The sequence below is a fragment of the Mustela nivalis genome, assembly GCF_964662115.1.
Source record: "Mustela nivalis genome assembly, chromosome: 2".
Lineage (NCBI taxonomy): Eukaryota > Metazoa > Chordata > Mammalia > Carnivora > Mustelidae > Mustela > Mustela nivalis.
Genome location: NC_139021.1, coordinates 139,919,354 through 139,973,499, shown reverse-complemented (window position 1 = coordinate 139,973,499; position 54,146 = coordinate 139,919,354). Strand labels below are relative to the sequence as shown.

At 45.3% G+C, this 54,146-nt stretch overlaps 2 protein-coding genes and 1 long non-coding RNA gene across 12 annotated transcripts; 2 read left to right on the top strand and 1 right to left on the bottom strand.

The window, feature by feature from the left end:
- Positions 1-6,884: 6,884 nt before the first annotated feature.
- On the top strand, positions 6,885-33,986 carry TMEM254 (transmembrane protein 254). 10 transcript variants are annotated; one of them, XR_014307688.1, is made up of 8 exons: positions 7,426-7,903; positions 8,019-8,098; positions 9,365-9,468; positions 9,655-9,714; positions 19,592-19,743; positions 21,140-21,265; positions 30,357-30,765; positions 33,898-33,975. XR_014307688.1 is itself a non-coding variant. In XM_082718843.1 (5 exons), the coding sequence occupies exons 1-5, from the start codon at positions 7,804-7,806 to the stop codon at positions 12,776-12,778; spliced, it is 465 nt and encodes a 154-aa protein (XP_082574969.1). In that variant the 5' UTR covers positions 7,407-7,803; the 3' UTR covers positions 12,779-14,613. The 10 variants fall into 10 exon arrangements, 3 of the variants coding, with proteins under 3 accessions (XP_082574971.1, XP_082574970.1, XP_082574969.1); XR_014307687.1 differs by lacking the exon at positions 30,357-30,765 and having other exon boundaries at positions 33,898-33,986; XR_014307689.1 differs by lacking the exon at positions 33,898-33,975 and having other exon boundaries at positions 30,357-31,527.
- A 337-nt stretch (positions 33,987-34,323) lies between these two features.
- Positions 34,324-46,510, top strand: PLAC9 (placenta associated 9). Its single transcript, XM_082718848.1, has 4 exons — positions 34,324-34,463; positions 44,519-44,616; positions 45,774-45,897; positions 46,372-46,510. The coding sequence occupies exons 1-4, from the start codon at positions 34,412-34,414 to the stop codon at positions 46,416-46,418; spliced, it is 321 nt and encodes a 106-aa protein (XP_082574974.1). The 5' UTR covers positions 34,324-34,411; the 3' UTR covers positions 46,419-46,510.
- LOC309857449 lies at positions 39,837-44,433 on the bottom strand. Its single transcript, XR_014307719.1, has 2 exons — positions 40,854-44,433; positions 39,837-40,575 (listed from the first exon to the last, which is right to left on the bottom strand). It is a non-coding gene; the product is annotated as an uncharacterized lncRNA (long non-coding RNA).
- Positions 46,511-54,146: the final 7,636 nt, after the last annotated feature.

The window sequence follows — 54,146 nt, the reverse complement described above, 5'->3', positions numbered from 1 at the left end:
TTCTCAAACTGAGTCTTAGCCATTTGCTCTCCTCTTCCTCTCATAACCCAGCACTTAGCTGACTGATGTGTAAAAACAATAAGAAGACTAACCAGGAAACATTTATTGAATTTTTACTTTATGCCACCTTTAAACTAACCACTTCCCAAGCACATATAAAAAAAAAAAATCAGAGTCCTTGTGATGAGCATGGGGTATTATGTAGGACTGATGAATCACTGACCTCTACTTCTGAAACCAACAATATATTACGTATTAATTTTTTTTTAAGATTTTATTTATTTATTTATTTATTTATTTTTAAAGATTTTATTTATTTATCAGAGAGAGGGAGAGAGCGAGCACAGGCAGACAGAATGGCAGGCAGAGGCAGAGGGAGAAGCAGGCTCCCTGCTGAGCAAGGAGCCCAATGTGGGACTCGATCCCAGGACGCTGGGATCATGACCTGAGCTGAAGGCAGCTGCTTAACCAACTGAGCCACCCAGGCGTCCCGAGATTTTATTTATTTATTTCACAGAGAGAGATCACAAGTAGGCAGAGAGGCAGGCAGAGAAAGAGGGGAGGAAGCAGGCTCCCTGCCAAGCAGAGAGCCCAATGCAGGGCTCGATCTCAGGATCCTGAGATCCTGACCTGAGAAAAAGGCAGAGGCTTAACCCACTGAACCACCCAGGCGCCCCATATTACATGTTAATTAGTTGAATTTAAATTTTAAAAAAGCATCAATATTAATTCATTAATTCTAATGAATGGACCATACAGTTGTAAGATATTAATAATAAGGGAACTATGTAGGAGGGTGGGGGATGGGGGTGAATATGAGAAACTCTGCTGGGCTCTTCTATAAACCTAAAATGGAATTTTTAAAAATAAATAAATAAAGAGATAATAAATAATAAAAAAAATTTTTTTTAAACACCGAAAGAGTAAAAATCAAAAATAATTATTTGAAAAAAAAAAAAATAGAAGACTCAGGGTCCCATAGGCCAAGATCCTGCACAAAATCTAATCAACAGCAATTGACAGCATCCTCTGAAGAGCTGTACGCAGGTCAAACATACCCTTCTACCCCCCCCTTACCTTCACCACACCCTACCTGTTAACTGCCCGCTTCATTCATTTGTTAATTTCATGGCCTGAGGACTTCTCTGTTTGCCACCCCTGACTGTAGGATATCAAAGTTTAAGGCAAATGGTCAGTTGGTGTTAAAAGATTAAGTTATGCGGCCGCCGGGAGTTAAGTCTTTATTGATTTGCCTGTTGTCCGAGAACTACACCGTCCCCACTTGGACTGCATTTGCCTTGTTCACCGTTGTATCCAGGGCCTAGCACTGTGCTTGACACCAGAAGGGTCCTCAGAAATATTTACTATGTGAATGAATGATGGAACACTTTCTCCATCCCCATACTACTACTTTATCTATCTTTCAACTTTCCTGCTTCCCCTGCTTCCAATTTTACCTCCATCCAACGTATACCATTTTCACTCCACAGATTAAAAAAAAAAAAAAAAATCTTCACTGACTCATCTTGCCAAAGGGACTAAAGTCCTCAGTTTGACACCTAATGACATTCAGGGACCCTACCTGCCTTTCCAGCCTCCCCTTCACATTGTTCCTTCTTGCAACAACAACAAATTGCTTCTAATTCTCAGGACACACAATGCTCTATCTGATCCTGGACGTTTGTTTGGATTCCCCTCCTGATTGTGATCCTAGGGGGGGTGGGGGGCCTTTATCATCCCCTGCTCACCCATCTCATCAGCACTCCCCCGGGGGTACTATTATCTCTGTACTTCATGATCCTGCCGTCATTGTATATTTGTGTAGGGAGGAGAATAGAGTTAAAAAAAAAAAAATCCCCAAGTAGATCATAATTCCCCAGTCATCATAATTTAAGGACTAGTTCATTTTTTTCTTCCTTAATTTTAAATGTTATCTTTAACATAAAGTAAATGGTTTGATATATGTCAGATCTATCTCTGAAGTATCATTTTCCATTGACTTATTTGATTTGGGTTTTAAATATCAGATGTTTTAGATTATTATAGTTCTTTATAGTGTGTCTTAATACGTGGTAAGCCAGTCTTATGGGAAAAAATAGTATCTTATTTGGGCTTCATTTTGCACATCCTACTTGCCACAAAGGTTGAGCATCTTTTCATGTTTCTTGGCCAGTGGAGTTTTCTCTTTTAAGGATATCTGATTCATGCCCTTGACTCGTTTATTGATGATATATATTGAAGCATTGCTTCTTCCAAGTCTTTCAAATTTATGATGCCATTCATAAAAATGACGTTTTTAATTTAGATGCAGTTAAAATTTTTATCTTTCCCTTTATAGTTTTTAATTTTAATATTTTTCTAAGAAGTTTCCTTCCCCATATTTTCTTATCTTCAATGTGTAGGTCCGAACCCATTCAAAGAGAGAGAGACACTGGAAAGGGTGAGATATTTCTTTGTCAACCCAGAGGGGATGGCAACATAGGACAAACGGAGGATGAAAACTTTAGCTACTTGTGTCTCATGTGAAGAGGCTGAATTAGAAAAGACAAAGTCCTTTCTTTTTTTAAAGAAATATTTGTCTTTTTCATAGTTTTTTTTTTTAAAGATTTTATTTATTTATTTGACAGGCAGAGATCATAAGCACGCAGACAGGCAGGCGGTGGGGGGAGGGCGGTGGGGAGCAGGCTTACTGAGCGGAGAGCCAGATGGCAGAGTTGCATCCCAGGATCTTGGGATCATGACCTGAGCTTAAGGCAGAAGCTTTAACCCACTGAGCCACCCAGGCACCCAAGGACAAAATCATTTTGAATCTCCAGCTGACATCTCCAGTTGACTATGGGTTCTTTATGGATTGACATTAACAACTCACATCTGACTGCTGATCTCCTGGTAACTTCATCTGGATTCCTTTTGTGCACATGATGGTGAGAACTGTACTTCGTAGAGAACTGTAAGTCAAATTTGATAGAGATCACATGTGGGTAGAAATGGTAGTGGTGTAGAAAATGGTTGGGGTCTGGAGCTGATGGCCAAAAAAGAATTCTTTTTTTTTTTTTAAATTTTATTTCTTTATTTGACAGATAGAGATCACAAGTAGACGAAGAGGCAGGCAAAGAGGGAGAGGAGGAAGCAGGCTCCCCGCTGAGCAGAGAGGCCGATGCAGGGCTCGATCCCAGGACCCCGGGAACATGACCTGAGCTGAAGGCAGAGGCTTTAACCCACTGAGCCACCCAGGCGCCCCCCAAGAAAGAATTCTTAAGACATGTTTGGTGCAAAATGCAGTTTTATTAAAGCATGGGGACAGGACCCTTGGGCAGAAAGAGCTGCAGTGGGGTCAAGAGGGTGGCTCGTTATATACTTTCAAGCTGGGAGGTGGTCAGGGACAACACAAGCCTCCAAGGACCCTGAAGGGGCTAGTTAGTTAGGAAAAGGTTGTTTATTACTATTTAGTAAAAACTCTATCAGGAGACCCTTCAGATGTATATCAGTGGGCCCTAAGCTTACAGGATGATTGTTAACCTGTATCTTGGGAGGCTGGGATATAAAAATTTCCAAAGGAATTTTTGTATGTTCAAGTAGACTCACAAAATCCTGGAGGTCGGTCTAAGATTACCTTTTGCTCTTAGTGAAGGATCAACGTGAAGGCAGCTGAGTCCCTAGAGGAATGTCACTCTGCCTATTTCAAGCACTCATCCATGGGTTCTAAGTAATGAGGAGATTTTATAATTTCTCTTCTGCCTTGTTTCCCACATCAGGAGAACATAGGAGGGAATGGCTCAAGGAGGGCAGAAATTAAGCTATGGTTTAATCCAAAGGATAAGAAGTGATGTTAATCAACGGAACTCTTGGCAGCCGACTAGATATGAGGGCAACCAAAGGCGGGAGTTGGGGGTCAGGGTTCCTGGAAGAAGGAACTCAATATTAACATGATCAGGGGAGCCTTGGTGAGGACTGACTCTGAGGATAACAGTGGAGTTGTCTTTGGAGTGTGTGTGACACCTTGTAGAGATGACCAGCAGGCAAGTGGAGGGAGGGAGGCTAAGCCTGGAGACATAGTTTTAGTCATCCAGATGGAGGCTAAAATTGAATTGCAAAGGTTCTATAAACACAGGGAGAAGGTCATACAAAAAAGTCTGTATCAAGGGGACAAGAAGTAAAAGAAAAGCTGTGAAAGGAGAGAACCATGAAGGTGGCGTGATGGGAAGAAATTAGGACTAAGAAAAACTGTTTAGGATTGGTAACCCAAATACAGGCATTGCAGTTTATCTGGGAAATGGACTGTCTCACCTATTCTGGAATTCATTCCATAAAAAATAGCACCCAACACACTCTCATAAAAAAAAAAAAAATGAGGAAAGAGAATGAAAGACCCCTGCCCTGGAAAGTCCCCTCCCCTAGAAGATAGATAGGATAACTAACCGCTTGTTTGCTTTTCTGTGAACCGCTGGCTTTTAGGCGTAGATTAGGTTATTAATTGCGTGATTAATTGCTCTCTTGCCCTTCTGTAACTGCTTGGCTTATAGAAATAATAGGGACACCATGATGGCATTCCTACCTTCCCCCTTCTTGTTCCCCCTTCCCACCTCTCTCCTCCCGCACGCGGGCCCTCAGAACCAATCAGCCTGTTCCCCCTTCCCACCTCTCTCTTCCACGCGCGCGGGTCCCCAAAGCCAATCAGCAAACTCCACGTATGCCTTTTTCAAAAGTTCTAACTGTCAACCAATCAGTTGCACCCCACCCAAAACTTGTTTGTACCTGTCTATAAAAACCCGGCACCACCCCAGCCGGGTGTGCTCAGCTAGCAGGAGCTGCTGACCACCCGCAGGCGCGCGCTGACCACCCGCAGGCGCCTGCGTAACAATAAAGAACCTCTTGCTGATTGCATCCAGTGGCAGTGTTGGATTCTTGGGTAAGGGAATCCGCGGGTCTTTCAAGAACATTCCCATGTCAGTGTCTCAGTCGTTAAGCATCTGCCTTTGGCTCAGTTCATTAGGGTCTTGGGATTGAGACCCAGGTCGGGCTCCCTGCTCAGTGGGAGGCCTGCTTCTCCCTCTCCCACTACCCCTGCTTGCGTTCCCTCTCTCGCTGACTCTCTCTGTCAAATAAATAAATAAAATCTTTTTTTAAAGGTTGTGGAAATACTCCACACCTGATCCATTCCACACCATGGTCCTGAAGAGTGCCAGAACACTCCACTGTCACTTGATTTCCAGTATTCCACTTACATGACTTCTGACATTTCTCTGTGCTGTTTCCTCTTCTTTCATATAAAGGGCAATAATTTACCACGTAGACTTGTTTTCATAATTAAACAAGCTAATCTTTTTCTTTTTTTTTTTTTAAGATTTTATTTATTTATTTGACAGGCAGAGCTCACAAGTAGGCAGTGGCAGGCAGAAGCGGGGGTGGGGGGGTGGGGGGGTGGGAAGCAGGCTCCCTGCTGAGCAGAGAGCCCAATGCAGGGCTCAATCCCAGGACCCTGAGATCATGACCCAAGCCAAAGGCAGAGGCTTAATTCACTGAGCCACCCAGGCGCCCTAAACGAGCTAATCCTTCTAAATACAGTACTTAGAACAATTTTTCCGGCATAGTAAGCACTCAGTAAATACTACCTATTTTTTTTAAAGGTTTTTTATTTATTTATTTGACAGAGAGAGATCACAAGTAGGCAGAGAGGCAGGCAGAGAGAGAGAGGAGGAAGCAGACTCCCTGCCGAGCAGAGAGCCCGATGCGGGACTCGATCCCAGGACCCTGAGATCATGACCTGAGCCGAAGGCAGCGGCTTAACCAACTGAGCCACCCAGGCGCCCCTACCTATTTTTTTTTTTTTTTTAATCAGCTATTGTTTCTACCTGCTTTTAAGGTCCAAGAGAAACAGCATTTTTTTCATGAAGCCTAATCAGAGCACACTTGGGTTTGATATGCCTCCCGGCTCACATAGATGCTACAGTATTTAGCACAGGGACTGACAGAAAGGTTCAGTAATTACAACCAAAACTCAGAAAATACTATAGGCCAGACACTTTTGTGAGTGCTGTTATTATAGGTATTGACTTGTTTAATCACCAAAAGCGCTGAGGTAGGAACGGATGGGATACATCCCCATTTTACAGATGGAGAAACTAAGGCCCCATATCAAGACTTAATACTTAAGCGAACTGCAGTTTCATTCTCCCCTCCCCTCCCCTCCCCTTATGTTACCTTTAACCAATCAAGGGAATTTCTTGGGCAACACCAGGACGTAATCCCTCTTACCCTTCAGCTGGGCGACAATCCCTAAAACAACGCAATCTTTGCTAATAAATTCCTTTTCTTATATCCTCTGCCTTTATTAAAACACACACACACACACACACACACTTTCCCTTTCCACAGCTCAGCAGAGCTCCCTTCTACTTGCTAAATGGTTGCTGCCCCATTCATGAATCCTCTAAAGCCAATTCGATCTTTCAAATTACTGTTTAATTTTTATTAACAGTGACTGACATTACACTTATTAACAGTGACTGACATGTACGCTTAGGCCCAAAATGTGTAGCAGAGCTAGGACTTAGACCCGGGTCGTCTGTCCCACAGCCCCTGCTCCTAAGTCCTGCGCAGTGCGGTTCCACACATCTTCATGAACGGAGAGGCAGAGCATCACTTCTCGAGGACTCGCGGTTATTGGAGGCCGAAACATCATCTATTCCAACACCTTTCTCCTAACCGCGGGAAAGTGCCACTCACAGAGGGGCGGGGGGGCGATGTCTCCCAGTCCGGCCGGCCGAGCCCAGCGAGCCCCGCTGCCGCCGTTCCCGAACCCGCTAGGGTCTTAGGGTCCGGGGAAGGAGGTGGGAGCCGGGAGCGGGGGGCGGGGAGGAGCGCCCGCCCGAGCCCCGCCCGCCTGCCCCACCCCCGCGCCGCGGAGCGCCCAGTCTCGCGTTCTCGGGGATGTGCCGCAACAATGGGGACGGCGGCGGGCGGTAAGGCGTACTTCCAGAGAGGCAGTCTGTTCTGGTTCACCGTCATCACCCTCTCCTTCGGGTATTACACGGTAAGGGCAGCTCCGGCGGAGCGCAGGCCGAGAGCAGCGAGCGGTCCCCGCGGCGTGGGACCCGCGTCCGCCGGCCGAGGGGTCGCGCAGGCGCAATCCGGCTCTGCGCGCCCGGAGCCCCGGGGGGAGACGGGGCCAGGCCCGGGAAGAAGACGCCGGCGCGCTCGTCCGCGCGTTCCGCCTCTGGCCGCCGTCCCGCGAAACCAGTTGTTCAGGCTTTCTCGGTAAGGGAGTGGGGGCGGGCACTGCTCCCCATCCCAAGACTCAGTAGGTCTTTCAAGATGGTGGTGACGAGGTCCGAGGTCGGCAGGCCTGCCGCCGCCTACTTCCGTCCGGCGAGACGTTTGCCTTCGCTGGTCACCGTCCTGGCACTGGGCTATTTCGCGGTGAGGCGTGCGGCTGGGGCGGCGCATCCCTTTCGGCCCGCCGGGCCCTCGCAGGGCGAGAGGCGCCCTAGGGGCGCGGTCTTGCGCTTGCGTCTGCGCCCCCGGCCGTGGCCTCGGTGACTAGCGTGGGCGGGAGGTCGGTGGGCTCGCGGGATGGTTTTGCTCTCGCGTCCTCTCCTTGGCGTCCTCGTCCCTCCGCGGTCACGACGACTCTACCGGGAGAGAGCGGCGTTGAGCGAGGGGGAAGTCACGCTGACAGGCTGCCGTGGGCCGGGTCGGGCAGGATCGGGCTTCCGAAGCGGAGTGTCGAGGCAGTTGGGATTGTTTGGAAAACGCGGTTAGAGCTGAAGGAGGGATAGGGCGTTTGTCAGTGTCCGGGCGTCGATGGGGAATGAAGAAGACGGGATCTCTGCGGAGAGGAGAAGCGACTTTTGTCCGGCTGACAGAGTTCGTTTAAAGGATGCTAGGGAAGACACCGGGAAAAGTAGGTTGGGAACCAAGTTGGGGACGTGAGCTAAGGGAAGGGAGGCTCATCTGTTGAGATCTTGACCAGGAGATCCTGGACACTGGGGCTTAGAAATGTGTTGTCGCGTCCACAGTGGTGGTTGCTGTCAGATCTGCTCACCTTGGCTCTGATGTCCTCACCCGTAAAATGGTGTTGAACTCAAGTGTTTCAGAGGTGCGTTTCTGTCCCACGATTCTGTGTTCCTGACTAGAAAATAGATGGAGTTAAGCTTTGGGGACTGCAAATTGGGATACCATGGAGCTGGCATTATTGGGATATTACGGAACACTGGATAGCATTCAATTTAGGATATTATGGAGCTGGCAGGTGCTGCCCATTCCATTCCTTTTGGTTTTGGAGGATGCAGTGGTATTTTATGCTTTCTTTAAATTTGCGATGCGTAAGACATAATGGGAGAAGGAGTGCAGCTCTTGGCTGAGATCTGAATGGGACAATAAATTTTGGACCTGTTGGCACTTAATTCTCAGAAATACCTCAGCTGGCAGAGATGACAATATAGAGACTAAGGGAAAGTTGCTCAGATGACAAAAACTAATGTGATTAAGTATTTGCTATTAGCACTTCACAAGCTTGAAGCTCTTATTTTCCAACTCTGTGAAGTGGATCATTCCCAGTTTTATTTTTTATTTATTTGTTTTAAAGATTATTTATTTATTTATTTGACAGAGAGGTCACAAGCAGGCAGAGAGACAGGAGGAAGCAGGCTCCCTGCTGAGCAGAGAGCCCCATGTGGGCCTCTATCCCAGGACCCTGAGATCATGACCTGAGCCGAAGGCAGAGGCTTAACCCACCGAGCCACCCAGGTGCCCTCATTCCCAGGTTTAGATGCAGAAGTGAAAGAAGGAAAAAGGATTCGAAATTAAATTAGCCATAGCTTCTGCGATGAAGAAACTATCCAGGGCACAGAAACCTAAAGTTTATTAACAATCTGTATAAAATAATATTTTGGGTGGAATTCACTAAGTATAGAAGTCATCTAGCCTGGGACGCCTGGGTGGCTCAGTTGGTTAAGCAGCTGCCTTCAGCTCAGGTCATGATCCCAGGGTCCTGGGATCCAGTCCCACATCGGGCTCCTTGCTCAGCAGGGAGCCTGCTTCTCCCTCTGCCTCTGCCTGCCATTCTGTCTGCCTGTGCTCGCTCCCCCTGCCCCTGATAAATAAATAAAATCTAAAAAAAAGAAGTCATCTAGCCTGGGCACTGAGTCTGATAATCATATAGCTTCCTCCCCATAAATCTCCCCCTGGAATAGCTTTTAGAAAACTGCAGAAGTGGAGAATGGAAGCACAGATGACTTAGTTCAGAGATTTTCATCTCTAGTTTCTTCTTGTAGAATCAGGATTATTTCATAGTCTCTTGGAAGTAAACATTTGCCAATTTAAGTGACTTAATAGGTATTTTGTGTTTCTGGTTCTCTTGCAGTGGGTTGTTTTCTGGCCCCAGAGTATCCCTTATCAGAGCCTCGGGCCCTTGGGCCTCTTCACTCAGTACTTGGTGGACCATCATCATTCCTTCCTGCACAATGGGTAAGAGGGCTCTGGAAATGGGATGTGGACTCTGCAGCTCAGTCGTGCTGTAGATCTAGAAGGCCTACACTTGCCTTAAGTTATGTGAGAGTGTTACTGGTTCACATTAAGGCACCTTTTTGAGGTTTCTGTGTTAGATTTCTCAGCAGATAACCATCACCTTAAACTAGGCTGACTTTGTTTCAGGTATTGGCTTGCCTGGCTGATTCACGTGGGAGAGTCCCTGTACGCCATGGTTTTGTGCAAGTAGGTGTTTTTAATAGCTCTTTATCGTTTTTCTCTTGGTATCTAATAAAAGCTGAGAGTAGCCACATTTAAATAATTCATGCGTTTGTAGGCCGAGAGCGTTCTCAGGGTAGAGTTGAATCTCCACACCTAATACTGAGCCTAGCCCGGAAGGAGTACTCTGTAACTGTTTAATGAATGGATTCATTTTGTTTGTGTTAGTTAATTAACTACTTAATTTAGATTATTTTTTCCTCATTAAAAACGAAATTCTCTGTATATTCTCCAACTATAGCAAAAGATTTGGAGGTTACCTTCTAGTTTGAAAAAGAGCCAGTGTATTGACGTAGGCCAGTGATTCTCAATCCTAGTTTCACAACTGACTCACCTGAGTAGGTGAGTCAGTTTTTGAAATAGACATGTCTGGTGTCCAGACCCAGAGATCCTGATTGGGGAGGCCTTGCCTCTGAAATGGGAATCTGTCATTTTTTCCCAGCTTCACAAATAACTCTGGGATGCACTGCAAGTTAGAAAAGCCTCCCAGCTCAACCCTGTTTGCAGGTGCCAATATAGGTTAATACTTTGTGAGGGTCCTAGGAAAGATTCTCTTGACATTAGTACTTCATGTAAGCCTGTGCAGACAGTCTAGCGACATGAAGAGGTGGTTATAGTAATGCCTATTACTTTGCAGTTAACTTCTGGTCAAGATGAACTGTGACCTCTATAACGGTTGTATTGCTTCTAAAAGGGAGAGATAAGATACTTCAGAACAGGGCACCTGGCCTGGGTGACTCAGTTGATTGAGCAACTACCTTTGGCTCCGGTCATGATCCCAGAGTCCTGGATCGAGTCCTGCATTGGGCTCCCAGCTCCATGGGGAGTCTGCTTCACCCTCTGACCTTCTCCCCTCTCATGCCCTCTCTCTCTCTCAAATAAATTAGATACTTCAGAACAACCATGTTTTTATAATAAAAGTAATATTTTTTTGAGTGCACACTATGCCAGACACTTGCTAAGTGCTTTTAAGAAATGATGTTACTCTATCTTCCTGTTTATCTCCCTAGGAGAGGAGCAGAAAGCAGCTTTGCTCCCTCTCCAGGTCCTCTCACCCTGTGGGTTGTTGTCTGCCTACCTAGCCCAGTTACTGGTATTGCCAGTCACTATTGGATATCCTCCAGTCAGTCCAGTCTATTTATTAAAAGCATAAACTGGTATGTAAGTCACCTTGTCTTTTCTCATCCAGCTGGGACTCAGGAGCCTGCTGTGGGGAAGAGAGTATAGTTGGTAGCTTCTCTCTCAGGCCCCCTCTTTTTTCTATTCGCTAGAAACAGCAGCTTGTGGCCCGCTGGGGTGGGAGCAGTTAGGGGAGACAGGGTCAGGCAGCTGGGAGCTATGGATGTTGCATACCCGGTGGTGGCTTTTTTTTTTCTCTAAGGGTCCTGGTGGAGTTTTGAGAAGCCAGCCATCATTAGAGATCCCCCTTCTGTAGTTCCCTTGATGGTTCCTTCAGATAGATGCCTCCTCCAACCTGCCATGGGCTGTTTCCTCTCTGGATCTCTGATTAGGGGGAGTTTTTCCCTCCCTCCCTCTTTTCTTCCTTCCTTCCTCCCTTCATTCCTTCCTTCCTTCCTTCCTCAGAGAGAGCAAGAGAGCACAAGCATGGGGAGCAGCAGAGGGAGAGGGGGAAGCAGGCTCCCTGCTGAGCAGGAAGCCCTCTTTCTCCATATCTGGACCAGTGAGTTTACCTCATTCATTTTCTTGGTGCGCAGTATTCTATGATGCCTTAGTGCATTTCACAAATCCACCCCCCCCCACAGACTTTTAGGTCTCTCATTTTTATTATTATAAGTAATACTATAAGAACATGAATTTCTCATACATCATGGCCCTTCCGTTGTTGCTGATTAAAGGAAAAGCTTTCAACATTTTGCCTTGTGTTTTTTCTAGGGTCATGCAGACCACCTCTGTCAGCATAAGGAAGTTCCATCATGTTTCTGATTTTGCTGAGAACTTATATTCAGAACAGAAGCATTTTTCAAATGCTTTTGCATTTATCAGTATGATCATATGATTTTTCTCCTTTAATCTGTTAGTACAGAAAATTGTATCATTTCTGCATGCATTGTTTTAAAATTTTGTTTTAAATTAGAAGTCATCCACATGAGACTTTATATACAGATGAGACTAGCAAGCCATTCACTATAGTTGGGTCATTTTCTTTTGAGCTTTGTTTTAAGTGGTTTAGCTTGAATGACTACAACAGGTGTTTATTATTACTACGTGCCAGCCTTTTACTAAGTATTTGTGTATGTTATTTCATAAATCATCTCAAAACTTGCTGAGATAAATACTGACATTCCTATTTTTCTTTCTTTTTCTTTTAAGATTTTTATTTATTTATTTGAAAGAGCACAAGGGCAGGGAAGGGGAGAAGCAGACTCCCAGCTGAATGGGGAGCCTGACGAGGAACTCAATCCCAGGACTCTGGGATCATGATCTGAGCTGAAGGCAGACACTTAACTGACTGAGCACCGATACTCCTGTGTTTCAGAGGAGGAAACAGATTCTGAGAGAGAATGAGTGACTTTCCCAGCGTCACAGCTAGTTGTTGACAAGCTAGAATTTACATTGGCTCTACCTTCAAGACACTTCCTCTAAAGCCATCCTGGTTCTGAAGCTTTTTTACTTTTTGCTCTTCAGAATCTCATGAGAAATGGTTTAATAATACCGTACCCTAGGCAGTAGCCACACTGCTAAATGCACATCCTAAAAGCACAAGAAAAATGAAAACAAACCGTGCAAGTTTAGAAGCTGGAGGAGAATGGCAAAATAAACCTAATGAAAGTACATAGAAGGAATACTTTTTTTTTTTTTTAATGGTAAACAGTAATCCTTATGAAACTGCAACATTAAAATTCTGGTGGCTAAGTTCTTTTTGTTTTGTTTTGTTTTGTTTTTTTTAAGGTCCAAAGGCATCACAGATGGTCGGGCTCAACTACTCTGGTTCCTACAAACTTTCCTCTTCGGGATAGCATCTCTCTCCATCTTGATAGCTTACAGACCAAAACGCCAGAAACAGACTTAAAGAAGATATTCAAAAGCTTTCTTTACACTATTGACGTTCAGCTTCACTGTTTTGGGGTGAGGAGGGGGATGCTGAGTTACTTATCTTCCTACTTTTCCAGAAATTTAAGACCCTCTAATCATTCATTATTCTTTCATATGCTCTGGTCAAGCGTGACTAAATGATAGGAAAGGATTTAAACTTTCCAGTTCTGTAGACTCACCTGTTTGGCCAAGGGCTTCCAGCTACCCTCTTGAGGTTCCTAGTCGTGTTCGTGCTCCTTGTGTCATCTGGTTTAAGCTTGTATTAAAACGGCTTCTTGGTATAACTTTGCTCCCACCTTCTGACCAAGACACCATACCCAGACTGCCACATCTTAGCTCTCCTTTCTCCCATTTTTTTCCACCTTTCTGAACCAAAACAGAGTGACATTTCCACAGCACGTCAATTCCACACACACTAGGCACCTAGGAAGCAGGATCTTATCCTCTCAAACTTCCATTTCTCACACACCAAGAAAGATAAGGAAGATAAGCAAGTGCGTGGCATGAGCCAGGCCCAGCAGTAACCTGGAGGCACAGAGGACACACTGGGTACCTAGAGGAAAGGATTGGAAATGCCTTCCCTGATCGAGCTAGCCAGAAGCCATCCTTCCCTCTGCATGGCCCTGAGGACACAGCACTCTGTGGTGTGCAGGGGTCTGATAGCCACTGCTAGATGACTCCTTCCAGTCAGGATCACATCTTAGCTTGATTTTTTTTTTTTTTTCAGCACCTGTCCCATTGCCTTACACACAGGTGTTCTGTCAGTGTTTTCTGAACCACAGACCGAAAACTGCATTAACTTTCCGTTTGTTCACTATCATTCCAGTTGTTCTATGAAAACTATAGAACCTACTTGGTGTATTCTCTTCTCATAGAAAAGCACAGGACTGCCCTTGACTGGTGGTGCCCCCTTTCTCAGGGTCCCTGGTAGGAAACCTGTGTCTTTTTCACACTTGCCTATTCTTAGTCATTTTCTCCAATCTCTGTAGCCTCTCCCTCCAGCTCTGCCTTACTCAAACACAGATGTTCCTGAGCTAGAAATTCAAACTGGAAGCTAGTGACTACCTCTCCCATTCACCTGAGTAGACCTTTTTAACTATTGACTGGTCAGGGCAGGAGGGTCACTGACTCTGTTCCCTGATCTTGGCAGGATGACTCTGTCACCTAGGAGCCACTAGGGTTGTTTCTTGGAGGACCACCTAGGCAGTCCCTAGTTCTGTAGGGACTAGACCGTATTTTCCTTCTATGATGCAGTAGGGCACATTTTCTATTTTAAGCAAACATTTATGAGAGCCCTTTGCCGCCAAAAGAGACCCCAAGTAAAAGTACAACCCTGAAACATTCTGGACTATGAATTGCTTTTGGGGGAGATGACTTTCTACAACTAAATTACAGTTTTTCCTGTTTCTCTTGTCATGAAGGGATTGCCTTTTGGTAGAGGAAAAAAAAATTTTTTTAAAGATTTTAGTTATTTGACAGAGCAGAAGCAGGGGGAGTGGGAGAGGGAGAAGCAGGCTCCCTGCTGAGCAGGGAGCCCAATACAGGGCTTAATCCCAGGACCCTGGGATCATGACCTGAGACAAAGGCAGACACTTAACCCACTGAGCCACCCAGGTGCCCTAAGAAGAAAATTTTTAGCCATCGAGTTAAACATCATGGAAATCCAACAGAGTTTTTAAAAGCATGGTCCTCTTGAAAAAGAAACAATAATGACAGTAATATGAATGAATGGTGACAGCAACACTATGGCAGATTATTGAGTGAAATGAATTAACTTGAATAAATTGCTGTGAATTGTCTTCTCTATTCAAATGCTTTTTTTGTATGTCCATTTTGTTATACTGTCCCTTGATTCTGCTTTTTTCTAAGTAGACTCTATTATGGAACTGTTTGTACAGTTCAGATATCAAGACGTTTTTTATTGATAAGGTAGCATGCCCTCACTGTAGAGCATGTGACCCTCGTTATGCTTAGAGAGCTGCCCCGAGCCCACTTCACTCCGCGCACACTGTCTCCTTTCATTGCAGCATTTGTCCTCCTTTCGTTTTCATTTTTATTTGTTGAGCACCTGATAAATCCATGCAGCAAGTGAGAGCAGTACTTTTACTTTTTAAATGCCAGAAGTATAAAATCCTATCACCTCATTTGGGGTATTATCATGGCTTACAGCAAAAAAGAATCTTAATGAGCAAATGGTGAGGGTCGTTTTATAGGCCCATAAACTGCATCACATCGAGGTGAAGTAAGTCATCACACAGAGTCCAGACTCCAGCTGGAGTCCATCTTTTGCAGCCCAGGAGTGTAGACGTTAAGTCTGTGAAGCAAAAAATGAACAGAAATGGAGACGTTGTCTTCGTACTGAAGCTGTAATGGGAATGTGGGAGAAACATCCTTGTTGAGTTCAAATGAGAAAAGGCCAGAGTCATCTCAGTGGAAGCAACTTAGGAAGGCAGACAAATTAAACTGTTTTCTTACCTCCTGCCCCTACCCTGGAGATGTCAGGAGCAGGTATAGTTTGGAAGAACAAAAAAGAAAAGACCGATGGAAAAACCCATGACTAATGACCTCAGCACTTCAATGGCAATAGGCTAGTGTGCAGTGTTTCCTTATAAACATCCCGCTTGTTCAGGACCCCATGCGAGCCACGTCTAAACATGACTTTTAAGCCAAGGTTTTAAAACAAGGCTTGGACTTAAGAGGTCATATTTCAGATACATAAAGAGGTTCTTGAACAAAACAACTTGCCATCTGAGAGCCCTACATATTTTTTTCTTAAAGATTTTATTTATTTATTTGACAGAGATCAAAAGTAGGCAGAGTTTGGCAGAGAGAGAGAGGGGAAGTAGGCTCCCCGCTGAGCAGAGAGCCACGATGCGGGGCTCGATCCCAGGACCCTGAGATCATGACCTGAGCTGAAGGCAGCGGCTTAATCCACTGAGCCACCCAGGTGCCCCTGAGAGCCCTACATATTTACGTGGAGGGTCTGAAAAGACAAAAGAGAAGTTGGAGAAACTGCCTTTGATAGAAATGTGTGGTCACATTTTTCATCTCTGTCTGGGCCCTTTCTGGAGCCTTGTTAATCAAAGTTCTTAGTTCAGCATAAATGTCAGTTATCTCATTCCCTTTTTGGCACAGGCAAAAAGTTGCTAGTAGGGTAGCCAAGTAATAAATTTATAAACATATGAGACCTCTCTACAAGTCAGAGTATCCACATCAAATTGGGAATGTTGGGCAGTGAGAAACTATAATTATTTCACACTTCTCTATGACGAAGAATCTATCCTGATCCCACAGTGGATGCTTGAAGATCCTACCCAAAATACTGTATTTGAAATTTCTTCTTAATAATTTTGTCAGAGCGAGAGAGCACAAGCAGGGGGAGCAGCAGGCAGAGGAAGAAGCAGGCTCCCTGCTGAGCAAGGAGCCCAGTGTGATACTCGATTCCAGGACCCTGGGATCATGACCTGAGCTGAAGGCAGATGTGTAACAGACTGAGCCATCCAAGTGCCCTCCCCCGCACCGTATTTGTAATTTCTATAAACATTTTAAGGTGGCTTCTAAACTTTCTTAATAGGATTGAATATATTCATTTGCCTCATTTTTGTTTGTAGTGAATCCTGAAGGTGGATTAGGGAAAATGCGTTTGGCACCCTAATGCTATTCAAGGAAATGTTCATGACAGTGTCATGGGTGGGAGAGTCTGCATTATATGCATGGAGATTTCAGTCCTTGGATGCCCCATGAAAAGATTTACATGGGTTTCCATGCTCCAATAAAGACAACCAGTGGGATAGTAGCAAGCACAAAGCAGTTTATTACAGCAAAGTGTGCTCTCAAGGTGGGAGAGCAGGCGGGTTCCTTGAAGTTGTTTTGAAATTGGATATTACTGGGTCTATCTGGGCTGCAAAGAGCTGTGAAGTACAGTGGGGTGGTCTCTATAGGAGGCTGCTTCCAGTCTTTTGGGAAACTCCTCCCATAGTTGGGTGGGGAAGTTTTTGACCCTGCAAGCTTGGTTCCAGAATGGTCTGGGGAGGCTTTCTCCTGGGGGAGCAGGGCTGTACCCGCAATGCAAGTGTATCATAATGAGTCTAGGGGTTACCTTGGGGCAGAAATGGAAGAGGAGAGCGCATGTTCTGCACCTGTGGCTCCTGATCTATCAAGCCCAAGGTCTTGGAAACCACAAGGTCAGGAGCTCAAGGCCTGAGCTCCCAGGCTTAAAATGTGTAGCATTTTTTTAAATCACCGCCCCTGCCTTCAGCTTCATTCCCCTTCAAGGACTTGGGATTCAGCTTCAGGGATGTTCCTTCCACTACTCAGATCTAGCTTTTCTCTAACAAAAGGACTTTTCACTTTTTCTTTGTACAAAGCTATTGCACGAGATGTTCCTAGTAAACAGAAATTAGTTAATGAAAATTGCCACTAAAATTTGAAATCTTGATGTTACTATAAATGAGGGTAATATCATCTATAATATAGAGAAGCATTCCCTAGGCCTCAAGCAACCCCACAGCACTAGTCATTAGTCTACACTGCACCATGAGACCCTCTCTAAGAAGAAAAAGAGAGGCTTAGTTAGCTTTTATATAAGGTTTCTAAGCATATCAAAGGGACAGGAAAAGGACTCATAAATACAGATTACTAATAAATATACTGAAAAATACAAAAGTATAATATATATTTATTACATTATTATTATATATCCACAAATATACTTTTTTAAGGATATTCTAAGAAAAAAGAAGGCAACAGGGAAAATTCAATCTTATTTATTCTTTATCTACCCTTTATTTACCTTTTTATTTACCCTTACCCATAACAGACATCATTAATTTTGATATAGCCCTCCTGTGTGTAATTTTGCAAATGAAAGTAAATACATATTTTTATTTTGCCTTTTCCTTAGGTGTCAGTTCTGCCAATAGATACCCACCTTGGAGTAGATTTTCCAGACAAAAACGGGCCAAGGCTCTTTCACAAAACACCTGACATAGGATTTGGGGGGCCCATCCCTGGGAAAGTGGTATATCGAGCTAAGAACAAAATTTTGAAAAACTTTCCACTTTCTAAGCCTCTAGAGTCCTCTAAAATCTCAATGAAATGAAACTGTTCCCCTGATATAACCTCAGAAAAACCCCAAGTTGGATTAATTTACTTTAACTTTCTTACTCCTGGGAAATGAAATCATCCAAAAAAAGACAAGATCTGATAAAGAAAATGCTCCTTGGGGCACCTGGGTGGCTCAGTGGGTTAAAGCCTCTGCCTTCGTCTCAGGTCATGATCCCCATTCTTGCAAAATGTCCATTGTTGTTTTGTGAGCAAGTATCTTTAATGTTAATTAATCATATTGTGAAATATTAGGACTTAAAGACCCAATCATGTTGCAATATGTCAATTACCACTAAAATCTGGCTTCTTGAGAAGGACTTCAAGGACAGTGTGAGTTTGGTAACTTAATCTGATTTTCATTTACTGTCTAACAATTTGCCAACAAGAGCTGAATTGCTAACATTCCACATTGCTCCCTTGGAAGGGGGAAAAAACTGTCTCCGATGCAGTGTGAGAAGCAGCTGGAACCTATCTGTCTGTGAATAAGACAGGTAACAACAGAAAAAGAAAGTCCAGGCTGGCCAACTAGCAGAGCTCAACTTGGATGCCTCCAAAAATCTACCTTAATTTTGCTCAATTTAGAATGGCATTAAACGACACAGGATATGAGCCGAAATTATGCTTGAAGTCCACTCATAAAGAATGCTGGAAGGAGCTGCCAAAATTTTCAGCGGGACACCCCACTCATCTCACATTAAGGAGAAACTGAGTGCTTGTGAGGCAAAGTGACCACCAGTGTCAACCAGCCAATTTGAGGGCAGACCTAGGTCCCTGAATCCTCCGTATTTCAACAAAGCTGCCTGCCAGCACTGTTGGGTGAAAGGTCCAAAGTCTTGTCTGTGTCAGTCAGTCAACAGCATGTCAGTCAACAGCATGCCTCACTGCCCAAATATTTTACACATATTGTCCAAGAATGGTGCATAAAGAGAATTATTTCCATCCCCGTTAGCTGCCCTAAACCCCCACATCCTGCCTATGGGATGAGTGCCTGCCTTTGATACTGTCCCCATAGCAATGTACAAACACTGCGAACACTCTGCAGACCTAGGGGTTTTCTTGCCATTGATGGAAGATGCAGCAATAATATGTTGCATATGTGGAAGGAATGGGGGCATTTATAGCATTGACCAACCTTTCACTCTTGGCGGGCTTGCTAGGCTTATGCTCTGGGTATTACAGAACATTTCCTAGGAAACTGAAAATAAATATATTATGGAATTCAGTGTTCTGTGTGTCACTAGTGTTGTCCTGGTGGCCTGTCACGCCTGTTGCAAAACACACTGTTGGCTACAGGCCTAAATTCCTTAAGGGGTCCCATGATATCCTTTGAAACTGCGGGGATCTCACAGAATGGCTTCTATCTTGATAATAATAAGAGCAAATGTTCATTGAACTCTTCCTGAGAGCCAGGAATTGTGTTTAGAGCCTTGCTTGCATTCTTTCCTTTAAACCTCACTAACCCTTAGGAAGTAGGCGCTGCTCCCATTTTCCCAGTTAGCAAACTGGGACCTAATGAAATTGTGTAGCTCTCTAACAGAGCAAGGGCGTGACAGAACCGGGAATCAAGCCTGGATCCCTCCAAGTCCGAAGCCTATGCTTGTAATGCGCGTTCATGGCCCTTTGTTTCTGGATGACCGACGTAAACGTAGCATAAAATCATTCCTTGGTGTTAATCTGTTCACAGTGAAGTATACGGCTCCATGAAATACATATTCAAAATGGACTCCACCATCTAATTCCTTAGCTGGAAATTTTCCATCTGTACTTCAAGCAAGCGATCCATTTGAAATATCTCTTTGCAATGGCATCGAGTAGGAAAGACATTTCCATCTGAACGTGAGTCTGACCAAGGACTGGCTGGAAGGCCCTGGGAGACAACCCCAAACAGGTCAGCCGTAATCAGGACACCCAGACCAGGGGAGCAGGGGGAGCAGGGAGGTAAATGGACACTGGCCTTCGTGGCCTGTGAGCCAGAGACCAGGCATCTTCAAGCAGGATCAAGGTGGAGATTAAGAGACCACTGGGGCTAGAGGGGGCAGGGCAACCAAAAGGGTGTCCCCAGGAATAGAGCGAAGCGGAATCATCTCTGTGATACTGAGGCAGGGGGAGGGGATTGTCTTGCAGAATGTAGCAAGGACAACTTGGCCTTCATCATTTAGTTCCAAAATAATTCTTATCCTGGGATCAGTGAGCCTTTAATATTGCCTGGGATCTGAAGAGGCTGCGCAAACAGAGAGCCTGGGGCCTCCAGGAATCGTTCTTTGGGGAGGGTGGGAGGCACTGGTGGATTCGACACCAAGGCTCTCAGATGCACTAAGGAAAATGGAGTTGGTAAGTCCAGAAGGCAGAAGAGGGTAGCAGCTGCCAAATTACTATACTGAACAAATCATTTCATCTCTAGAACCTGGGTTTCCTCTTGAGATGATTAAACTGGATGACTTATAAGTTTCCAGCTTTAAAATTCCTTAAAATTCCAGAAGCACTATTCAGTAGTGGAACAATTTACTTGGATAAGCAGTGAGTTCCCCATCAATGGTAGTATTCAAGAAGAGTAAGAATAGCCCCTTGTCTGGTATGGCCCTAGAGAGAATTCCTACATTAGGTAGGAAATTAAGATTTAACTTTGAGTAATAAAAACAATAATAATAATATTAATTATTATTGGTTAGGTAACATGTGCCCAGCACTGTTCCAAGCATTACACATATCTTATCTCGGGTATTATTAGCATTCCCATTTTGCAGAGGACACTCAGACCAGAGATCGCAAGTTGCTTCCCAGAGATCTCACGTCTAGAAAGAGGCAGAGCCGACATGGCGAAAACACGTGGCTCTGACTCCCCCGCATCTTAACCGCCACCCCTCATTTTGCCTTCAGCCTCTGTGGCTGCTGGGATAGGCATGCCTTCCCCAGCCTGGGTTGTGAGTGTGAGGTGATGCAGTGCCTCCCGCTGGAGTGGGGTGGAATGGGGACGGCGGGCTTGCCAACAAGGCTGCTTTCCCAGGCCTTGCTGTGGCGGAGAGCAGGAAGGAGCGACCATCATGCTGGGAACCTCAGATGGTCTGGGCCCCTCGCACCCACCACCTTCCTTCACAGAGGGGAAGATAATGCCCTGACGGTGAGCTAACGATCCAGATTCACACAGCAAGTAAGATGCAGAGCTGGGAAACCAGCTGCCTTGTGTCCTGCCTTCCAGGCCAGTGCTTGACGTTTTGTTTGATTTTGTTTTTAGGGAAGCAGGTTACTGTGGGGGCTCACATACGTCACTGACAGTCCCTCTGTTCTGAGATCCAAAGAGACATATTTTCTCATGAGGGCGCACGGATCAACCACAGCAACCTGGGGATTCACCAGCCTGGTAATTATTTAAAGTTCAGTTTCTGCCTATTGTAAAAATTCTTACCTAATCTTGCTCCCTTACAACCAAATCACCTCTCTTACTGAGCCTGAATCACCATTTCTGCTTTGAGGCAAATCTCCTTACTAAGAATGACCCACAATGACATATTCCTGCCTACCATGCTTTGGCCCCAGCCATCAGGCCACCAGAATTCTCCCTAGTCCTTACCTGCTGGGGCTGGGACTTCCTGCTCACCGGCAGCCCTGAGGGGACAGCCATCGCTGGAACACTAAGTCTACAAACTACATTTATACCTCATTTGGAAACCTGTGACCCGCTCTCCCATTTAAGCTTCACAACACACAAATTCCTCAATATATTTTAGGCTCATAAGGGAATAAAAATTTCATAAAGTTTCATAAAAAAAAAAATCTGTGATGGGTAGGAACAGTTTAAAATTCTCCCCTCATCTACCCTTTCAGTCCTAGGGAACTGAGTTAAAAGCAGAATTATTCCAGGGCAAAGATTCTTGCCTATACTCTCTTCTTCCTTCTTGTTTCCCTCCCTCCTTTCCTTCCTTCCTTCCTTCCTTTTTATGTTCTCTTAGTTCAGTGGTTTTCAAATTTGGGGTACAAAATTCTCAATTTCATTATGATTTAAAGAGTGCCCAAGGCCTGTGTAACTTTAGGTCACAAGCTGGCTTAAGGACCAGCCCTTTAGTAAGTGCCCTTCAGGAGCCTGGAGCACATCCACAGTCAAGAGCAGGCTTTGCAGTCCACAGAGACCTTGGGCAGGTTTTTTATCCCTTCTTAATCCCATTTGTAAAATGGGGATGGTGATGGGACTCCCTCACGGGAAATGTTTTGGTGAAGGGGGCATTAGTAGGTCTGGGTGTCTGTGCCCTGATCTCTGGCACCTGCTGCATGTCCCTCCTCACCCTCAGATGAACTTAGAGACTTTGTCAGCATCACCCCCAACTGGTGTCACCTGCCCTTCAAGCCCAGGGACTGTGCCCAGTGCCCCAAAGCCAGGGCCGAAGCCCTGTTCTCCATTGCTCTGTGAACCAGGGAACTCTCAGAGTTTAGGGAGACAGGGCTCAGTCCCCCCTTTGCTCTCCCAAGATGCTTTCTTTTTGCAAAAGTAAGTCTTGGATGTGATTCCATGCTGGCATATGTAGATAGAGTTCATTCATTGAAACATTTCCTTAGAATACCATATACCATTTTTGGACGTTTGTTTCATTTTCTAAGGACTAGATTCCTGGAAGTAGAATTGCAGAGTTAATGTGCACATTTAACATTGCTGTCGACATTGGCACATGGACCTCCACGAATGTACAAATCTACATTCCTGCCAACAGAATATGAGACTTACAATCTGATATAAAGGCAGAGCCATCGGGAGAACTAAATCTGAGCAATGGGTCAGTACTAGACCCATCCGAGCTGGAAAGGATGAGACTTCTGCCCAGAGGGTGGGAGGAAAGGCTCCCTCCTTCATTCTGAGGATGGGCAGAATGGGAGCATCCCCCCAGCAGCTCACGGTGACATAGAATGGATTACTTAGGAACCCAGGGTTGGAGGATGCTTTCCACTGTTGCAAAGGGAGAACAAAAACCTTTATCTCAATTCTGCAGCAAGAGGATCACAGCCTTTGGTACTCAGTCCCTTTTGGATCGAGGACCCCTTTTAGGATTTGATAAAAGCATGGAAGCTATGCCCTGAGTACACACACATTCCCACCCCTACATGTACATGCAACTTTGCATATAATTTCAAAGAGCTAATCCCAAATCTCAATGTGCATGAGACACCATGCAGAAAGCCCAAATTGACCTTCTGAAGGCTATTCTAATCCTCCCAAACAAGGCCATCATCACCTGCTAGTGCCAGCTGTCCCACAGCAGCTCACAGGTTCATAAGTTAGTCCACCTGAGCTCAGCAGAGACCAACGGAAGAACCACTCAGCTGAGCCCAGCCTACACTGGTAAACAGCAGAATCATGAGCTCAAGAATATTTGATGTTTAAACCATCATTAAGGGGCGCCTGGGTGGCTCAGTGGGTTAAGCCACGCCTTCGGCTCAGGTCATGATCTCAGGGTCCTGGGATCGAGTCCCGCATCGGGCTCTCTGCCCAGCGGGGAGCCTGCTTCCCTCTCTTTCTCTCTCTCTGCCTGCCTCTCCATCTACTTGTGATCTCTCTCTGTGTCAAAGAAAGAAAGAAAGAAAGAAAGAAAGAAAGAAAGAAAGAAAAAAAAAATCATCATTAAGTGTGGAGATGGTTTATTATAAAGTGAAAGCTAACTGATGCTGTCTCCCTGAAGAACACTTGGGAATGCTATGGGGGACACAAAAGAAGACTGGAACAAATGCAAAGATGTTCTATGCTCTTGAGTAGGAAGAATCAAGATCCTGGAGATGTCAATTTCCCCTAAATTATTCTATAAATTTAATAAGCTACAAAGGAAATACAAATGGGAACTTTTGATAATCAGAAGAGCTGATTCTAAAGTTCCTATAGGAAAATAAAGTCAAGAAGAATCAGGGGAAAATCTAGAAGAGAAGAGGAAGAGTAACTGTCCCTATCAGATATTACAATACATTACAAAGTTTCAGTAATGAAAAGCAGGCTCACAAATTAACAACATATCAGATAAACAGAATAGGAAATCCAGAAACATATCGAAGTTTATAGAGGAGTTTGATATATCCTGAAGATGACCTTTTAAATCAGTAAAGGAAACAAGTGTTGTTCAATTAATGTCACTGGGGAAACTAGATAGTCATCTGAAAAAATACAAGATTAGGTAATCACATTTACCTCAAGATTCCAATGTAAAAAAAAAAAAAAAAGAAACCATGAAGAATTAGAAAAAAAAAAGAATCTATGTGCGTGTTTTTTTTTTAAATAAAAACAACCCCACAACATTTGCTGTCATCTGATAATAACACAAAGGTAATCAAAACAATATGAACGAGTGTTTTCGAACTATACTTCCAACTAAGGACAACCCCAAAGAAAAACCCTGTTTGCCTTCTTGAGAATCTCTCACTTCATCCATCATTTCTAGTTGGAGATACTTTCAAGCAGGGTAGTATTACCTCTTTTAGCATGATCCGACCCAGTTGTTTCTCGACTTTGTTTTTGGAATGAATCTCTTCTGCATCATCTAATACGAAGTTCATATATTCATCAAAACCAATGGTATGGTCCTCTATCTGAACATTTACTTGCTTGTAAAGCCACACCTGAATCCGAGATCTATTTTGCAAGTATCTGAAGATGAGGTTGATGGGCTGCACCTCACCTTCCACCCTTTATGGGCCCAACCATGGTATGCCATGGGGAAACCTGACAAAGAGCACACTCTGGTGTAGTTTTTTAAAGGCTTGGAGTGGGAAAGGTTTGTCTAATTATGATATAAAACACAAAAGTCGGGCGCCTGGGTGGCTCAGTGGGTTAAAGCCTCTGCCTTCAGCTCAGGTCGTGATCCCAGCATCCTGGGATCGAGCCCCGAAACAGGCTCTCTGCTTGTCAGGGAGCCTGCTTCCTCCTCTCTCTCTGCCTGCCTCTCTGCCTACTTGTGATCTCTGTCTGTCAAATAAATATATGGGAACTTTAAAAAACACACACACAAAAGTCATAAAAAGATATTAAATAGAAATAGTGGTAAATTGTATTATGTAGAATTTCTAAATTCTATGTTAAAATTACCATAAGCAGACTGAAAAAACAATCATGAAACTGGGATAAACATGTGCAGTTCATATCATAGACAAAGGTGAACTTCCTTAATATATAAAGAACTCCCACAATTCAATAAGAAAAAGCTTTACAGGGGCACCTGGGTGGCTCAGTGGGTTAAGCCGCTGCCTTCGGCTCAGGTCATGATCTCAGGGTCCTGGGATCAAGTCCCGCATCGGGCTCTCTGCTCAGCAGGGAGCCTGCTTCCTTCTCTCTCTCTCTCTGCCTGCCTCTCAGTGTACTTGTAATTTCTCTCTGTCAAATAAATAAATAAAATCTTTAAAAAAAAAAAGAAAAAAAAGAAAAAGCTTTACAACACAATAGAAAAAGGAGTAAATGATATGGCTACCTAGGTCACAGAAAAGGAAATACAAATGGCTCTGGATTTTTTTTTAAAGGACTATTTATTTATTTGAGACAGAGAAAGAAAGAGATCATGCATGGGTTGGGGGAGGAGCAGAGGGAAAGGGACAAGCAAACTCTGCACTGAGCTGGGAGCCCACCGTGGATCTTGATCTCTGGACCCTGAGATCCTGACCTGAGCCAAAACCAAGAGTCAGATGTTCAACCAACTGAGCCACCCAGGCACTACAGTTCTAGATATTTTAAAAGATACTCAACCTCACTCATAATAAAAGAAATTCAGGTTAAAATTAGCCTCAGAAAATAGTTTCCCATCTATGATATTGAGGAAGATATCTAAGAGTTTTATAATATACTCATGGGAGCTTGTGTGAGGAAAAGGCACTTTTACACGCTGCTGATGTGAGTGTATGCTGGAGTCACTTCTGTAAATCAGTTTGGCATTATCAAACAAAATGGCAATGCATATAGTCTCAGAAACCCGAAATACAGATATATTCTGATACATGCAAATAATGTGTGGACAGGGTTTTTCACTGCAGCATTATTTGTGATAGGATATAATAAAATCTTATGCAGCTGTAAAAGAAAAAAGTTCTTTTATGTGCTGAAATAGATCTCTAAAAAGTAAGTGGAAATAAAGTGTACAAATATGCTAACATTGGTAATGAAACAATGTATGCATGTTTATTTGCTTATATATGAATAAAAAATAACTCTTGATATGTATACAGGAGCATGGATTTTTATTCTGCTTGTGTGTGCTTTTTCTTAAACTTACATATATTTACTCATCAAATAAGCTAGCACTGTCTTACATGTTTAAATTCGTAAGTGCAAATCCGTGTTTAACAAAAATTATATTGTTAGGCTGATGAATTTTATTTTCAGAGTTATATTTTGTAGTGTATTGTCTTGAAAATAATTTCTAGGATCTTTAGGCAACTTAAAACCTTGCACTGATTGATTTGATTAGTGTCTGTTCACTGGATATGTAGATTATTTCTAAGCAAAATGGGATACCGAGACGTGCATCCTAAGCATAATTCTATATACTTTTGCTTCTTTTTCTATATGCTACAGATAGCCTATATCTTTGTGTCTTTTAATGAATGTATTCATTTTTGCCACTTGGAAAAACTGTACTATAGGCCATGCATGTGGTGGCAGAAAATTGTATTTGTGTCCTTGTGAATTCCGTTTGTCTGCTACAATGCTAATGGGGGACAGTGGACCTTCACGAGTATTCCAACCTCTGGTTTTCTCTGCGAAACAGAAGCTGCTTTGCTTAAAAGTTATAATCAATGAGCATGACTGACTCTATGCTTAAGAGCAATAGTTTTAGAGGAATGCAATCGTGTATGCTTCTGTTTTACCAGGAAAAGAGTAGTTTTTTCCTAAAAGAGCAATATTTACATTGGTTTGGGGGGGGTTGTTTGTTTGTTTTTGGTTTGCTTGTTTGGTGACACTCCCTTGTATTCTTCAAGGATACTGAGGACACCCACCGGCCTTTTTTGTGGGTTATAGCTAGTGATATTTATTGTCTTGGAAACTGAAACTGAAAAAAAAAAAGGTTAATCCTTATTTAGTAATTCATTTGAAAATAGCAAAAATGAATGTGTTGCAAGTTAATAGCATCTTAGCAGTGTTACAAAATTAGTTCTGACCTCATGGGTCCTCTGAGATCAATCCTAAAGCGTCAGTGTATTGTAAAATATGAAAGAGCGTAATGAAAGACTTAAAATGAATTTTGTTTGCCTTGGTTTAAAACGCCTGAGTCGGAGACACTATGAAATGTGTTTAAAATATTAGAAAAATTTGCTTAATGTTGATGGCCCCGTTTTCTTGGTTTCCTGTTTTATTGTTGCCCATGATATAAAGCATTATTTTTTTCCCCATGTGATCTTCCTAGAGAGCAGAGACTCCAAGTTTTATCAGAATAATTATATGACTTTTACGTTGATTTTATTATGACTTCTATTATTTAAGAAAACCAGGTTTCTTGCTTAGGAGAGAGCTACAGTGCTTTACAGTTATGTCATTTTCTTTAGTGTCATTTTCAAGTAGGTAGACAAATATTACTTGTCAGGTGCCCATGAGCCTACCTTAGTAGTGTTTCAAACTCCTCCTGGATTCTGGCCTTCCTCAAATCAATCCTAAATGTAAAACAAAGTGAAATCGTAAGGATATCCGAGACCTCCCAGAAAGCCCAAGGAAGATCACGAGAGATTTGTTACTTCGCCTTATAAAAAGAGAGGTGCCAGAAACAATTAGATGTGTTTGATGTGATACTATGGACGGTTACGTGGGAAGAGATGAATTGTTTTTGATGGGAAGGGGAGGAAACCGTAGGAAATTTTCTTTCAGTGGAAAACTATGCATTGCCTGTAACACCCTGTTCTGCATGTTGGTTTTGATTCCAAGAATTGCTGTTTTGCAATTTTATAAAATGGAGGTGACTGATAGCAATGAAATGTAATTCTTGTCTCTAGATGTTCACATTCTGTCCTGACGAGAAGAAGTTCCCACTCTGGAAGAAGCTGGTTTTGCTTTCATTCATGCATTTGTTTCAGTATTCTTTTACTTCTATACACTTGTGCTTTTAAACTTCTCCTTTGAACCAATTATAATCAGCCTTGTTCCCTTATTGAATCAGTGAAATGAAATCTTGAACATGTTTGTGTTATACCTGTTAGTGAGACACCATTTCCCCTTTAAAAAAAAAAAAATGTAGGGGCGCTTGGGTGGCTCAGTCATTAAGCATCTGCCTTTGGCTCAGGTCATGGTCCCAGGGTGCTGGGATCGAGACCTGCGTTGGGCTCCCTGCTCCTAGGGAAGCCTGCTTCTCTCTCTCCCACTCCCCCTTCTTGTGTTCCTACTCAATGTCTCTCTCTGTCAAATAAATAAAATCTTTTGTAAAAAAGTATCTTTTAGGGATGCCTGGGTGGCTCAGTGGGTTAAAGCCTCTGCTTTCGGCTCAGGTCATGATCTCAGGGTCCTGGGATCGAGCCCCGCAGTGGGCTCTCTGCTCAGCAGGGAGCCTGCTTCCTCCTCTCTCTCTGCCTGCCCCTCTGCCTACTTGTAATCTCTGTCAAATAAATAAATAAAATCTTTAAAAAAAAAAAGTATCTTTTAATAATGCATAAAACAGAAGCCCTGATCATTACAATTCATTACAAAAATGGTAGCCTGGGGCATTAGAGTTTAGTTCTTTCCCTAGTCCTCCTTGAGAACATCTACAAGGCACCTGAAAGATCAGTAACTGACATTGACCTTTACTGAGGTAACCTGGCCCATCCCAGCAAGGGGTAGCCTTGGGCAAGTCAATTCCTTTTCCTACACCTCCCCACCCTTCTAGCTGGGTGGGCCTAAAATAATCCCTTCCCACCCTACACCCTCAGCTGGACCTGGATCAAGGGTCCGGGCCCTGAACCCAGGTAAGTCTAGACCTCAGCGTGCAGCTTGGGCGGGGGCAGAATGGAGTTGATAAAGGTCAATACCAATTTGCATGATCTTTCAGTTACAGCTCACAGCCTTTCTCCACTAGGATTAAGAGAATACAGTTGGAGTCAGTGCAGGTCAGCTCCCGGGCTGTGATTATTGATATCATCATTGTTAATATTCAACTTCTCCCCACCCCCATTTATCTCCCTATACTCAGCAATTTTACCATGTCCTTACATCTCCTATCTGGGAAGATTCAGGACTGCATGCAAGAAAGGGAGCAGAACTAAAAACAAAACAAAAAAAAAATTTTTTTTTTAAAGATTTTATTTATTTGACTGAGAGAGATCACAAGTAGGCAGAAAGGCAGGCAGAGAGAGAGAGGGAAGCAGGCTCCCTGCTGAGCAAAGAGCTCCATGGGGGACTTGATCCTAGGACCCTGAGATCATGACCCAAGCCGCAAACCCACTGAGCCACCCAGGCACCACCCCCACCCCCCACCGCTTTCTGCCCTGCGACGGAGACATCCACGTCCCTATCTCATTGCTTCGCTTCCTCTCACCTTGGCTTCCGTGCCGCTGGGCTAGCAGCCCCCTCCAACTATGTGGAGAGGATGTGGCCCGGCTCACCCAGCCCAGAGCACTCTCCTGGACCACACCTGGCCTGTGCAGAGACAAGGAGGCTTTGTGTAACCCAGCTCCAACACTTGTAGCCACTGAGGCCCTTTCCACTGGGCTGAGAGATGGCCAGCCCCCATTTCCTGTGTCCCTTGGCCCCTTGCCTTGGGTGTGCGCTAGGAGAGCAAGCATCTGCCCAGCTCCCCTCCCTTCCTCCCCCACAACACATCACAGTAGGAAGCCCATGCATTCTGCAACGTGGTCTGCGGAAGCGAGGGCTCCCTGGGAGCAAATGCCCACATTTCTACATGGGACCTGTGTGACCTTGGGTCACCTCTTAACTTCTCTCCTCACTTTGAGGATCGTGACACAAAGGGCCAGGTTGATGGGAAATCTTGAATGAAAAGACTCTGCAAGTTACAGTCCTTCACTTGCATGGGATGCCATGGGTGTTTCCCCCCAATTACCAAGAACTTGCCCCTCTGAACCCCCAAACGCCCCCCCCCCCATTTGCCCTTTACTCACCTCCACCTAGACTTCTAACTACCTACTTACTGGCGTGGGGCCTGAGAGTCAAGAGGCCTGATATGACTTAAAAGCATGGATTTTAGAATCAGATCTACCTGGCTTCTGACCCGGGGTCGGCCCCACTCTGACCTTGACCAAGCATATCTTATTAGAAAAATGGAGGTAAGCATACGCACCATATAGGTTTATTGGCACAAGGATTAAATGAGAAAACCCATGGACAGCCTTTGCTTAAGACCAGGTTCCAAGGAGGTCAGCAAGTAACAGAGTAAGAAGACACAATGACACACATTGTCATTTGCCCAGCTGACCTCCAACTTGCCTTGAGGCCTGGCATAGGGTCCACGTGTTTCCCTAGTTCCTGGCACTGATGCCAATTTACCCCATTTTTAATCATTTTTTATCATTTCCAGAGAATGTTGGAAGGAGGATATTAACAAACTGTGTAATATCATGTAGCCCAGAAGTTTTCCTGTGCGTGTTTTGGCTGATTTCTGTTGGTATGTGGAACTAAACTGATTTCCAGACACCCATCTCGGTCCAGCCAGTTCACGCAGTAACTCACATCGTCCTGCTTCTGCTGGATTTTCTAAGAAAGCAATGGACCCTTCGACTATTAGCAAGCTTTGTCGCCTTCAGAATACCTCTTCATTTGTGCTTCATTGCATGGATCACACTGCGCATAAATAGTGACTACAGTTGGGTCTTTTTTTTTTTTTTTTCCATTGCATGGAGCTCAGTGCAGGGTTTGAACTCACAACCCTGAGATCAAGATCTGAGCTGAGACCAAGAGTCCAACGCTAAATCGACCGAGCCACCCAGGTGCCCCGTGGTTTCGTCTTTACCTTATCCCTAGCCTAACAGGGAACTCCTCCCCTCTCTCCCTTGGGTATGTGTGAACTGCTCATGTGAAGCAAACGTGGCTAACCTGTTAAGGAAATGTCCCTTTACTTCCTTTATTTCTACCTCTCAGAATTTGTTGTTGTGTTTTAGTCTGGGATAGCTGTTTAATTTCATCAAATAATAGTGTTTCAGTACTTGTTGAAATGATAAGGTTCTTTTATTTTTCCTTCTTTGACCTTATGACAGACATGATGGCTAGAGATTTTTCCGGAACTCTACTTGGGAATGAATAGCTCTCTTATTTTATAGTCAGATTAGTGGCTATGCAAGAAGGTGTGTTAGGATATTTAGATGCCCATGTGGGGAAAAAAAAAATTAAGTTTGAATCTTTCTTTGCAACCACATAAAAATTCTAGATGGGTCAGATTATACCTTAAGAAATGCTCTATGCTAGTTGGCAAAAATATTGGAAAATATTTTTGTAGTCTTGATGTGAGAATCATAAACAAGTTGTAAAACCCAGAAGCCATAAAAGAACAGACTGAGAGACTTGGCTACCTCAATATCTAAAACGTCTTTATGATGAAAGACACCACAAAGAAAGTTAAAGACAGAGGAAGAATGGAAGGAAACATTGCCAACACACATCACATGCACGGGATTAATAATCAGAATATGTAAAAGGAGGGAAAAGAGAAAAAAATATTTGACTAAGCAAATAAAGCTCAACTTCATTCATAATATATAGGATGTAATGAAAACAAGGTCACAATTTTCGTCTTCAAATTTTCAAATTTTAAAGAAATAAATATCCAGCGTTGGAGAATGTGCCTGGCTGGAACATCTGGGGCTTTGGCGCCCCCCTCCAGAAGTATTTTATGTCAATGGCGCCCCCTGCAGCACGGCTCCAACATTAATTAGGAGGGAATTCAGTGGGGCAACCCCTGCACCCCACCCCTGGGGTGTGGGGGGTGTGGGGTGGGGAGCAGGACTCAGTGCCTATCTCCTCCCTTGGAGGTCAGTAAGAGTTTTTGGCATATCCACCAAAATGTCAAACTCCCTCTGCCTCGACAATTCTTTTTAGGAATCCAGCTTTCAGAAACACATGAGTGTGTGACGTACATAGAGATATATACAAAAGGATTTCCATTGAAGCCGCTTTCTATTGGGGGGAAAAGGAAGCAAACCATCAACAGAGGATTGTCTGGACAGATACTGGTGTGTCCATTCATGAGATACGTGGCAACTCCTCAAAGGAATGGCGTGAATTTATGTGTACTAACAGAATGACCTTCAACATTAAATATCATGCTTAAGATGAATATGAATGAGAAAGAAAATCCCCAAAATACCTATTATTCCATCCCACGTATATATATTAGTGGGCGAAAATGCGTAGACCAGGAACTGGAAGTCCGCCACGCTGGGGGAGCTGGACTGGACTAGCTGGGCCCAGGGCTGGGGGACTGGTGAAAGGGAGGAGTTTCAGGCTTTACTCCGCATGCTTTATTCCTTCGTGACTCTACAACCACGAGAAAGTATAGCGTATGTGTAGTTTTCTTTGCAGATAAAAAATATTAAGAATCCCTGTGGGTTCAGTTTTTCTTTGACAACTTCTCACCTGGCTGAGCTACTGAGGAGTGTTCTACTGAGTGTGAGACATTGTTGCCATTCTAAAAAATGTCTTTCTGAGCTGATTCTCTGGGCCTCCTTATTTATCCCCAGGAGAGTTTTAGATCCAGGTCCGCTAGGTAAGCCCAGGAATCTCGGTGCCTGTGGCTATTCTCTGGAGGAGGAAGTGAGGAGTGACAGTCCCTGGCTAGGGTGGTGGCTGTAGAGGGCAACTGCACAGCCATAGGCAGGAACCCAGAAGGCGGTGAGGTGGCCTGCACCTGCAAGGGTTCCAGGGAGCCCCGGTTGGGGATGCCTGGTGGATAAGGGTCTGCACTAGTGGATGAGAGGGGTGAAGCCAGCCACTCAGAACTCTGCAGCGCAGAAGGTATGGCTGTAGCTTCCAGTTTTTGTTTACACTAACAGTTAACTTATTATTTCTTTTTGCACATTTTGCGTGGGGTAGTGTTCAACAATTGTGTTCTAAACTGGAGGGGACATGGAGATGTGAAGTTCACTGAAAAACTCACCCACCTCTTATTCTGGGTTTGCTTAGATGCGGAAAGAAAATCCGGCCCTCAGGGACCAAGTGTAAATCTATCCTTATGGAAGGGCTGGCACGCAGAGGTGGGAGAACTGGATTCACATCCAGCCTCCGCATTTACCAGCTACGTGACTATGGGCAAGGTTCTTAACATCTCAGAGCTTCCGTGTCCTGATCTACAGGAGGGATATAGGAGGCACCCTTCACAGAGTTGCAGTGAAGACCAGAGAGGTTGTCTGTGTGGAAGTAAATCATCAAAGCTGAGCTGCGGTTTATTAATCTGACCACACTTCTAGACCGTTAACCCCTGGAGGCAGACATAGGCGATGTTGAGAATTACTTCTCTGCTTCCTCCTCCAGGCTTTATCTAACACTATCTAGTACAGAGCTTAACTATTTGCTGAGCACTGTGATTCTGACTTTTTTAAGGATTTTTAAAAAATTTATTTATTTGACAGAGGGAGAGCACAAGCAGGGGGAGCTGCGGGCAGAGAGGGAGGGAGAAGCAGGCTCTCCTCCAGGGTCATGACCTCAGTGGAAGGCAGAGGCTTAACTGACTGAGCCACCCAGGCACCCCATGATTCAGATTGGGGCTCTGGGTCTTTCCTAGCCTTCAAGCCATTTTACAAGTGTGTAAATTGTAGAGAGCAATTAAAATAATTCTCATGTACAGATATTCAAATGATTCCTGTTACAGGTTCAGTTACGGTGTGTATGTGTGTGTGTGTGTGTCTGTGTGTGTGTAAGAAGCCAGCTTGTGTGTGTGTGTGTCTGTGTAAGAAGCCAGCTTCACCTCCGCCCTTCCTTGCCAATGTTCCAGATGTGTGTCTGTTCTTCCGACTGGTTGTCACTTCTTTCTGGTTCCCTCGTGATCAGTGAGCTAAAGAAAATCTTGAGCATATACTCATTTTATATCTGAATAAAAGTCACGATTTTCCTTTTTTTTTTTTTTTTAGTATCTTTTAACATTGCTGGGACCCCATTAGCAGAAAAGAAGTTTCTGTAAAAGTCAGACACCACCCCTGCGTCCCTCTCTCAGGGCCAGACACCGTCCGATGGAATTAATGACCTGTCCGTCGGTGGACGGAGAAAAGCTTCCACACTCGGTGTCCTCGGGGTGCAGGTTCGTGGGCCAGCGCTGCGAGTGGAGGACTTCAGTGTCCGGGTCTGTGAAATGGGCTTCTGAGCCCCTGGGGCTGGGAGCGGCGGCCCAGAGCCCAGCCCACGCCCCCTACCGCTCTCCCGCGCCCCGGGGCGTGGCGGGGGAGGCGGCTGGAGAGGCGCCCAGGCTGGCACGCCGGCCCCTCCGCCCCGCGGGGTCTCCGGAGGGGGCGGATCGCGCGAGCCGGAGAGCCCGGAGCCGCCCAGGAATCTTGGCTCGGGAGGCGAGCATTTCCTGCGGGCGGGTCGGCGCGGGCCCGGGGGCGCGGCGGCGGGGAGACGCTGCGCTGCGCTCGGCCGGCCGGCAGCATGCGGCCCCTGCTCTGCGCGCTGGCCGGGCTCGCTCTGCTCGGCGCTGCCGGTGAGTGGGGCCGGGGCCCGGGGTAGGGGGGCAGGGGTGGAACCGAGCCGGCGGGAGAGCAGAGAGTTGTAGAAGCGGGGATCGGCCCGGGAGGGAGGGTTGAAAAGAGACATGAGAGCCGACCGAAAGGTAGAGAATGAGTGGAGAGACTCGAGGCCCGAGGCGAGAGAGGAGGCAAGGATCGCAGGGTTAAGTCTGCAGGTTGGGCACACATCCCCCCAGCACCCCCGGGGCCAGCTGCCTCCGAGTGCCTACAGAGGCACCCAGGCCTGGGTTATGGGCACTGCCTTGGAGCGGAGTTCCGGCAGGCGATGACCCAGACCTGGCCCAGCATGGCCCGCGGGCAGGCAGACGGCCCCGGGAGAAGGGCCACGGCTTCACCTCCCCTCTGGCCCGAGAAGGCTCTGAGGTCTGGGTGAGCAGGTCAGTCCTCCTGCTTCCGGAGCTCTTCCCTGAGGGCCTGAGCTGCCTTGAGTGATAGGGGGCTGGAGAGCTTAGGGTGCAGGAGGGAGAGGCTCTCTGGTGCTCCACCCCTGTACCCCTCGGGTGGGCCTTGCCTGGCACCGTCAGCTCTCACCTTCTTAGGTGAGGCCCAGATGGGGGGCTGGCGAGAGACTTCTTACAGCCAGATGCTCACGCACCACCCCAAGACCCTGCACATGGCTGGTACTTCACGGTTTACAAGCCCCACTCCCACCATGCAGCCCTCAGCCAGCGGGGCTGGGGCTCCTCCCAGCAGTACCGGTGAGAGGAAGGCTCAGGTCTCCTGGCAGAGCCAAGCCAGAGGCCTCACCAGGCATCCAGGCCTCCTAACCACTCAGGGGGGCCCTTGCCCCCTATCAGGCTGCTCACCCATCAGCCCGGAGCCAGAGGATGTGAGTCACACAGGTGAAGTGCCCTGTGCTAGGACAGATGCCTCCTGTCCCTGTCCTTTCTGGGCACGGCCCTCTGTGGGAGTCAGCACCCAGGGGCAGGGTGGAGGCCAGTGCAGATCCTGGGCAGCCCCTGGCAGAGTTTCTTGGGTGAGGGAATGTGCCTTCCCTCCGGGATACTGTCTCCTTCTCCGTGAGTTGGGGAAAATGGTAACCACCCTACAGAGGGGGCTGCAGGAACGGAACGAAAGAAGTCCCCAGCATGGAATTCAGCACATGTTGGCTCCCGTTTTTGTCCCCTCGGCTTCACTGATCTCTCTGAGCCTCAGTTTTCCCACCTGTTAATTACGGAGGACCCACAGCCTCCTCCTGTGCAAAGAGTGGCTGGGACTGTGCTCAGCACAGAGGCCACGGTGCAGGTCCTTCTCCCCCCTTTCCTCCCCCGGCCCCTCCTCCGGGAGCCCAGGGCACAAAGCCCAGTCTGTGCTCCCCGAGAGGGAGGAGCTGGCTGCCACCCACAAGTGGTGGACTTTCTGGGGCCTCCTTAGTCGTGGTCGGTATATACACTTCAATTTAAAACCCTTTTCAAACACGACTTCCTTTCTGATGATGCCCGCTCCTTGCTACAGATTTTTTTTTAAAAGGGGGAAAGTATTAATGTAATCTCAACCTGAGTTCACACATTTTTGTGTGGAATCTTTCGGACTTTGGACAACTTAACTATTGTTTCTCTTAACTTTTGATTATGAAATCCCTGGAGGTAAAGACAGAACAGAACGGTGAACCCCCATGTACCGACCGCCCCACTTCAGCAATATTGTTTCATGGACGGTCCTTTGTCACTCGCATTCTCTCTCCTTCCTCCAGTAATCTTAAAGGAAATTCCAGGCATCATATATTTTCATCCATAAAGATTTCCTCTTAAGTAATCTTTTAAATATTTCCTTGAGTAATCTTTTTCTCTAAGTTTTATTTATTTATTTATTTATTTTTAAAGTTTTATTTCTTTAAGTAATCTGTATACCTGTGTGGGGCTCAAACTCACAACCCCAAGATCGAGAGTCAGATGCTCTCCAAACCGACTCCATCAGGCATCCCAAAGATAATCTTTTCATAAACATAACTGCAATACCATTATCACACCCTAAAAAATGGACGATAATTTCTTTTTTTTTTCCCAAGATTTTATTTATTTATTTGACAGTGAGAAAGAGACATGGCAAGAGAGGGAACACAAGCAGGGGGAGTGAGAGAGGAGAAAGCAGGCTTCCTGCTGAGTAGAGAGCCCGATGTGGGGCTTGATCCCAGGACCCTGGGATCATGACCTGAGCTGAAGACAGAGGCTTAATGACTGACCCACCCAGGCGCCCCGATATTTTCGTTTTTTAAAGATTTATTTATTTATTTGAGAGTGAGCAGGAGGGGGAGCAGAGGGAGAGGGAGAGATTCTCAAGCAGATGTGCACTGAGCATAGAGCCTGATGCAGGGCTCAATCCCGAGACCACGACCTAAACCGAAATTAAGCGTCAGACGCTCAACGGACTAAGCCACCCAGGTTCCCCTGGACAGTAATTTCTTATATCATCAAATATCTGATCCCTGCTTAAATGTCCCTAATTGTGTCATGTTGTTACATTTGGTTTTGTTTTATCCAAATAAGGTACACACATTGCTTTTGGCTGATACGTCAGTTAGTTTCTTTTAATAGGTAATTTCTCTTCCCCCCTCTTTTCCTCAAAATGTGTTTATGGAAACAACTGGGTTTTTTGTCCTATAAAGTTCTCCACATTAGATTTCAGCTGATTGTATCTGCCAGGAGTCCTCTAAATGTTCTTCTCTCCCCTGTATTGTCTATAAAATGGTAGTTAGATCTAGAAACATCTGCTGTTATGCAAGAATATATTAAGACAGTTTATTGCTTTAACTTGCACTTCTTTGATTACTACTGAGGTTGGACTTTTTCTTTTAAATGTATTGGTCATTTCTACAATTCTTGTGAATTGTCTTAGGCTTCTCAGTTGTGGTACTGGGGTTTTTCATATTGATCTGTAAAAACTCTTTATGTATTGATGGAAACAAATTGCTTGTTATACTTACAGAGCTCTTTTAAGGTTTCTGCTGAGTTCCTTTCTTGTTTTCCCATCAGAGGAATTTAAGGTCCTAGAGCCTGGCCCTTTCATTAATTGTCACCCATGCCTTGAGGCCCTTTGGGCATGCTCTCACTGTCCACCCCTGCCCCAAGCCCCCATGGCCATCTGTCCTCCATTGGAATTCTGCTTTCCGCTTTGAGCAAAAGAGGAAGATGCTGAAGGGCTGTTGTGAGAATCATAGCATTTCTTTTGACACAAATGGATATTGTGGGAGCAAACCACTCAAAGACAGTTCAGTCAGAGGCACGCATTTGGACCTGCAAAGGGCCAGGTCCCCTTGGCCCCCTACCTGTCCAGCCCCTCAACTTGTAACTGTGTCCAAGTTTGTTTGCTCGCCGAATGACAGGCCAGTAAGTTGAGAGGCAAGAAGTTGGGGTAGGAAAGCGACTTTATTTGGAAAGCCAGCAAACCCAGGAGACAGTGGACTATCGATTGTCCCAGAGAACCACCTCTCTGAGCACCAGAGTCGAGCTTCTTTTATGTTAGGAACAGGGGGAAGTGGGAGGAGATTGGAGTCATAAGATGACTGATGTCTGGAGACACTGAAAAAGGTCATGTCGCGGCGCGTGGGTGGCTCGGTTTAATGTCTGACTCTTGATTTCGGCTCAGGTAGTGATCTCGGGGTCCTGGGGTTGAGCTCTGCCCTCAGCAGGGAGTCTGCCTGAGATTCTTTCTCTCGTGCCCTCTGCCCCTCCTCACCAACTCTCTCCCTGTATCTAAAATAAATAAATAAATCTTACCCACCCTCCCCTCCCCCCAAAAAAAGAAAAAAAGGAAAGAAAAGAATAAGGAAAGGAAAAGGTCATGTAACTTCTTTGTCCCTGCTCAGTTGATATTTGTGTGTAAGAATCTGGTCATGTTGTTCCTGTAAATCTTAACATAGTCAACTCTGTATGCACTTTTGTACCTCCTCCAGTGAGATAGGTTTCGGGTAAGAGAGCAGTTTTTGTAAATCTCAGTTGTAGCAAAATTTCTTTAATGACTAACATTCCCACGTGCAGGGCAAAGCAGAAGTTTCTAAGCTGTAGGTCACAGCGGCAGAGAAATGGAAGCAATGTGGAGTCAGACATGCTCAGTTTCTCCCTGTTGCAGAGGAGGCAGCTGAGACCCCAAGATAGGAGGCCCTTAACTTACAAAAGCTCACATCACTGCACAGTATACTCACGTGTGCAGTATAGGCGGAATGAGGCAGGTAGGATACACATCCTGTGCCTCCTGCTTACTAGCTATGTAACTTCCAGCATGTTATTCAATCTCTTTGATCTTTGGTTTTCTAATCTGTAAGAAAGGGAGGTAAGAGTTCTAAGCTCTTGACAGAATCTGATGAGATACTGTACGTAAGCACTCAGCAGAAAGCTTGGTGCATCGTGAGCGATCACTAATCCATAGTAGCTTCCAGTGCGAAGTATGGTTCTGCCCGTTGTAAAGGTGAAGAAACAGAGTCCGGTGAGTGGGACTGGCTTCTAAGAGAGTGCAGAGAGGCAGGTCAGCACTGAGCCCTCTGTGTCCTTTTTGGAGAATTCCTCCCAAACGTCCCTTGGATCCTTGTAGAGGATCTTCATCTATTCCTAGAATAGATGCCTTTCCATCGTGAGAGCTGGTCGAAGTGATCCAGCAGAGCGCTGGCTGCATGTGGAGAGGCAGAGCCCTGGGGATTAATTCTTGCCTTGCTCCATCTTCTGCTACCCTGGTGGATGCCCCCCAGGGCCTTTGCATGTCACTTGGCAATTGCAAGGCATCTTCAAGTGCACGATTTCCTTGAATCAGCACAGCAATCCTGCAAAGTAGACCTAGCAGGGAAGATCCCTCACTCTCTGCAGGGGAGGCAAAGAGCCCTGTCAGTAAGCCCAGAGTTGGACTGCGTCTCTGACACCCAGCCTTGGTGCGCTTTTCAGAGTGTGCAGAGAGAGCTTTATTCTGGATGGCTTCTTAGACCTTCCCTGCCTTGTGGGCTTTTGCAGTTTACCTCTGAACTCATACATGAGGAAAAAAAAAAAAAACACCTCTTGTAAAGTTCAGGGTGCCCTTTGGGGTAGTAGCCTAGCTTGCCTGCCGTAATCAGATACTAAATGTACTGGAATGACACTGATGTGCTCTCAGAGGGACCAGCAAGACTCAGATCCAAGGAGAACAGGAGGACATGTCTGTCCCCAAACCAAATCCAGACGTGCCTCAGAATCTGAGCTCTTTGTTGGGGGCTCGAGGTTCTCTCTCTCGACTTAGCCGGAGCAGTTGCACATTACTGGAGTTCTTCATGTAATTGTTTGCAAGTAGTATTCGGCTTAAAAAAAAAAAAAAAAGTTTAAAAACCACCAATGGTTTTAAGTGAATCATAAATTTTGATACAAATATTGATGTGGTAAATTTTATTATTCTATTACATTGAATGTGGCCAAATACAGTTAACCCGTGAGTGACAAACATTGCTGGTCAAAGCAGAGTATGTCTTCAATGACTCAGGAACCATGGCAATGTACAGGGTTGCCTCTGAGAAATTACGTGTCATCACAGAAGTCATTTGAGTTGTACGTGATTTCTTAGTGTTTAAGTCCTAGACACAAAAGGTCTTCTATGCTGTATGTGGGAGAGGCCGTACTTCCCGCCTCAGAGGATGGGGACCCGGTGGCCATGTGTCTTTAACTGGCTGAGTGAGCCCAGCGCCTCGCGGGGCCTCTGGCCTCCACCGCAGCCTGCTCTCACCAGAGCTCTGTGTTCTACCCATGGCCACCATCCAGGGTGCACATAGGCCCCAAGTGGGAGGCAGGCCAGGGAAAACAACCAGGCCTCCAAGAAGGTCCCTTTCCCAACTGGCCGGGGCAGGGCAGGCGGGAGCACAGGAAGGGAGGGAACACGGGGAACCACAGCTTGGCTGTTTGAGCAGGAACACCGCCACCCTGCAGCCTTCCCCGCTCTCAAGCAACCCAACAACCCCGTGAAGCAGGCATTACCCCGGGCCTTCCTTCTGAGGCGCTCAAAGACAGGGAACATCCAGCTCGTGACTTGTGGGAACTTCTGGTCCAAGAAAGAACTTGTCCTTGACTCACGCCCGTTCTGTCCTTGTAGCTAATTTATGAGGCCTCTCAGCAGACCCTGAAAGATAGAACCACAGCCTGAGTGAACTACAGGGGCAGGAGGGAGGGCCTTGGGCCTCCCCACCCCGGGTTAGGAAGGAGGCAGCAAAGGCTCCGGAGGAGAGGAAAGTTTCCCACAGGCCCACGCCAATTCCGGCCAGGCAGGGTGAGAACAGGGTCCCCCGGGGAGTTTTCAGCCCTCGCACAGTGAGGTCAGTGGTGGGGTGAGGGCCGGCATGGCCGAGGGAGCCGCAGCGGCGGCCTTGCGGTGAGGGCCCCGGCCCAGCTTTCTCTCACCGATGAGCTCACGGACACTTGTGCGGCGGGGCTCAGGCCTCAGCTCTGTCCAGATGTGAGGGATTAGTGCTGTGTGATGTGGAGAGCAACCTTGGCCAATCCTTCTCCCTGGAGGGGTTTTGGAGCCAAGTTAGACCTCATTGCCGACATGTAGAAAACAGGATGTTTCAGGCCAACGGAGGGGAGTGGACTCATGTTGTTCATGACTTACAGGCCTGGCAGAGCCTCACACTTGGCCAGCCAGGTCAGACTGTTTCCTCCCGGCCCGAGCTGGGTCTGGGAGAGGGCAGGCGAAGCTCCGGGGAGAGATGTGGCAGGGGCCCGCGGGCAGAGCCTGTGGAGGGCGTCTGTGGACCCAGACCCCCAAGGCGCAGACCCCCTTTTCACGGACAGCCCTCCTTGTGGGTGAGAGCAGCTCCTCCAGCTCCTAGCAAGTCCCTCCTCTCTTGGCTGGGCTCCCCGGTTCTCCAGCTGAGACACATGAGTCAAGCTTCTGCGTCCCTTCATCGCGGCCGCCTCTAGCCCTGCTTCAGCCTCTCCAAGGCCCAGAACGGAGCACAACCCTCCAGGTGGGGTCCCTCAGGCCACCCTCGCCCTCATCCTGAACTTTCCCATCCACGCATGCAGCCCACGATGGCTTCTGCTTTTTGCTAACAACCCCATCAGACAACTGGCTTTTATTATGGAACATTTCAATCCAGATATACAAGAGTTGAGAGAGGAGTGGCGTGAACTCTCGTGTCCCCGTCACTCAGTTTCAACAGTTATCAATCTGGGCCAATCTTGTGTGGCCACCCATGTCTCCTCCCACTCCCAGGCTGGAGTATTTTGAAGTGACTCCAAGATATGCTAGGATTTCATCTCTAGAAACTTCTGTATGGATCTCTAAAAGGCTCCTTAAAAAAAAAAAAAAAAAATCAGTGCTCACTCCAGCCACACATAGATGAAAAAAATAACCAAAGTACCATGTCATGTCCATCCCCCTCTCCAAAGTCAACAAGACCATTTGTCTTTTTGAAGAAGCTTTTTGAAATTTAGTGGAAGGAAATTATGAAAAGGAAACTAGAGAAACCAATTGATCTCCATAAAGGATGCTCAGAGCGGAAGCATGTTTGGTCTCTGCTCTTGGTTCACTCCCCTTCGTGGAAGATCTGGGATCCAGATAGAGTTGGAGCTGGAACATCTCAGGACGGGGGGTGGGGGGGTGGGGGGCACTCTGGCAGAGCTCTGGGAGGCCAGCTTGCCGAGGTGGGGTCAGGAGAGGGCCAGGGGGCTTGGGGTCCAGTCATTTGCGGACCGCGTGACCTTGGGCAACTCATTCAACGTCCCAGAGTTACGCGTTCATCACCAGCAAAATGGCTCACCGTCGCTGTCCCTACCTCAAGAACGGCCAGTCTTCTGGGCGACTCTGTATGTCTCCTTGGGCAGCCCAGCCAACACCAGGGTCTTACAGTTACAAGTTTTGCGCCTAGATAAAGTCCAATAACCCTTGCCCCCAGTCTGCCTCAGACGCCCACATCCATGACTGCAACCTTGGTATTGTCACCCGGAAGCTGTTCCACTTCTCAGAGCTGAAACGGCAACGTCTGTCACCACTCATTCCTTCTGTTACTCCGTCATCCTACTAAGACCTCCAGTCCTGTCAGCTCCTCCATTTCTCCTAATTTATGGGCGTTCTTGTTGGCCCCCTTTCCTTCATTATCCAAGCTAGAGCTCATCCTCTTAACTCCTTGCTGGCAAAATCCTCAATCCTTTTCTCCCTTGATCTCCCCACATGATCTCTGCAGACCCCCGGGCTTCTGCTCCATCCAGCCCCCCCTGTCCTGGCCACTCTGTACCCAGGGCGGCTATCTGGGGGGACTGGTCTTTCCAAATGTCCCCCTGGAGTGTGGGGTCCTTCGGCATGGGCTTCCTCCTCCTCCCCACCTCCTTTTGAAGCCCTCTCTGTGTTCGAGCCCCCTCCCCAGTGGCCTGCAGATAAAGTGGCTCTCAAAAACAAAGACAAAGACAAAAAGAAGTCATTTGCCGGTCACCGTGCCTCCCATTTTCACGGCTGTGTTTAATAGCCCCCTCACAGAATCCCCGAAAACTTCACAACTAGCTTCCTCTTTCATAAGTCAACGTGAATTTCCAGCAGACTGTTCCCTTCTCACTTCACGGACTAAGGAGAAACGAACAGGTGAGAACTCAGTCTGCGTCTTGGCCCTTTGAGGAGAGGTCTGTCTGCCTTTACCACTTCTGCGGGCCCCCTCTCTGCCTCCCAAGTGCTGCCCCCGCCGCCCCCACCACTGCTGGGCTCCCAGCCCATCCGCTCCTCAGTGCTCCTGCCCTTCAGGCTATCAGCATGGTTGTTTCTTCAAAGAACAGTAACAGCAAGAAACATTCTGTACACCATGTTATCTGATCTCCCTTACTTCACAGAAAGGCTTCAGGAAAATGTTTCCCAGGATCCAGGTTTCTGCCCTTGGACCTCTCTTTCCCTCCTGGTCCTATAGCATCTAGACTTTGCTTTGCCTCCGCTGCTCTGTGAACAATGCTGGGGTGGGATTTAGCAGTGATTTTCTCCTCACTCTGTCTTTCCATCCTTACCTCACTAGACTTCTCTGCTGCTTCAGCCCTCGCTGACCACCTCGTCCTCAGCGAAACTCTTCACTTCGCTACGTTTTGGAGACAGTAGCCTCCTTCCAGAGTGTCAGGGCTCTCCAAGGTTCCAGCCAACTCTGATGCCCCATAGCCATCTTGGGGCCACTTACACTGAAACCTGAGCCCAGAAGCCGGTCCCTGAGACTTCCGGTGTGAGGGCTGGTTGGTGCCGGAAGAACCAAGGAGGAACTAACGTAAGGGAGAAAAGGGATGAACCAAGAGGTGAACAGGATGAACCTCAGGTTTTCCAGACTTGCTGTGTGGCACTGCCCATAGCGCTGCACCCCTCTGTGCTTCAGCTGGGGATCGTAACTGGGTTGTTGTGAAGTTTGGTTGAGTTCGCACATTGGTTTAGCGTACTATGTGGTCCACGGTAACTACTCATCAAATGTTCGATGTGACTGACTAGTCACCAATGTCAAGGCGATGGCTAAAATATCTCCTCATCCTCTCTATTCCTACTGCCCTGCCTCACTTCCACACTTCCCACACTGACTACTGCAATAACTCTCTGCCTTCAAAGACAAACCCCTCCAATCCATTCTCTGTATTTACAAAATTCATATATGACCGTGTGACTCTTCGGTTGAAATAAACCCCAAATAAGCATCATGGTTTGTTTATTGGGGCATCTGGCTTTGTGTCCATGCTCCTCCTCCTCCTCCCGTTCAACTTGTACTTTCCAGCCACTCCAGCCCCGTGAGGGTTTGGGCATGAAACTGCCATTTTATGCCTTTCTCTCTTTGCACGTGCCATTCTGTCTGGCTGGGACCTTTCCTCCCTTCCTTACCTTACAGAGTTCAGGCAACACCTCCTTCAAGAAGCCCACCTGGGCATGGGAGGGGACCAGGGCCATAGAGACAAGTGAGTGATTGGGGCACCCCATCCTCATACCCTGACCCACACTCGGGCTTCCTTTGCTCCTTTTTGTGACTGTTTTCAGGACCCACCTCATGGAGCCCAGTGCTTGGCAGGGGTCTCTGGTGTTCTAGGATATGGTGACGAGGCTTGTTTTCCCACAGCTGCTGAGCCCTTTGTGCCCTCCCGTGGAGAACCGGCCTGGAACACAGGGTGTGACAGACACATGGCTGTCCACGACCGTTTAGACGTCATAGAGGAGGTAACCAGGGTGGTTTGGGAGGACAGGCAGTTTCGGGACCACCTACCAGACTGGTAGCTTTCTAGGGCTCAGGAGAATCTTGCTTTGGAAAATGAGGGAAATCCAGGCCAGTCCTGCTCCCTGGCCTCCATGTGAAGCATCTGCCTCCTTCCCTGGGCTGTTAGGCTCACCAGCCCTTTACAGACCCTGCCTCCCCACGGGCCTTGCTTCCACCCAGCTCGAGATCATGTCCTTGCACAATGAGCTGGTGGACATTCAGTCACCGTGTTTTGTCACTCAGCCATGGTCTGTAACACCGGGTCCATGACTTGTGTGGGAAAAGATCTACACTTTATTTTCTCAAACCTTTAACTGAAATTTAGCATTTCATTCATTATAAGTACAGACAACAAACTGTAAATGTATTTACCAGTACAGTGACTTTGTTCTCAATAGAAATCACAGATAATTTTATCCCATTATAGTTGTGAATATATCAACCTATTTATTATTCATCCTAGACTGTATGTCAAAATTACAGTAGTTGCTAGACCTGATGTTAGATTATGTTATTTCATGAGTTAATAAATACATACGTTTTTACATCAAAGATTTAACTTTTAGTACTTAAGTACTTTTAGTACTTAACTTTAATGCAATTGGTGTCCTAGGAAATCCTACATGCTTTATTTTTTTCAATTGAAGTGTTATTCTGAGAAGGGGTCTGTAGGTTTCACCAGACTGCTAAGGGGGTTCACTCAGGAAGAAGTTAGGATGCCTGACTAAAGAACGTTTCAAATCCCAAACCTGTCATTTGGCAGAATGGCCACCAGAGGGCGGGGTGACAAAAAGAATGTGCTCTCCCGGTCAAGTCCAGAAAGGGAAAAGAGAATCCCAGGGTTGCTCTGCGCCACACCTGTGTGATTGAGTGTATTGACTCCTGCCAGGGCCAGGAGCCGCCTTAGAGAGTGAAGCCCTGGGATTCTAACATCTGGGGAACGGAGAGGCCACCAGGGCCAGAGCCTGAACAAGGAAGACTTGGGTCCCCCAGCACTCAGTTCTCTCCCCGCTGCGCCCCATTGGGCTGCCAGGTGTCTCTGAGGATGTGGCCAAAGAAGCAAGACTTGGCACCACTCTTGTGCTCCCTGCACGCCCTGCTGCCATCTCTCTTGTTCTAGACGGTGGAGAAGACGGTGGAGCACCTGGAGACGGAACTGAAAAGCTTGCTGGGCCAGCTGGAGGCGCTGGCCTGGAACCTTCCCCCAGGGCCCTCTGGCCCCACCCCCGACCTCCTCGGAGATGGTGAGCAGCTGGGGCAGCAGAGGGCAGCTTGGGCTGGGGATGTGGCCTGGACAAACCAGGAGAGGGCTTGGCGCCTTCTGAGCGGAGTGGGGAGGCATCCCCCAACTCTCCCTGCCTGTTCTCTGCCCTCCGTCCTGCCTGGGGGCGTTGCAGCCTGGCACCTTGGTCAGGGCTTTTGGGAGAGCTGGCGCAGTTCACATGGGGCCCACGGAGCACTGTCCTGGATGCAGAGTTCCTGCCTCCCCACCCCCCAGGCCATTCGCCGGGCTCAAAGCTCCTGCACTCCTCTCAGGTCCCTTGCAAAGACCCCATCCTGGGTCACCACAGACCCCTCTGATGGGGTGTCAGAGGGGGTTGCCCCCTGCTCCCTCCCCATGCCCTGTGTTCCTGGCACAGGAGTTCCGGGGACTGGGAAGGGAGGGGAGGGGAGGGCAGGGGGCCTGCCGCACTCCTGAGCTGCCCCCTCTCTTTCAGATCGCTTTGGAGTCCCCGAGCCTGAGCTGCCCAGCAGCTGGAAGTGACACACATGTGGCAGCTCTCCTCTGAGTACAGAGCTGTGCTTTCTGGCCTGCCTTCATCAGCTCAGTGCAAAATAAAAGCTCCTCCCTTGGTCTCCCCTGTGTCTGCTGACAGTGACCCCTATAGCCACGGTGCCTTCTCCATCTACTCCCAGGCCCTGGGGCCCATGTCCTCCTGCGGGCTCAGACCGGGGAGACCTCAGGCGGTCAGTGCTCCTGCTCTCCTTACTTATAGGGGCAGACAGGGCAGGAATTGGTTCAAAGATGAAGCCCCTGAGGCCCAGAATAGCGCAGGGGCCCTCCGAGCAGCCTCCCTACTCAAAACAGGAGCAGTGAGATCACCTGGGAGCCTGTCAGAAATGCAGGACTGGGGGCCCAGCCAGACCTTCCGCATCAGAATCTACATGTCCGCGAAAGATCCCCAGAGGATATGTGTGCAAATTTGTGTGCGATTTTTAAGTTGTCTACTGAGGTAAAATGCACACAACATAAATTTCAAAATTTTAATCATTTTTGAATTGTACAAATTCAGTGGCTTCACGTGGCTGTACGCTAATTCCAGAACACTTTCATCATCCCCCAAAGAAACCCTGTACCTGTATGCAGTCACTTCCCATTCCTCCTCCCACCATCCCTCGGAAGCCACTAATATTTCTCTCTCTATGGACTTGCCTATTCTGGACATTTCATATAAATGGAATCATTCAACGTGCAGCCTTTGTCCAAGTTTTTTCCCACTGAGCACCGTGTTTTCAGGTCTCATCCAGACTGTAGTGTGTATCCGTACTCCGTTCCCTCTGACCGCTGAGGAACACCCCATCGTATGGACACCCCACTCTTACTCATGCATCAGTTGATGGACATCTGGATTGTTTGCACGTTCTGGCTATTATGAATAATGCTATGAACATTTATGTACAAATTTTTGCATAGGCGCTTTCATTTCTCTTGGGTCTCTGACTAACGATGGAATTGCTGAGTCAAATAGTGACTCTTTGTTTAAATTTCTAAAGAACCACCAAACGGCTTTTGCACAGCGGCTGTACCATTTTTCACTCCCACTAACAGTGTATATAAAGGTTTCAATTTTTCCGCATCTTCACCATCTTTTTTATTATAACCATCGTACTAGGTGTGAAGTGGTAGCTCATCGTGGTTTTAAGTGGCATTTGCCTAAGGAGGAGGAGCGGTGTTTCTTGTGTTTCTTGGCCATTTGTCTTTTTTAGAGAAATGTCTACTCAAGTCCTTTGCCCATTTTTAAAAATTGCATTCTTCCTGTCGCTGAGTGGTAAGAGTTCTATATGTATTGTGGATATTAAGGTTTTATCAGATACATGATTTACAAATATTTTCTCATTCTGTAGGTTGTCTTTTTACTTTATTGCGTATCCCCTGAAATATGAAAGTTGTAATTTTGATGAAGTCCAATTTATTTTTTTGTTGTTGCTTATGCTTTTGGTGTCATATCTAAAACTCCATTTGTCAAATCCAAGGTCATGAATATTTTTCTTCAAAGATTTTATAGCGTTAGCTGTTCCATGTAGTTCTTTGATCTGTGTTGAATTACTTTTTGTATATGGTGTGAGGTGGGGTTCCAACTTCAATCTTAGGCTCGTGGATATTCAGTTGTCCCTGCATAATTTGTTGAAGAGAATATTCCTTCGCCATGAAATGGTTCTGGCACCCTTGTCAAACATCAATTAAGCACAGATGTTTAGGTTTCTCAATTCTATCCTATCCATATGTCTGTCTTTATGCCAGCATCACAGTTTGAATTACTATAGCTTTGTATTGTGGCTTAAGTTTTGAAATTAAGAAATGTGAGATTCCTGACTTTGTTCTTCTTTTCCAAGACTTTTTTTTTTTTTTTTTTTTTTTTTTTTTTGTCTATTTGGAGACCAGTCCCTTGCAATTCCATATGCATTTTAGGACCAGCTTGTCCAAGTCTGCAAAAAGGTAGCTAGAATTTTTATAGATATTAAATTGAATTTGTAGATCAGTTTGCAGAGTATATGCCATGTCAATAATACTCAGTCTTCTAATCCGTCAGCACAGGCTGTTTTGTATTTTCTTTCAGTGTACAAGTCTTATACAAACTTAAATTTATCCTTAAATATTTTATTCTTTTTGATATTATTTTAAACAGGATCTTTTTAAAATATTTTATTTATTCATTTGAGAGAGAAAGAGAGCATAAGCAGGGGTGAGGGGGGAAAGGGGGAGGGAGAAGCAGACTCCCCACTGAGTAGGGAACCTAATATGGGGCTTGATCCCAGGACCCTGTGATCCTGACCTGAGCCCAAGGCAGACACTTAACCGACTGAGCCACCCAGGTGCCCTATAAGTAGAATCTTAATTTCACTTTCAGATTGTTCACTGCTAATATATAGAAACACAACTGATTTTTGTATTTTGATCGTGTATCCTATATCCTGCAACTCTGCCAAATTCATTTATTAGCTCTACTAAGTTTTGTGTGGATAGGATTTATAATTTTCTACATAAGGTCATGTCATCTGTGAACAAAAGTTTTACTTCCAATCTTGATGCTTCTTCCTTTTCTTGTCTAATTGCTCTGGCTAAAGTTTTCAAAACAATGTTGAGTAGTAGTGGCAAGAGCAAACATCTTTGTCGGATTTCTGATCGTAGGCGAAAGCTTTTACTTTTTGGCTCCTTAATTCCATTATTGCCATATTTTGTGTGAGGCAGGTGGTTTCAACTGTACCATTTTGATTTCCTTCTCAGTTCTTTTACTGTTTTAGTTATCTCTTGGGATTAAATAAACATCTTAATTTTTTAAAATATTTTATTTATTTATTTACTTACTTATTTATTTACAGAGCAAGCATGAGCAGAGGGAGGGGCAGAGAATCTTAAGCAGACTCTGCATTAAGCATGGAGCCTGACATAGGGCTCAATCCCATGACCCTGAGATCATGACCTGAGCCAAAGTCAGGAGTTGGATGTTTAACTGACGGAGCCACCCAGGTGTCCCTAACATCTTAATTTAAAATAATCCATTATGAATTAATATCAAATTTCAAGACTATATAGCAACTTTGCTCCTACATAGCTCTACCACCTTCCTTTATGTTGTTGTTATCGGAAATTACATCTTAGGGGCGCCTGGGTGGCTCAGGGGGTTAAAGCCTCTGCCTTCGGCTCAGGTCATGATCCCAGGGTCCTGGGATCAAGCCCCACATCGAGCTCTCTGCTCAGCAGGGGAGCCTGTTTCCCCCTCTCTCTCTGCCTGCCTCTCTGCCTGCTTGTAATCTCTGTCTGTGAAATAAATAAGTAAAATCTTAAAAAAAAAAAAGAAATTATATCTTATACATTTTGTGCCCAGCAACAGTTATAATTATTGTTTGGTGTTGTCTTTAATTACTGTTTTGTGTTGTCCTCTATGTTGTCATACAGGATAAAATAAAAGAGCTACAAATCAAAAAACATATTAATATTAATGTTTATGTTTACATATATAGTTACCTCTACCCACGTCTTTTCTTTCTTCATATGGATTTGAGTTACTGCTGGGCATCTTTCATTTCAGCTTGAAGGACTTTCTTTAGTGTTTCGTATAGGACAGATCTACTAGTAGCAAACCATTTACCTTTTTTATCCAGGAAAGTCCTCATGTCTCCTTCATCTTTCAAGAATCTTTTGCCGGATGTAGGATTCTGATTGACACTATTTTTTTTCTTTCAGCAAAACGAATATGTCATCCCACTGCCTTCTGTGTGGTTTCTGACAAGAAGTCAGAATGTTAATTTTATTGAAGAATCTATGTGACAAGTTAGTTCTCCGTTGGTTTTAGAATTCTTTGTCTTTTGACAATTGATTCATGGATGTGTAGATTAATTTCTTCCATAAAATTTTAAGTTTTCAGCCATTGTTCCTGGCTGAACACGAAAGCAGAAATATTTCTGCTTTCTCTCTTCCCCCTGACTCCCATTACATGCATGTTGGCACACTTAATGGTGTCTCACAGGTCTCTTAGGTTCTGTTGAGTTAGCTTCATTGTTTTCCTTTTGCTTTTCAGATTGGGAAATCTCAACTGGTCTATCTTGAAGTTTGTTGATGTTTTCTGCCTTCTCCAATTTCCTCTTAAACCCCTCTAGTGAATTTTTCATTTTACCTTTCAACTCCAGAATTTTTTATCTGGTTCCTTTTTATAATAACAGAAATTTTATCTCTTCTGTTCTTATAGATTTCATTTCTTTTGTGGAATTACAAAAAGGAGCTAAATGGAAATTTGTATTTTAAAGACAGTTAATTTAAAAAGTCTTCATTTGGTAAGCACAATATCTGGGTTTTCCTGTTTCTGTTCATAGATTTTTTTGTGTTCCTGTGTATGAGTCATACTTTGTTGTTTGCATACCTCATATTTTTTTTTGAAGTCCTCTGAGCTCGTTTTTTTTTTTTAATTTAAAAAAATTTTTATTAACATATAACGTAGTGTTAGCCCCAGGGGGACAGGTCTGTGGGTTTCCAGGTTTACACATTTCACAGCACTCACCATAGCACATACTCTCCCCAATGTCCATAACCCCACCACCCTCTCCCTAACACCCTCCCCCCAGCAACCCTCAGTTTGTTTTGGGAGATTAGGAATCTCTTATGGTTTGTCTCCCTATCCCATCTTGTTTCATTTATTCTTTTCCTACCCCCAAATCCCCCACGTTGCATCTCCCCCTCCTCATATCAGGGAGATCATATGATAGTTGTGTTTCTCCGATTGACTTATTTCGTTAAGCATAATACCCTCTAGTTCCATCCACGTCGTCACAAATGGCAAAATTTCATTTATTTTGATGGCTGCATAGTATTCCATTGTGTATATGTACCACATCTTCTTTATCCATTCATCTGTTGATGGACATCTTGGTTCTTTCCATAGTTTGGCTATTGTGGACATTGTTGCTATAAACATTCGGGTGCACGTGCCCCTTCAGATCACTACATTTGTATCTTTAGGGTAAATGCCCAATAGTGCGATTACTGGGTTGTAGGGTAGCTCTATTTTCAACTTTTTGAGGAAACTCCATGCTGTTTTCCAGAGTGGTTGCACCAGCTTGCATTCCCACCAACAGTGTAGGAGGGTTCCCCTTTCTCTGCATCCTTGCCAGCATCTGTCATTTCCTGACTGGTTGATTTTAGCCATTCTGGCTGCTGTGAGGTGGTATCTCACTGTGGTTTTGATTTGTATTTCCCTGATGCTGAGTGATATGGAGCACTTTTTCATGTGTCTGTTGGCCATTTGCATGTCTTCTTTGCAGAAATGTCTGTTCCTGTCCTCTGCCCATTTCTTGATTGGATTATTTGTTCTTTGAGTGTTGAATTTGACAAGCTCTTTATGGATTTTGGACACTAGCCCTTTATCTGATATGTCATTTACAAATATCTTCTCCATTCTGTCGGTTGTCTTTTGGTTTTGTTAACTGCTTCCTTTGCTGTGCAAAAGCTTTTGATCTTGATGAAGCCCCAATAGTTCATTTTTGCCCTTGCTTCCCTTGCATTTGGCGATGTTCCTAGGAAGGTGTTGCTGCGGCTAAGGTCGAAGAGGTTGCCACCTATGTTCTCCTCAAGGATTTTGATGGATTCCTTTCTCACATTGAGGGCCTTCATCCATTTTGAGTCTATTTTCATATGTGGTGTAAGGAAATGGTCCAGTTTCATTTTTCTGCATATGGCTGTCCAATCTTCCCAACACCATTTGTTGAAGGGACTGTTTTTTTTTCCTCCCATTGGACATTCTTTCCTGCTTTGTTGAAGATTAGTTGACCATAGAGTTGAGGGTCTATTTCTGGGCTCTCTATTCTGTTCCATTGATCTATGTGTCTGTTTTTGTGCTAGTACCATACTATCTTGATAATGACAGCTTTGTAATAGATCTTGAAATCTGGAATTGTGATGCCACCAACTTTGGCTTTCTTTTTCAATATTCCTTTGGCTATTTGAGGTCTTTTCTTGTTCCATATACATTGTAGGGTTATTTGTTCCATTTCTTTGAAAAAAAATGGATGGGATTTTGGTAAGGATTGCAGTAAATGTGTATATTGCTTTCGGTAGCATAGACATCTTCACAATATTTGTTCTCCCAATCCATGAGTATAGAACATTTTTCCATTTTTTTCTGTCTTCTTCAATTTCTTTCATGAATACTTTATAATTTTCTGAGTATAGATTCTTTGCCTCTCTGGTTAGGTTTATTCCTAGGTATCTTATGGTTTTGGTACAATTGTAAATGGGATTGACTCCTTAATTTCTCTTTCTTCTGTCTTGTTGCTGTAGAAATGCAACTGATTTCTGTGCATTGATTTTATATCCTGACACTTTACTGAATTCCTGTACAAGTTCTAGTAGATTTGGAGTGGAGTCTTTTGGGTTTTCCACGTATAGTATCATATCCTCTGCAAAGAGTGATAGTTTGACTTCTTCTTTGCCAATAAGGATGCCTTTCATTTCTTTTTGTTGTCTGATTGCACTTATAGTACTATGTTGAATAGCAGTGGTGATAATTGACATTCCTGCCGTGTTCCTGACCTTAGCTGAAAAGCTCTCAGTTTTTCTCCATTGAGAATGATATTTGCGGTGGGTTTTTCATAGATGGCTTTGATGATAATTGAGGTATGTGCCCTCTATCCCTACACTTTGAAGATTTTTTTTTTTAAAGATTTTATTTATTTATTTGACAGAGAGAGAGATCACAAGCAGGCAGAGAGTCAGGCAGAGAGAGAGAGAAGCAGGCTCCCCGCTGAGCAAAGAGCCGGATGCAGGGCTCGATCCCAGGACACTGAGATCATGACTGAGCCGAAGGCAGCGGCTTAATCCACTGAGCCACCCAGGCGCCCCCACTTTGAAGATTTTTGATCAGGAAACAATGCTGTACTTTGTCAAATGCTTTTTCAGCATCTATTGAGAGTATCATATGGTTCTTGTTCTTTTATTAGTGTATTGTATCATTGATTGATTTGTGGATGTTGAACCAAACTTGCAGCCCTGTAATAAATCCCACTTGGTCGTGGGAAATAATCCCTTTAATGTACTGTTGGATCCTATTGGCTAGTATTTTGGTGAGAATTTTCGCATCTGTGTTCATCAAGGATATTGGTCTGTAATTCTCATTTTTTATGGGATCCTTGTCTGGTTTGGGGATCAAGGTAATGCTGGCCTCATAAAATAAGTTTGGAAGTTTTCCTTCCATTTCTTCTTCTTCTTCTTCTTCTTCTTCTTTTTTTTTTTTTAAGTTTCAGGAGAATAGGAATTAATTCTTCTTTAAATGTTAATTCTCCTGGGAAGCCGTCTGGCCCTGGGCTCTTGTTTGTTGGGAGATTTTTGATGACTGCTTCAATTTCCTTACTGGTTATGGGTCTGTTGAGGTTTTTTATTTCTTCCTGATTTAGGTGTGGTAGTTTATATGTCTCTAGGAATGCATCCATTTCTTCCAGATTGTCAAATTTGCTGGAGTACAGTTGCTCATAATATGTTCTTATAATTGTTTGTGTTTCTTTGGTTTTGGTTGTGAGCTCTCCTCTTTCATTCATGATTTTATTTATTTGGGGTTCTTCCTCTTTTCTTTTTGATCCATCTGGCCAGGGGTTTATCAATCTTATTAATTCAAAGAACTAGCTGCTAGTTTCGTTAATTTGTTCTATTGGTTTTTGTTTTGTTTGTTTGTTTGGTTTTTTTTTTTTTTGGTTTCTATTTCATTGACTTCTGCTCTGATCTTTA

Coding starts and splice junctions, on each gene's coding strand:
- PLAC9 (XM_082718848.1), top strand. CDS start 34,412: ATGCGGCCCCTGCTCTGCGCGCTGGCCGGGCTCGCTCTGCTCGGCGCT. Junction 34,464..44,518: donor CGCTCTGCTCGGCGCTGCCG/GTGAGTGGGGCC, acceptor GTTTTCCCACAG/CTGCTGAGCCCTTTGTGCCC. Junction 45,898..46,371: donor CCCCGACCTCCTCGGAGATG/GTGAGCAGCTGG, acceptor CCTCTCTTTCAG/ATCGCTTTGGAGTCCCCGAG.
- TMEM254 (XM_082718843.1), top strand. CDS start 7,804: ATGGGGAATGAAGAAGACGGGATCTCTGCGGAGAGGAGAAGCGACTTT. Junction 7,904..8,018: donor TAGGGAAGACACCGGGAAAA/GTAGGTTGGGAA, acceptor TCGCGTCCACAG/TGGTGGTTGCTGTCAGATCT. Junction 8,099..9,364: donor TGAACTCAAGTGTTTCAGAG/GTGCGTTTCTGT, acceptor GTTCTCTTGCAG/TGGGTTGTTTTCTGGCCCCA.